Here is a 58,429-nt window from a genome sequence, read left to right as displayed (position 1 = left end):
AATTAAAAAGTGAGAAAATAGTCAAAATATAACTTTAACCTCAATGTGTCACTTATGAGATTTTTAGTTTTAATTTAAAAATACTTCTGCTTTATTTACAGGTTTGGCGCTTTGGGGACGAAAGGTTCGCGACGGAAACTAACCAAGGAAACCGTCCGGAGACTCGGGGAAGCCGCAGAAGTCTCTCTGACCATTTCTGGTGCAAGAGTAAATTCCTCGACTTACCCAGTACTCCAGATAGCACTAACACTTTGCAGAGTGAATTCAAGTATGTCATGCGTTAGAATTTAATTGGAATACCCTCCTCTATCGTGAGGGATTGATTTTAGATTGCTCGAGAGCCTCAATTAATTAAAAAGTGAGAAAATAGTCAAAATATAACTTTAACCTGAAAGTGTCACTTATGAGATTTTTAATTTGAATTTAAAAATACTTCTGCTTTATTTACAGGTTTCGCGCTTTGGGGACGAAAGGTTCGCGACGGAAACTAACCAAGGAAACCGTCCGGAGAGCCAGGGAAGCCGCAGAAGTCTCTCTGACCATTCCTGGTGCAAGAGAAAATTCCTCGACTTACCCAGTACTCCAGATAGCACTAACACTTTGCAGAGTGAATTCAGGTATGTCATGCGTTAGAATTTAATTGGAATACCCTCCTCTATCGTGAGGGATTGATTTTAGATTGCTCGAGAGCCTCAATTAATTAAAAAGTGAGAAAATAGTCAAAATATAACTTTAACCTCAATGTGTCACTTATGAGATTTTTAGTTTTAATTTAAAAATACTTCTGTTTTATTTACAGATTTGGCGCTTTGGGGACGAAAGGTTCGCGACGGAAACTAACCAAGGAAACCGTCCGGAGACCCGGGGAAGCCGCAGAAGTCTCTCTGACCATTTCTGGTGCAAGAGTAAATTCCTCGACTTACCCAGTACTCCAGATAGCACTAACACTTTGCAGAGTGAATTCAAGTATGTCATGCGTTAGAATTTAATTGGAATACCCTCCTCTATCGTGAGGGATTGATTTTAGATTGCTCGAGAGCCTCAATTAATTAAAAAGTGAGAAAATAGTCAAAATATAACTTTAACCTGAAAGTGTCACTTATGAGATTTTTAATTTGAATTTAAAAATACTTCTGCTTTATTTACAGGTTTGGCGCTTTGGGGACGAAAGGTTCGCGACGGAAACTAACCAAGGAAACCGTCCGGAGACCCGGGGAAGCCGCAGAAGTCTCTCTGACCATTCCTGGTGCAAGAGAAAATTCCTCGACTTACCCAGTACTCCAGATAGCACTAACACTTTGCAGAGTGAATTCAGGTATGTCATGCGTTAGAATTTTATTAGAGTACCCTCCTCTATCGTGAGGGACCGATTTTAGATTGCTGGAGAGCCTCAATTAATTAAAAAGTGAGAAAATAGTCAAAATATAACTTTAACCTGAAAGTGTTACTTATGAGATTTTTAATTTGAATTTAAAAATACTTCTGCTTTATTTACAGGTTTCGCGCTTTGGGGACGAAAGGTTCGCGACGGAAACTAACCAAGGAAACCGTCCGGAGACCCGGGGAAGCCGCAGAAGTCTCTCTGACCATTCTTGGTGCAAGAGAAAAATCCTCGACTTACCCAGTAGTGTTTTTTCATGGCGTCGCCGGCAGATTTCGCAGATCCGCTTCTCGGTAACATCGCGGAGTTTTAAATAATTTTAAGTAGTACGTAATTTGAGTCACCGAATTGTGTATAGTCCGACATTTTCAAGGTATATTGTATTGTAAATTTTTAATGTACAATGCATCAAAAATTTTCCGTCCCACTTTAACAGACTGCGGACTGTCGGTTGTATATACTTTTAATATTTTCTGTGAGTACAACCGGTGTGGTTAAAAATTTTTGATGCATTCTACACATCTTTTATTTCAAAGCAATATAATATTAGTACAAAAAATTACATGTAATATATGTACACAGGCGCGCGCCTGTATTTTAATTAAAGGTATTTAATTTATTAAATAAAGAAATTGTAAAAAAAAGCATGCGACTTGCCAATCTGCATATATTTCGGCGGAGTTGGTGAGTTGTGCCGGTGACTGTAACATAAAAAGGAAAAGAATTATGTAGACATGCCAGTTAGTCAATAAGATTAATATAAAAATGTAAAGGTTTTCTTTTAATAAAGATTTTATTTAAAAAATTAATGCTTACCTAAAAGTTGCTCCGCCGTAGCAGGATGCCCCCCGGGCCTGCTCCTCCTCTCAGATGGAAGGTCGTCGTCGTCGTCGAGTCATCTTTTCGCGCACTGGAAACTCTCGCGAAATACTGTCATTAACCACTAACGCTATCACTTTTAATTTAAATTATCACTCGTTAGTTTACATTATCGCTCATAGTTTAAATTATTATTAAAACACGGCACCCCGTATTATAAACGAAAACGCGACACTGTACACTCACACTCACTCACATAATATTTACCGCGCACTTTATTACACTATGACTCATATTTACCGCGCACTTCATAACACTATGACTCATATTCATCGCGCACTTTATTACACTATCACTCATACCTAGTTTAAATTATTACAAAACAAGGAAAAATTGTTCGAATAGGACTTTAAAACTACTAAAATACGCGTCGCACAATCCGGCGTAACGCGAATCTCTCAAGCAGCAGATGCCAATTTCCCGAATTGCGTGCAGTAGCGCACGCACTATCAGTCACGGCTAACGAAACAGAAAACGACACTCCGCGAGGGACCGACGAATACTCCGGGCTGTACGACGATCCATTAAAAAATAAATTAAAAACGCGAATTACTATATCCCGAAAGCGCGAAACAATATTCCGATTACGAGAAAAGCGACCTTGTTTTGTAATAACTTAAACACGGCACCCCGTATTATAAACGAAAACGCGACACTGTACACTCACATTTACACTCACTCACATAATATTCACCGCGCACTTCATAACACTATGACTCATATTCACCGCGCACTTTATTACACTATCACTCATACCTAGTTTAAATTATTATAAAACAAGGAAAAATTGTTCGAATAGGACTTTAAAACTACTAAAATACGCGTCGCACAATCCGGCGTAACGCGAATCTCTCAAGCAGCAGATGCCAATTTCCCGAATTGCGTGCAGTAGCGCACGCACTATCAGTCACGGCTAACGAAACAGAAAACGACACTCCGCGAGGGACCGACGAATACTCCGGGCTGTACGACGATCCATTAAAAAATAAATTAAAAACGCGAATTACTATATCCCGAAAGCGCGAAACAATATTCCGATCACGAGAAAAGCGACCTTGTTTTATAATAACTTAAACACGGTACCCCGTATTATATACGAAAACGCGACACTGTACACTCACACTCACTCACATAATATTCACCGCGCACTTTATTACACAATGACTCATATTCACCGCGCACTTCATAACACTATGACTCATATTCATCGCGCACTTTATTACACTATGACTCATAGTTTAAATTATTATAAAACAAGAAAAAATTGTTTAAATAGAAATTTAAAACTACTAAAATACGCATCGCACAATCCGGCGTAACGCGAATCTCTCAAGCAGAAGATGCCGTTTCCCGAATTGCATGTAATAGTAGTGACCGGCAATAATAGCATGACTCAATGCGGCAACGGCGACTAACGCGCGTAAGCTAGGGTGGAGTGCGTCAGGTCTTACCGCGGATCGCGTACGTGAGTCCTGAAGTACCGAAAGAAACGAGAAAACGAGGGAAAAGTTGGAGGAAGGCATCTTCATGCTCTGTTCTGTTCGCGACCGTACATGTGAGAGAGAACGCACGAATGATCGCTAAGAAATCATTAGAGGCGCCTATAATGATTTCTTAGCGATCACTCATGCGTTCTCTTTCACACGCACGGTCGTGAACAGAACAGAACATAAAGATGCCTTCCTTCAACTTTTCCCTCGTTCTCACGCTTCTCTCGGTACTCCAAGGTTCACGCACACGATCCGCGGTAAGGCCTAACGCACTCCACTCTAGCTCACGCGCGTTAGCCGCCGTCGCCACAGTAAGTCAAGTCATCATTGCCGGTCACTGTACACTATTAGCACGTCTTACCAGACAGAAAATCGACACTCCGCGAGAGATAACGCATACTCCGGCTGTACGACGATCAATTAAAAAATAAATTGAAACGCGAATTACTATATCCCGAAAGCGCGAAACAATATTTCGATCACGAAAAAGCATCCTTGTTTTATAATAAAATAACGTTCTCCGCGCACTAGATCACTCGCGGGATATTCACGACACTTCCGTTAAATCTTTAAACACGACCCTGAGACGTAAGCGCGGTCTACCTGTCACTTTAATCCTTCGGTCGGTGTAACGAACGACACAAAACTTGCACGAAGCACCGGTATAAAACGCGCCGCGATATAAAATATTCCTACCACGGTAGACACTCGCGGGATAGTCCACGACACTTCCTATTAACCTTGAATCCCGACACAAGAATCTAACTGTCACTTCAAGCGAGGTCCACGTCACCTTGTTGCGCGGTCAAAAGTCGTCGGTAGAATGACCGCGAAAACTTCCCCCAATCCCTTCCATGTTTTCCCTACTATCGCGCGGGATATTCTTTACCCCCTTGGGTTACCCCCACCGAGGGGTATTCACTATCCCGCTTTTTATCTCTACCGTTATTCAAAACGCGCGACCACTTTTTTCGTTAAATTTTAAATTTTTGCACGAAGCATCGGTATAAAACGGGCCGCGATATAAAACATTCCTACCGCGGTAGACACTCGCAGGATAGTCCACGACACTTTCTATTAACCTTGGATCCCGACACAAAAATCTAACTGTCACTTCAAGCAAGGTATACGTCACCTTGTTGCTCGGTCAAAAGTCGTCGGTAGAATGACCGCGGAAACTTCCCCCAACACCTACCATTTTTTCCCTATGTCGTTTCATGAATGTCAGTACTAATGCTGTGTTCCTATTGGTTGAAATTTATTGAGTGACATTTTGCACGTGTTTTTGGCGTTATTTATAAATTTTTATACTAAATCGTATTTTGCAAGTTAGTTTACAACAATTAATGCTATTTATTAATTATTTTTACAATATTTTATTAATCGAGTCGTTTCATGAATGTCAGTACTAATGCTGTGTTCCTATTGGTTGAAAATAATCAAGTGACATTTTGCACGTGTTTTTTGCGTTATTTATAAATTTTTATACTAAATCGTATTTTGCAAGTTAGTTTACAACAATTAATGCTATTTATTAATTATTTTTACAATATTTTATTAATCGAGTCGTTTCATGAATGTCAGTACTAATGCTGTGTTCCTATTGGTTGAAAATAATCAAGTGACATTTTGCACGTGTTTTTGGCGTTATTTATAAATTTTTATACTAAATCGTATTTTGCAAGTTAGTTTACAACAATTTAATGCTATTTATTAATTATTTTTACAATATTTTATTAATCGAATCGTTTCATGAATGTCAGTACTAATGCTGTGTTCCTATTGGTTGAAAATAATCAAATGACATTTTGAACGTGTTTTTGGCGTTATTTATAAATTTTTATACTGAATCGTATTTTGCACGTTAATTTACAACAATTTAATGCTATTTGTTAAGTATTTTTACAATATTTTATTAATCAAATCGTTTCATGAATGCCAGTATTAATGCTGTGTTTCCATTGGTGAATATTTTACGCGAAATATTTTATGCTTATTTTATTCGTTTGTGGGAGATCAACTGTTTCCTCGAGTGTCCGGTTGGATTTTTTAACTAATTTAAACAGTCTTTTTAATTCCCACAAAGTGCCAAGACTGTGCATCAACGGGAACTAATTTTTATAAAAGTTCTAAAAGTGACAGGTATGTGTTATTGATTAAAATTTAAAGCCTGAAAAACAAATATTTCTATTTGTTTTTCAGGCTTTAAACTTTATAGGCAAAAGGTACGTGACGGCAGCTAACCAAAGAAACCGTCCGGAGACCCGGGGAAGCCGCAGAAGTCTCTCTGACCATTCCTGGTGCAAGAGAAAAATCCTCGACTTACCCAGTACTCCAGATAGCACTAACACTTTGCAGAGTGAATTCAGGTATGTCATGCGTTAGAATTTAATTAGAGTACCCTTCTTTATCGTGAGGGACCGATTTTAGATTGCTCGAGAGCCTCAATTAATTAAAAAGTGAGAAAATAGTCAAAATATAACTTTAACCTCAAAGTGTCACTTATGAGATTTTTAGTTTTAATTTAAAAATACTTCTGCTTTATTTACAGGTTTGGCGCTTTGGGGACGAAAGGTTCGCGACGAAACCTAACCAAGGAAACCGTCCGAAGACCCGGGAAAGCCGCAGAAGTCTCTCTGACCATTCCTGGTGCAAGAGAAAAATCCTCGACTTACCCAGTACTCCAGATAGCACTAACACTTTGCAGAGTGAATTCAGGTATGTCATGCGTTAGAATTTAATTAGAGTACCCTCCTCTATCGTGAGGGACCGAATTTAGATTGCCCGAAAGCTTCAGTTAATTAAAAAGTGAGAAATTTGGCAAAATATAACTTTAACCTCAAAGTGTCACTTATGAGATTTTTAGTTTTAATTTAAAAATACTTCTGCTTTATTTACAGGTTTGGCGCTTTGGGGACGAAAGGTTCGCGACGGAAACTAACCAAGAAAACCGTCCGAAGACCCGGAAAAGCCGCAGAAGTCTCTCTGACCATTCCTGGTGCAAGAGAAAAATCCTCGACTTACCCAGTACTCCAGATAGCACTAACACTTTGCAGAGTGAATTCAGGTATGTCATGCGTTAGAATTTAATTAGAGTACCCTCCTCTATCGTGAGGGACCGATTTTAGATTGCTCGAGAGCCTCAATTAATTAAAAAGTGAGAAAATAGTCAAAATATAACTTTAACCACAAAGTGTCACTTATGAGATTTTTAGTTTTAATTTAAAAATACTTCTGCTTTATTTACAGGTTTGGCGCTTTGGGGACGAAAGGTTCGCGACGGAAACTAACCAAGGAAACCGTCCGAAGACCCGGGAAAGCCGCAGAAGTCTCTCTGACCATTTCTGGTGCAAGAGAAAAATCCTCGACTTACTCAGTACTCCAGATAGCACTAACACTTTGCAGAGTGAATTCAGGTATGTCATGCGTTAGAATTTAATTAGAGTACCCTCCTCTATCGTGAGGGACCGATTTTAGATTGCTCGAGAGCCTCAATTAATTAAAAAGTGAGAAAATAGTCAAAATATAACTTTAACCACAATGTGTAACTTATGAGATTTTTAGTTTTAATTTAAAAATACTTCTGCTTTATTTACAGGTTTGGCGCTTTGGGGACGAAAGGATCGCGACGAAAACTAACTAAGGAAACCGTCCGGAGACCCGGGGAAGCCGCAGAAGTCCCTCTGACCATTCTTGGTGCAAGAGAAAAATCTTCGACTTACCCAGTACTCCAGATAGCACTGACACTTTGCAGAGTGAATTCAGGTATGTCATGCGTTAGAATTTAATTAGAGTACCCTCCTCTATCGTGAGGGACCGATTTTGGATTGCCCGAAAGCTTCAGTTAATTAAAAAGTGAGAAATTTGGCAAAATATAACTTTAACCTCAAAGTGTCACTTATGAGATTTTTAGTTTTAATTTAAAAATACTTCTGCTTTATTTACAGGTTTGGCGCTTTGGGGACGAAAGGTTCGCGACGGAAACTAACCAAGGAAACCGTCCGAAGACCCGGGAAAGCTGCAGAAGTCCCTCTGACCATTTCTGGTGCAAGAGAAAATTCCTCGACTTACCCAGTACTCCAGATAGCATTAACACTTTGCAGAGTGAATTTAGGTTTCTAAGTTTAATTTCTGACCTAAATTTGGTTTATTTAAGTGTAGTAGAATGTTTTTAATGCAATTAAATTATTCTCTTAACTGTAAATAATTTTATATTTCAGTTTTTTGGTGATTGGTGTTTTGCGAGGGTCACAAAAGTTTCACTGCACTTCTACAGCTTGTGAAAATAGTTCTGCGTTCTCCTCGAGTGCCCCGTTGGATTTTTTATCAAATTTGAACCTTCCTGTTGCTGCCCAAAAAGTTTTAAAGCTCTACATGGACGGGAACTATTTTTTATAAGTGTTTTAAAAGTGACAGGTATGTGTTTGAGGTTAAAAGTGGAGATATTGTTAAATTAATTTTTTTTAAGCTTTAAAGTAAAATTTTAACCTGTAATTTAGTTTTATTAAGTGTAGTTGTATGTTCTCGTTTCATTTAAATATGTTTTTTAACTTCAAATAAATTTTTTTTTCAGATATTCTGTGATTAAAACGCTTGGAGGGCAGCAGAATATATTGCTGTGCTTCAGAATTTTGTAAAATATGTTCTGATGCATCCTCGAGGGTTCCGTTGGATTTGTAATGTAATTTGAACATTTTACTTGTTACCCAGAAAGTGCCAATACTGTCAATCAACGGGAACTATTTTTATTAAGACTTTAAAGAAGTGACAGGTATGTGTTTGAGGTTAAAAGTTGAGATATTTATAAATACATTTTTTTGGAGCTTTCAAGTTAAATTTCTGACTTAAATTCGGTTTTATTTAGTGTAGTAGAGTGCCCATGTTTTATATCAATACATTTTTTAATTTTTAATATTTATTTCAGTTATCTTGTGATTGGAGTACTTGAAGGACTGCAGAATTTTTACTATGATTCTATATCTGGTGAAGGGGAGTTCTGCTGCTTCCTCGAGGGACCTGTAAGCTTTCCATTATAATTTTTTCATTCTACTTTTGTCCCACAAAGTCCCAAGCTTGTAAATTAACGCAAAGTATTTTTAATTCGACTTGAGTCGAGTGACATGTATGTCTTATAAATTTTAATAAAAGTATTTTAAAATAAATGATTTTGAAAGTACTAAGTTTATTTTTTGACCTTAATTCGGTTTTATAAAGTGTAGTAGAGTGTTCACGTTTCATTTTAATAATTTTTTTAAATATATAATACATCGATAAAGATTAGAAAAATCAATTTTTTAATATTTTTTATTAAATTAAAAAAAAATTGGGAAATTTGTTATTATTTATAATATTATTTAAATTAATATTGAGAAGCAAAGAAAAATAAATTCGCAGAGCGAATATCGGCGATCATCGGCGTGCGGGCGAATTTCGAGCGGAGATAACGCGGCACACTCTTATTCCGTATAATTTTCTTTTATATATATATTAAATGACAATAAAAAATCATTTCGCGACATGAGTATAAGCGATCATCAGTGTGCGGGCGAATTTCGAGCGGAGATAACGCAGCACATTTTTATTCCATTTATTTTTCTTTGCTTCTCAATATTAATTTAAATAATATTATAATTTATCATAGGTCGACACCACTGAGGAAGCCAGACTCTTGCTCAACGCTTCTGATCCTACGCAGTGTCAATCGGATAGCGATGACGACCTTTTACACGCATAACGGTGTAATTATTATTGTTGTATTAGATTGTAGGCACATAATTACTGAGTAGTACGTTATTTTCAATATTTCTGTAAACTAAAATATAACATTTTAAGAAAACCCCATATAAAAAATTAACTAAATGTATAACATTAATAAATTATGTTTTATAAATTCTGTTGTTATTCTTTCATGTCTGTCTACTAAAAAATAAAACGTCTAATTTGGCATTTTATTTTTCTTCGTGGAGTCTCGAGGAAAATCATCTCAAGAAGATAGAGAGAAGTGATTCTTCTATTCGGCGAGGATGACTTGTAATATCTAGTTAATCTAAATAAAAGACTTTGTATAAATGTCTATGTATCAAAAAGATTTTTAAACAGACAAAAAATAATGCTCGCTAATTAATAACAAGAAACATTATTAAGTTTTATTACAAACTTAGTATTAGCATTAAATAATTAAATCTTATGTTAGTTTGATTTGAACATTTCATAAAAAGATTATATCTTATATTCTGTATAACAAGTATATATACTTTGGTCGCAACTTATACAACTTCTTTACGTTACTCTGTTATATTCAAAGTTTATAATATAATGAAATAATTATTCTCAATAACAATATAATTACAAATGCTTATAAAGCATATAGTAAAAGAATGTAAATTGCAAATATACACAAATGTAAACACGAGACGCAGCAGACGCTGTATTATTGTCCTTTCGTTTACCGGGTTTAGAAACGCATAAATCTTCGCAATCCTCTTTTTCGCACAAGTCACACAAAGTTGTCTTTCTGGGTTCGTAAAACGCTCTTGCTCTTCTCGCTGTAAAAACAGTAAAGTATATTTTATAAAATATATTTTATAAAATATATTTTCTATTGTAAAATATCTTTCACATATTTTTCATGTCAAGTTAAACTCTCAGTAAAACATTTTTATTTTATACTTACATGAATCATAATAGTCGTATATCGAAACGGGAACTGGCTTTTGCTTAGCCACTTTATGCGTCCTAAATGCGGACACGGTTGGGCAATATTCTTCCTTTCCTATCTACAAAAGTTATTAATATTTTTTATTATTCATATATTATAATTTCGTAATTTAAATAATTTTTGATTATTGGTAATTAATTAAAATTTATTAAAATATACCTTGTCGAAATATAAAACTACCACTGTATCACCATTTTTAGTTTCCACACGTTTCACATGTGATGATATTTCTAAACTTGGTAGCGAATCTCTATCTACTGTGAAGCCGGAAGGTAGGCTTACTTCCATAACAGCCATATTGCTCTCGTTTGCTTCCTCAGTTGGAACAAATCTGATGACAAACAATCACTTGATTATATAACGTATGAGCAATTATAGTTTATTGTACTTATAATATTAAAGGAAAATAATGAGAACGTACCCTGAACATACGGACAGTTGTAAATGATTAGCGTTGGAATTTTTATCCACTTGAGGGTCCAAAGTAAATAACGGAAATGCCCCAGTCACATTCAGATTATATTGATAAGAAACTTGCACCAATACAAAACCTTTACCGGATGCTGTTATGTTAACCGATCGTGTTTTCGAGGGTAGCTGCAAAAAAAAGTACAAAAATTTCAATGTATAAACGATATAAAAGAACTAATATTGTCGAGAAAAAATTAACATATAAATCTATGAGTAATTTTTTATTTAAACCCACTATTTGTTTCTGGAGTATCATGGAATTACCACTATTAACGTTTATATAACTTTGGCCTTCATCTCCGTGTTTAAACGAAATTCGAACTGAGCTCGTATCCTTGGACAATTTTTCAGCGAGCTTTGCCAACGCTTGAAGTCCAATCACGGTGTCCTAAATAATTTTACACATAATTTGTAATTAATATTTTAATTTATCTTAATTTACATAAAATAAAAATTCTATATTCGAATTTACTTACTTGTGTCGATGCAAAGCCACCTTCTGTATTTCTTTGCTTAACGAGCCACTTCATTACAGGAATCGCATCCGCGACTAAATTACGTCTAAGATACAAGAGTAAAGAGTATGAAGTCATCTCGACGTCAACAGAACGTGGTAAAGCATAGTGTGGATTTTTGTTGTCTTTCGGAATGGGTTTGCTCCACCACTTGAGACCCTGTTTCGTTACGGCTTTCGATTCTAGGAAGTTAAACGCCGACGTTTCGTAAGGGTGTTTCGCCAAATTTAAAGCGTAAGCGCATAGACTTAACGCATAGGTATCATTTAATCCTTCCATATTACGAACAATATAGTCAACAGCTTTGTTTACGGTGTTACGATATTTTCCCACAGATTCCTACAAATTAACATGTTTAATAATCAATAATTGTATAATACAGAAATTTTTATTTTGCTAACTACTTTTAAATAATTTATTTCTAAAAAATAGTTACACCTTTAAATACAATTAAACTAAATTAGTTAAATAAAAAAATATTGCGTTAATAATTTTAATTTACCTCATTTTCTAGAAAGGCGATAAGTGTGTATGCTGTTAAAGCGAGTCCTTTGGCAGCTCCACCCTGCATATCGCGATGGCTAACTTTTCCCACTTCAGGAAAAGAACCGTTTGGTGCCTGATTGTTTGACAGCCATTGCAGTGCGTCATTTATGATTTTATCCTCGACCGCTATATACTCCCCAGCTTGCTTGAAAGATTTCGCTACAAAAGCTGTAAGCCTGTTAAACGTAATAATTTAAAATCCCGTGTCAAAGTAAGAAATATTTTAGATTTTAAATGAAACTATTTAATTAAATAATTTTATTGTACGTGCCATGTGCTTCCACTAGGATCCGACATGCCAAATGCGCTAAACGAGCCGTCGTTATGCTTGTAAGTCAATTCTTGCTGATAGCCAATGTCCAGATATTTCAACGCTTTGCTTTGCACAGCTTGCGTCAATTGATTTGTATTCTTAAAAATGTATATATTTTTTTAAATATAATTTATATTATGCACTATATAGTAAAAAATAATATTATTGGTACCTTTAGATAATTAAGAATGACGATATTCGGCACAAAGTTGAGCATATTTTGTTCACCGCAACCAAATGGCATTCTTATTAAGTTTGCCAAGTTTGAAATACTAGGACCCAAGATGTCTCCTACAAAATGCAATCGATAAATATGTTGAAGGTTGGGATATTCATTATAAATTATTGAAAAAGATCGATTTAAAAATAACATTAAAAAATTAAACTTCAAACAATTTGCATATGATTTGAACAGTATTATTACCGACTGCAGAAATTTGTATGTTTTCTGATCCTGGAACTGCATTACTAGGTATATTAATGGTGACGTTTGCACCCGCCTGATCAGCACTCCGCAAATCTAGAAACACTGCTTCGTTCTTGTATTGCGTTTCTCCCTCGGCCTAAAACAACATTTACATTTATCATCAGGCAATTCTATAAGTAAAAAATTAAAATAAAGATTCTCACGTTGACAAGTAACTTGTGTTCAACACTGTCGCCAGCTAAAACACTGTTGGCGGTCACTTTTATGGTGATGTAACCCAATTCCCTTGGAATAATCATGAATGACACACTCGAGCCAGAATTGGCTTTCACGTCGATTTTTTTCCTGCGGTACAATTCCAATTCTGAAAAATTAAACAATTTAATCCTACAAACTCTCTGTAATAAATTTTCTACAGTTATAATGTTGCTACAATTAATTTTAAACAACAGTTATAATCTTTACTTTTTTTTTTTTTTTTTTTTTTTTTTAAGTTAAATAACGTTACGTCACTTACTTGGAGTGTCGTGAACTTCGTTAGAAACTTCCGCGAAGTCAAACTGGCCTTCATTCGTTAGTAAAACTTCGGCCGTCACGTCTTTATTCATATAATTGAATACAACAATCTGTATTCCTACGATTTCGCCTCGTATCACCGAATATGGCAAGTCGACGGATATGAAGAAAGGCTTAAATACTTTCAGCTAACGAACAGACAACAGTATATAAATGCAAGTTCAATAATTGTCCTTGTTATTCTCTTAAAACAATTTTGCTTATGAATCGTTCTGCCATAGTATATTTCTATTAAATTATTAGACTTTCCGAAATTTACCAAATAAATTTTTTCATAATATTTTTAGAAGATAGATATCAGGACTTTCCATGTCTAGATTATGTAAACGTATATCTGTAACAACCTTCCTGGGTTCTTCTATGAGGCCTAATCCATGCGCGTCGTTGACGGAGAATGCAGTTAATACCCACGATGTGATGGAATCTGGCACAGTGCGTCGCAATTCTGCTTTTCCGTTATATCTGTAAAAGTATACTTAGTATTAATACAATTGCACAATAAAATTAAGTCTTTATCTTCTTTGTTTAACAGCCAATTGTTTTAACTTTTTGATAACTTTAACCATCAGATAAACATGCACTTACACGTTTTACTAATAATAGGTAAGTTTACCAGGAAGTTGGAACCACTGGTTCTTAATAATTGAGAAATAAATGTATACGATAAATATTGATCTCCGAAGAGTAACGTTTTCGGATAGTGATAAAAGAAGTTACATTGCACCTTTCTATGATGAAGTGACAATACACAAATACATACGATTTAAGCAACTTTATGTAATATGAAATACTTTTTGCATTCCTTCACCTTTGCAAATGTCGAAGATACATCTCAACGTATATGACACAAAATAGCGAAGAATAACTGATTGTTCCAAGAATCGAGATATGTATGATATGCAGAAGAAGCCTTTGTAACAAAATTTACATTTACATTCTCAAGAGACGTGAAACCGTACCTTGACCTAATCAACTTTTATATAACTGTACCAAATTATATGCACGTTATTTACAGATATACAGAGTGCCGCTGGAGAAACTTGCCAAGAGTGTGCCGAGGCTGATACTTTAAGTGGACGTAGTTTTGCATTATAATTTCGTAACTGTTGACTTATTCTGTTCTTCTTCTTTTTCTTAGGTTTGCGTACACCCTGCATACACACCGTATTTACGTATACGTGCAATAATACACTAAAAGTATACAAGATACGGAATAAATACCCTGAAGAGAAGTTTGTGAAAAGCCAGGTGTTTAAGATGTCATGCATTAGGAATACACGGGGCTTATTCCAGACAGGGGTTGGGATGCGAGAGAAGGCGTAAGGACCTGCCAGCGGTGGTCTTGTCGCTAATCTGTGCGTGACAGGTGGACCAAGGTCTGGTCGAAGCGTGGACAACCCATGAGGCGAGCCCGTTATTCTACCCTCCAAAATATGTGGCTGTCCTGTAATCCAATTCTGCATATTGTAGTACACCGGCAGCCCCGATCGACAGACAACAAACTGATATATTGGATTAGCAAAAAAATTCGTTTGGTTTTTTTGTCGTTATAGTTTATTACGTTAAAAAAACCAAACGCACTTATTTGTTAACCCAATATTTCATATTCTATTGACTCTATGCCTATTATATCAGATTTTCTTAAACTCGCATCTATCTCTGAAAATTCTTCATTGATCTTAAATAATAAATTCATAGTAATATATGTATTCATATATAAATGTTACTGTTGCGTTTAAGAGCGATGAGTTAGTAAACTATAAGTAAATATAAAATAATAAATAGAAAATTAATTAATAAAAAATTAAAACTATAATATTTGAAAATCGAAATTTATGTACATAAAAGAAATGATCAGAAATAGATGTCTAATGACTGGTTAAAGATTACAGATAAGTAGACGAAATACTAAACTCAATGCAAATTCAAGATAAGTATACATAAAATAAAAATGATAATACCTAATCATTTGTACATATATTACATACTAATAAAATAATATCTAAAATACAAAGCATATATACAGAGCGTACATAAGTTTACAGAAATCAATACTGAGTAAAAAGAGATTTTTAAGAAAGTTAGAGATTCTTTCCACCATCAGAAGTTATCCAACACCATTTTCCACAGCATCTTCAACGCGCAATTTTAATGCAAAGCATTTTAGTCTGCATTATTTCTTGTTGTATATTTTATTATATGTTAATTTTTCAATGAAATATACAAGTGTATTGGATGCCGAAATTTCTACCAAATTTCCTAATCTATGGAAAAAAACCATGTAAGTATAAAATAAAGTAGTAGCTCAAAGAGATACATAACATAAAAGTGCTACAAAACAAAACGTTTATGTGATTGTGTGGAAGTGATTGTTTATAAATTTGACGAATGAACGTGTACGATGATAGTGTGTGCATGATAATTTATTACGTCAATGGCATTACCCAGCGTCAAGCGTTTGCCAAAGCCAAGTTTCGGGGAAACTCTTGCGAACTTTGACCTTCTCCGGTGGTAATGCAGCAGTCGGGCCTGAGAATCCCGCAGCGGACGCATACATGGCTTCGTCGAGTATACTAGATCTGTAGTATACTACACACATACAAGCACGGTTAAAAAATATATATATCTAATCTGCTCGAAACTCAACGATCGATACTGATTAAGAGAACAAATCGCGAAAGATGTTATATCCATGCTACATTATAAATAAGTTGGATTGTAGTTATTCGATGTGTCTCGTGTTCTACGAATTACTTTTAATTCAAAAATACTTTATATTTAATCAATGTGCGCGTTATGTTTTTAAGTGCGCGTTAGTTTTTCACTAAATAATAGGCAGTTTAAATTTTGCGTTTCGACACTTACGTATGGGGAAGTTCTCGTGGACGTATCCGTTTGTCAGGATCACCACGCCAGTTTTCTGTTGAAAAGATTTACCATTTTAATGAAATTATCACAACAAGTAAATAAAGCGTATTATAATAAAATGTATTTTACTTGAAATACGTCATCTGCTGTTCCCGAGCCAGGCCTCCAAAGAGGACGGCCAAAGAACGCATCTTCGTGTGGCGATGCTTCTGCTTTGTCATACGATTGCAGTTCTTTGTATACTTGATCCTGCGTGCGCAATTAATATTAATAAATATTAATAAAAAATTTAAGTAAAATATATACATATAAGATTGGATATAAAAATTTACAAATGTTTATAATGTATTACGTACATAAGAGAGATCATTTCCTGATTTTAGCAGGATAGATCTCTGATCAACACCTAATAATCCAATGAAAGAATTCGGTTTCGCGGATATCATGAGATTGACACTAGCCCCAGGTGCAACTTCGTCCGGCGTTACTTTAAGATCGACCTAAAAATACGCAGATTATAATGTTAGAATATTAGCCATCAAGTCCGTGATTATTTCTATTCACGCTTTATATTTGTGTACAGAGTAGGCGTTTCATAAATATTGTAATAACTTACGTGATTCTGAAGTATTCCTGAGAGTTCGACGTCTAATGAATCTGCTATTACTTCTCCGTCTGTTCGTACGTAATACACAATTACGTGTGCGGTAGGCGCCATGACGTATGTTGCTAGAAACCTGAAAGATATTTTTATTATATTAAATACTAATTATAAATGAAAATTTGATCAACAGTATTGAATTGTTTTTAATTAAAAAGCTGTCGAAATTCGAGTTTAATAATTTCTTTTTTTTTTTAAGATTTAAATAACTTACGATTCGATTATAAGAAAAATTCCAAGTGTTCTTCTGAACTTTCTTAATACTTAAATACTCACTTGAAGGACGTTGTGTACTTGTCTTGTACATAAATCGATCCTGCATCCAAAATGTCACCGCGGCCAAGTATTTCGTAATTTATGTACTTTAACAGCGCAGTAGAATTCACTTCAATGTCGACGTAATTGTTAACCTTGCAAATTAAATATTAATAAGAATACTATCAATCAAAAGATTTTCATGTAATATTAAATGTACACATACCGCTGGCTTTTCTGTTTTTAGAATCGCTTGGATATATTCATTACTCGCGGACATGGCTTGATTAGTTGAAGGAAACCATTCGTGAAGATTCAAGTATTGCGCCTGCATATATACACGAATAATTAGATATCACATATTTTTACAAAACGCAAGAATTGATTAATTATTTTACCTCTATACTGAGAGGATAAGAAATGTTATCCTTTGCCTTAGGCGGATAGAAATCTAGTTGCACCATGCCATGCTCGTCCAGTTTTCTTGTGATATTTGTGTATGCCGATTGATTATATGTGTATCCGTACGATATCAGAACGTCATTTTTAGTGTCCTGAACTGGCGATCCATCGTGGTACGTTAATTTTAACTAAAAAAAAAAAAAAAAAAAAAAAAAACACGTTATATATTATATAATATCAATATGCTAAATCACGAAGCTTTTTAAGATAAAAAAAAATTCAACTTACGAAAGCTGTATATTTTAGTCCTGGTTTAAAATATTCCGACGTTCTTAATAATTCCATTGTGTATTTATGCTTGTGTAGCGTTATTTGCGTTGAAGCGTTTTGCCTTCTGGTAGTTAATTCCTCTTCCACCACAACATCAATCATAATGGGCCTTTCATATTCTTCGGTCAATCTGTAAGGATTTCTACAAAAGATGTAATATCAAGAACTGGCGCGACAATAAATATAAATTTCCGAACAAACTCTTGCATATAAAAACTATAAAGATAACTGTTGTGTATATTTTACTTGCACAAATTTTGATATTATTATTTTACTAGTAATACAAAAAATTGCACATAATATGAATAAAAATATATAATCAAAAGAAAAAAGTATATTATTCGTAAAAGTTAAAACTACAGTGCAAGTATACTTTATTAATGAATTATATTATGTTAAATCTACCTTAATTCAGTTGATATGTCGAAGTCGATTGTAACTTTGCCGTTAATTGGCACCACTTTCCTCACAGGAGGTTGGAATATGGGTTGAATCACACCAGAGAATATGTCTGGGTAAGCTGTTATCGTAGCTTCGCCTTTTACTGGTTTTCCATACGTGTACCTAAATTATGTCCACTTACAAATGAATATTTTCGGTCAAATGTGGCTTAAGGGTCATTAATTATCGATTCATTAAGTAATTATAAATTAATATTTTTTCAAACGGCTAAAAAACCAACTCCAAGGTCTTCGCTAGGGCTTGTGTACACTTATTAATAAAAGGAAAGTTCTCAATAAAACTTTTAACATCCATAAAAATTTATCTTCCTCGTTGCTTACTTTGCGTGAATAGTCGCTGTGACTTTTGACTCTTTGAACTGCACGTGCTTCGGCGAGTCGATCGTCACCTCAAAATTCGGTAGAACGTACTCCGCGACTTCGAATTCCTTTTCGAACGTCTGATCGCCAACGTTGGCGACAAGCTTCCACTTTCCTAATACCGGCGAGTGCGACAATTCTAACTCGCTGCCGAAAATACCATGAGTTACTGGTGGACGAATCCATTGCTTGATGCGATTACCATCGCCGTCCTAAAAGTAAATTTTTGTCTTATATTTATTTATTATATAACTATATATATTATACAATATTTATTGTAAATTAATAAAAAAAAAAAAACTAATTCATTATTTTATTGTCGTAATATTATAAATTAAAGTTTACACGACAATTAGTTTTATAGATAGAGCAAAAAATAAGTTTCCGTCTAGGAAATTACAATATTATTGTTACTGATTAATGTTTATGGATACTTACGACGATATATACATCTGTTGGCCCCACAATACTCGGTCTCAATCTCGAGTCCAGTATGATACAACGGAACATGACTTTGTGGCCGGGTTTGTAGATTGCCCGGTCGGTCTGGATGAAGACGGAGTAGCTTTTATGCACATACTCGATGTCCTTCGACTTGTCAAAATTAATCCCTGACAAACCTCGTGCTGTGAGTTTGTACCTTCCTGGCATGGTTTCGCCAATCTAAAATTAAAAGTCAAATCGTGTAAATTAGTACGAAATTTTCGCTAGTTTCAAATAAAATAAAATAAAAACTTATTTAATTTAATTCAAATAACTACATTAGATTACAATTGCAAATTTATATTTACGTCTAGTCGCAAAATCTGTGTGGAATAAGGCTCGACGGTTGCGGTCCGGGAAATGTTGAATATTTTTCCTGAGTCGAGCTCTCCAGTTAATTCAACGTAAATCACTGACGGCGTTGACACGCCGGTGATACTTGCCGCTACATGGTACTCGGAATCAGGTCGCACCACTTTCGGCGCGATAATAGAGTAATACCTGAAAGGAGAGCAGGAATTTTTCTCATTTCACCTTTCACCCTTTATTATCTCGGTGCTTATTAAAAAAAAAAAAAAAAAAAAAAAAAACACACTGCACTGCCGTTGGTATTGTTAATATTGTCCCACGTTACAGCAAATACACAAGCAAAGTGCAGTGGAGTTTCATACATCGTAAAGCAAATACAATTTGTTACAAGACATAGATAAATTATTTTAAACAAGTTTGTAGAGTATATTTGATTATTGTGATCGCACTTACGGCTCTGCGGCTACATTTGAAATGATTCCCGACAGCAAAAGGATTTTTAGCCATTCCATGTTCCAAACGAAAGGATCTGTAATAAAGAAAGATCCGTTTTATTTATCGCAATTAATACATTCAATTAGAATAAAAATTATTTAATTAAAATAAAAAGGCATTTAAATATCTTTGAAAAGTAAATAATTGCGGAATAATATCGATTCTTAAATGTCCTTAAAAAAATATTAATTGCGTTATATAATATGACATGAAAATAATATTGCAAATTAACGAGTAGTAATTGCGTGTTTTTAAAAAAAAAAAAAAAAAGAGATAGAATTATCTTCCATTTTACGGTAACAACGGCAATTAATCATAATTTTTTTTTTCCTTTTTTCTACGAATATATTACAAGTGAAAACTCGGAAGACAGTGGGGAAATGAATGTCTTAAAGTTAAGAATGTTAAACGTCGCGAGCAATTAAACATCATTATGTACGCAAGTGACACAATGCGCGCAGAGATGCCCATAATTATGTCGCCGTGTAGTTTTCCCTTCTTTGCGAAAGCTCAGCTCACAATACCGGTTTTTCCGGGAGTCCATTATGTGTATCCGTCATCGTTAATTTTGTAGTTACAACCCGAATGAAGTAATTGACTAGCCGAGAAAGGAGAGTGAGAAAAAAAAAAAAAAAAAAGAAAAAAACGATGAATTAATTCCGTGACCGATCATTCCTCGAATTGATAAGTCTTAATATATCTCTGCGTCGAATTGCGATGTCAGAGCGAAAAATAGAAAAAACGAAATAAAAGCCGGGGAATTCCAACAAAACGGAAATATTTTTTGCACGTTATATCCGCATGTTATGTAATAACTCCTGTCAACGAAATTATTTTGTATACACTGAGAGAAATGTTTGTTCAAGTTAACAAGTAAATTAATTTTCTTGCAAACTTTAAAAAACTATTTATTTTATTCAAATAAAATTATTTAATTTTAAATAAATCTACATATTATATTAATATGATAATAATAATAAAAAATTTAAATACATTCTTTTTCTTTTATATATATATATATTTTTTTTTTTTTACATTTTAATGCAATTTTTTAAATATATATTGTATCATATACTATCATTTATCAATTTATGTTTTCAAAAACTAAAAAATTTAAGTTTTCTTTTTACCTAACAAATATATTTTAGTAACTACTTCATAAAATCAAAGTGCAACAATAGTTAATTCAAAACAATTAAAAAATATTGTTTTTACACGTAAAAGTAAACATTTAAAAATTAAGCAAGCACACGTTTTAAGTTTAAGTAATTAGAACCCACCGAATAAGTAGTTCTCTAGAATTAAATTAAATCTTTTTCTTTCGAGATAATTTTTCCCTCAGTGTATAATTCGCGGGAAATGCTTGAAATACTTGACATACATTCATTAGCTTTACAGATACATTGCAGACATAATTTTTTAGAAATGCAAAGCTATTGAAAGTCATGAGAGCAATGTGGATGCAAACTTCCTTCTACATTAAAAAAATTTGTTTTATCGTAGCAAATATAAACACTCGTAGTGACAGCAAAACACTATTTAAACTTTAAACAAACATTACAAGGAGTTATCTCTAAACTTGCTATCGTATGCATGCCGATGATGTAAAAGTCGGAATGTTTCCTTTCACAGTTGCGGCAATGAAATGCAAAGCATTTATTATGTATCTACTTTGTGACAACTTAGTAATTATCAAGATAATTATTCAAAGTAAAATTATATTTAACTTTTATAATTTAATGTCGTAAGTGTAATATTTATTTGAAACTAATAACCTGCAGTATCGATTTATTATTATTATTATTATTATCTATTAAATTTTATTATTGCTGTTTAATAGAATTAAATAGAGAGAATTTAATTTTACACAATAATATTCTTTCTTTCTTTTCTTGTTTTATGAAAAAGAAAGAGTTGGCATGTAAATGCTAAATATTGCGAGTGACAAATATCGAATTGCGTTTTCAGTGCTGAAAGTCTCGTAACATTAGTAGGATTTAATTGCATTTGACACCTTTGGCCCGCTCCGCTTCTTTCACGAAAGAACATAACGTACGTATAATTGCATTTTAAATTCTAACACGAAATATTCTTATCGTACATATTTATCGTATCGAGAGCGGAAAAATATCGTGGCACGTATATCATTAAAATAAATTATTATAAAAATATGTATTATCAAATGATAATATATATCCTCGAGTTGCGAATAATTGAAGGAAAAAAATTCTTCGCGAATTAAAGTATAGAAACATAAAAATAATAAGAATTATATTCATAAATTAAAATAGAATTTTAATATTAAATATTGTTTCAAAGGCGCTTTAAATCAAATTAGAAAGTTGCTCTAAATTATAATTTCTCCCCGATTTATTCTCGCCGAACAAAGATCGAACTGATCAGGGAATCTGTCGTTAAAACAATGCGCGGGAAGTGGGACACCCTGTATATGATAATAGAGCGAAATCTTTCAGTATGAAAGTATTCACATTAGGCCACTCCACTTTCCACCGGTTTATTCCGCAAGTTGGGCTAACCCGTGGACATACATCAGCGACCTGTCGAATGTCGATCCCGTCGATTAAACTTCACTTGTGCCGCCATGACGCAGTTTAGGCCCACAAATTGGCCGGCCGTAACGAAAGTACCGCGGAGCGAATCGTCGCTGCGGGACTTTCACCGAGTCGAAGATCCAGACCAACATCACGAAAAAAAAAATTAAAAAAAAAAGAAAAGAAAAAAAAAAAGGAAAAAAAGTAGAACAAAAATATATCCAAGTTATTAAATGAAGCAGATCCAAGCAAATCTTCGTTATCTTCAAGGCTAGCTCCGAAAAAGAGAAAAGGGAAGATACCTGAGCAGGTAGCAAAGGAGGTCGCGTCATCGCACAAAATAATTCGTCCCAGTGACTCACCTGGCCACAAACAGCAGCGGGCACGTTTCCTCCGCTGAAGAAACGTCTAAATGAGATTAAGAGACAGGACGACAGCCAGCCGGGGATCACCGTAGACGGTCGCCGCGTTTCACGTCTCCGTGCGGAGGTGGACGCGGGTGAAGGCGCCAGGAGAGAGAGCCTCAGAGAGTGTTCCTCGCTTCGTGCTGACGGGCCAACGGTTAACCAAGCACTGGCAACCACTACCAATCATGGCTGCAAGAAACCGGGCAGTGCAGGTTTCCCTTCCGCCTCCACTACGTCTCTGGGCCGGGACGATCTTTACCGTTAGATAAAAGCAGCGCGATAATGCTGCGGCTAGACACGCCAGCTCTCTCATCTCCTGAAAATCTTACTTAGAAATGTTATACAGGGTTTAATTTTTTTTTTTCATTTATGCTTTTCAATCTTAAAAGATGATAATAATATGTAGAAAATAAAATACCTTTTTTTTTTTTTACCAAAACTAGCACGTGAAACAAATTTCATCATCTCAAAATATCCTATCAGTTTTTGGACGTTTTTTTTCCAAGTTTTTATTTTCTTCTCCCTTGAATGCAAATCAGGTACAATTATGCAATTAAAGTACTCTCTGTACTTTATTTAACACTGGTTTAGACTGCAATTGTGCTCTACAAATAAATACAATTATATATATTGTTGACACACTTAAGGACTTTAATTAAAAGTAAATTAAAAATAATCGCTTTGCTCTAGATCTCTAGAATTACATTTTAAAGATATAAGCTTTTCGTCAGACCTTGATCGACGTATAGGTTTTTGATATCGAATGATGGGAGAATCCTGATGAAAAAAACGGATATGGGCACGATTGATCACGACGTGTCCTCCTACCTTGAGATAATCTCAATATCCTTAATTGCGTGGGCAACATCTGTGGCGCGCGGTGACTTTAACGCGTGTCCCGGTTAACAAGAGTAGACGAGGCCATCGTTTATGTAGGCCTCGACTTTAATGTATTCCTTTTGTCGGTGCTCGTCAGCAAATCTCAACGCCGACAAACATTTACGTAACGCAACTGAAAAAATGACAAAGTATATTAATTTGATTTATTAAGTATTTATTCTTCATCTTCTCTCTTACCTGCATTCTTCTTATCAGAAAGCGGCATTTTGTCAAAGCAATAGAATGGATATACTTACGTATTGTAAACATGTTATACATCTTCAAAATAAAGTAAAAATGAGAGAACGAAATTCTTCTCGTGCTCTTTTTATGACCGTGCGCAGTCGCGTGTTGCACCGGTGACTTGTGACGTCCAACATAAAATTTTTTCTTAAATAAATTTTCTAGGAACTGGGGGTATCAGTTTAACCAATGCAAAAATACCACATAAATGCCCCTAAATGTGCAGAAAAATAATCTGTCAGCCAATTCAACTACAAAGAATAAACATTATACTTATATCCGACAGTCCGCAGTCTGTTATTAAGTGGAACGGAAAAATGTATTATAATTACAAAGAAAAAAAAAAATATATATATATATATTTAGTAATAAGCACGTGCGAGCGCGCGCACCCGTTATGGTTTGAATTTCGCGCAACATCTACGTCATCGCTTTTAGTACACTATTTCCGGGGGGCATGCGATAGAGGCGCTGAAAATCGGTCCCCACTTTTTACAAGAGCGAGTTCGCCCGCTCTGCTTAGTAGCTCGCCATGTTTTTTACTGAGTGGGGTGTGTAGAAGAGGCCGGGGTGAAAAATCATCTCTCGAGGCATGCAGGTACGTCGAGGATCCTGAAATTTTTTCCGCCGTCCCGGCGAGCCGCCCGGTCGCGAAAATTCAGGCACTGGCGCCCTACGGGACGCGCTCCCCGCCGCCGCAATCATGCCCGTCGTTTCGTAACGTCGTCATACGAGCCTCCGTTCTGGGCAGCGGCTATGACTCAGGCGAAATTCTATAGCGCGCTGCTCGGCAAGGTTATTCGCGCTGCACCCCCTCCCGGACGAGGGGTTCTTCTCGCGCGCGCGGATACGCGTTACACCCCTCCGGTCTAAATTCGACCCATTCGCTCTGGGTTCCCTGCCTCCGCGGGATAACACCCGTAGACGCATCATCGACGCTTTTGTCGCACGCGCGTATCTATAGGCGACTGATAATGCGCGTCCCTTTAACGAGCGGTCACGATAAGCACGGCCGACGTGCAACTCTCTCCGTATCTGCGTATTCGAGACCCGGTTCTCGTCTCCGTTGGAGTCTGTTGCGTGCGCTGACGCAATTTTTCGCCCTGAACACCGTCGTCATGTCCAGCAAAAGTCGGCCGTGTACACGTATATATATGGTTATACGTATGCGTGTATTATGCATGTGCGTGTGCACGTATCTAGTCACCTTGACATCCCTTGTATTTCTTTAAATAGATAGAAATAAGCGCTGATATGAATTGTTGCTAAATGATATACGTTATTTGCGATATCTCGGAAGCTTAAAGTGATGCTGATAATACGAAAGTATACAAGTAAGGGAGATATTTTGTAAATTGATTTTGGCGTTAATTTTTTTTTTTTTTTAACGTGAATTAATTGCTACGTGTAGCAGGCGTATGTTATCGGGCTGCAAAATAAATTATTTTCCAATTAAAAGAAATTAATGCAATTGTATTAATAAAATTGTAATAAAATATTTGAATTATTCGCGATATAATAAACATTATTCATAAATAAAACAATATTTTTTTATAATAAAACAATTATTTATACTGCTTTTACTTGTTACTTTTAGTGTCAAAATGGGAAGGAGACTATATGTGTTATCCTTCACTAAGACCTGCCAGCCTCACTTCAATGATATATCCACCACCCAAAACTTAAAGAATTTTTAAACAAGATTATTAAAACTCTAAGAAACAATATTGATAATATTTCTGGACAATTAAGTAACTTAATACAAAAATTTATAATAAGAATTGCAGAAAAACGTTCGATAAGTTTGTTGATCAGTTTGAACAACAGTGGTGGATTCCGTAAAATTGAAACATTTAACGACAATAATAAAAATACCATAATACGGTACTATAGGTGAGTTCAAGCTTTTAGTTATGGAATAATGTAAACTTAATTTTTAGCGTTTTTTGGTTTAGACGTCATGATAATTTAATCTTGGTTTTAATTTTATAGGAGAGATGATCACCCTGGAGATAGTAAAGTTGGTTAGAGTTCCTGGGTCTAGGAGGAGATCTATTAAAAGGGAATGAGGAACCCAGCCTTGCATTTGGTCGGGATAGCGTCGTCCCCTGGAGGAGGTGAAGTCTTCGGCTCAAGGGCCGAGGAGGAGTTGCGCCAGTGGCTTGAGGCACGCTTGGACGCATTGGGGATTGACCCAATTGCGTACTCGCGATTTGTACTCAGCCTATTGCGCCGCCCCGACTCGGCCCTAAGTCCTCCAGAAGAGGCAATTGAGTTAGGTAGTGGCACAGGACGTCGCATACGTGCCCGACCTAAAGCAAAGCTGCCAACACATGGTGACGGGGAACAACGACAAGCTGTTGTGCAATGTCTGACAAGTGCTGCTGATGATGTAAGTTTTGTTTATATTTTCTGTTAGAAATATGTAAAATTTTTAATTATTTTTTCCATAAATTTTCATTGTAATTATTGTAATTAAAATCATCATATAAAAAAAATTTTTTTTGTTTAGAAATACGGAGTAGATGCTCTAGTTGACGAATTGTGCATAAAACTAAAAGAGTTAGAAGGAGGAAACTCGTATAATGAAAGAGAAGAATCCAAAAAATCTCGTGACGAGCCCAAAACGAATTTAGATGCACTCACTCCTCGTGATAAAGCTCTGAGATATTACGCAGCATTTCCAGCCTTGCAATCTGTATCCATTAAAAAGACTTCTGCACAGAAAGATAAAAATTTCACCAACAGCAACAATAATAAAAATTACGGAAATAATTTACATAATAAAAATAATAGCACTCGCAATAAAAAAACTAAAATGTCTATCGTAAGTATAATGTTTCTGTACTTTTTCCAAATTTTATCGATATACAGTTACTGATATTAAATCATATTCTTTTCTTTTTTCTTTTTTTAGAATATTGAATCGCAAAGATCAGAAGACAAGGAAAGCTTTGGATTTGCTAAATCAATGGAACGGGAAAGAGAAAAAGAACTCGATAAGTTAAGATTAGCGCAATTAAAGGCAAAGTTTAAGAGCTTAGAAGCACTTTGGAACTCAGTACCAGGCAATGCACAGGACACAGCTTCAATATGGGCAGCTCCAACACTTTCCATTCCCTCTGGACCTCTATGGCCCACAGACACTACCAAAACAGTCTTCACCTTACCCACTTCAGATAATGGCTACGCTACTGACACCCCAAATCAAGAATCAATTGTTGACGAATCACCGCTTATCCCATGGGACATCGATCTAATCAGCATTGAAGATAATGCAGACGACTGTAGCAATAAAGATAAAACAGGTCGGATATACAATACGTTATAATTTAAAATTATGTAAAAGAAAATAATTATAGTTTAAACTCGCGTAAAGTTTGAATTTTTGTTAGAAGCGGAAATTTTTATATTATTTCTTATTGCAGAATACAATATAAATTGGTTGGATCCATTTATGGAAGGATCCTGGTGCTGGAGCGGAATTGACAGTAACTTATCTACAAACTTGTATTGTCAGAAACCTCAGACAGATGACTGCTTCTTTCCGGTAGCATCAAACAAGACTCCTCTTGGAGTTTCTAAGGAATCTCGTTCGAGTCTGAAAGTAAACAGCCTTCCAGAACCAGACGAGGATTTATTGACTTCCGCACGTACTCACTTTCGTCCTATAAAGGACGATGGTCATTGGGCAGATGGGACAACGTTTCACGTGAACAATACAGTGGAACGCGTTGCTTATCGCAGATCTGAGTCAGGAAATTTATTATATCTTCCTGGCGGAGAAAGCCCTTATATGGAGTACCGGGAGAACGACGCGGTAGCTTTATCCGCGTCTACGAATTTAACGTTGAAGTTTCGGGTGCGCCAGTGCGATAAGAGCGTTCAAACTGAGCCCGTTCGATCTCCGGTCAAACGTCGCATTCTCTCCGAACAAGATCATTTTCGCTATTCGCCAGTCGGAGCTGAAGATGCCGTTTTACAAGATCAGGAAAATATCGATAAAGATTCTTTTGCTTTGGATCAACTTGGCTGGGTACAATCGAGTGTATCTCTGCACAATGATAGAAAAAGGTAATGATCATCGTTAAGACCTGTCGTGTACTGTAAACGGATCAATTGCGTAGAATATGTAATATCGCATTTAATTACGAACATATTAATAAGAAAAAAGCGACTTTAAATTATTTTTTCTTATTATTTAATGGGTGAGAAATCGAAAATTTAAAAAATAAAATTATTATGTCGTATATAAAATAACAATGACAAAATAATTGAATGGCTAATCTCTTAAAAAAAAAAAAAATTTGAAATTGATTATTCTTTAGGTTGGAATTCGTGCTAAGTATGTTAAAGAGCGAGTGACTTACAGCATTTGCTTTAATAATAATACTTATTCTAGGTTTAAAATTCTAAAATACATTGATAGCGCGTTCGGATAAAAGCTTTAAAAGCACGATTTAGTTTTGTCACGCATCGCTGTTGAACCTAATTATATATATATGATATCTTTTTTCTAATAGAAGGCACAGTAGCAGCTTCGGATGCCAGCCACTGACGACTTTGCGTCCGTTGACCTTGTGAACCGGATAATGTAAGCTGCTAAAATAATATTATATGACTGGAGATATGAGGTTTAGCTATACTTTTTTTCGCAAGATGAGAAAAACGATTGGTAGGATTGTGAATGGGGGTCCTCTTGGCATGTGGAATTTGTTATGCATGTATCCAAGAAGGCACGAGTAAACCCCATCGTCACTCGTAATAAGCAACATGCAATCGAAAACAAAAACGAAACTAAGCGAGAATATTAACTATTCATTTAGGTAATTAATAATAATCCTTTGATGAAGGGAGTAAAGAAGAAAGGAACAAAATAAGAAAAAGAAAAAAAAAAAAAAAGAAGTGTATATGTTACACACAGCGTTTCACGTTGCAAGAACGTTGAAGATGTAGTCCACGCTATTTCAGTTGTAGGTTGTTGATTACTTTGTGATTTTTGAAGAGACAGCTTAGTACGCTGATTTTTGTAGAAAATTGTAGCAAGCAATTTTGTTTCTCACCCGACGTGCAGGCTAAGAGTATCTACTTATTTGATTCGTATTGAAAATAACGAAAAAGGAAAAAAAAAAAAAAAGAAAGAGAGAAAACAAATGTTACGAATTCAAAATAAATTCGAAAGAAAAGTGAAGTACTTATTTTGGATGCCGCACGATTGCAAATCGGGTATTTAATTAAAGAGCTGTTCTATTTTCTTGTTGTTTTTCGTAATTATTAATGGATTATTATAATCGTATCCCATAATTATAATTTAACTCCCTAGAAGAATAATTCCCTCTCCAATCCTTTCCTACTTCCATGCTCCAAATTTCCTTGTATCCATGCTTTCCCTGTGCTCACCCTAAGAAAATCGAATAACAGAGAACATACGTGTAAAAAAAAAAAAAAAAAAAAAAAAAATAAATAAAAATTTAAAAAAAAAACGTGTAATTTTAAAACACGTGCTTACCTTGCGAAAGGTACGCGAAAAAATACAAATGTTATTCTAGCATGCAGATGCCTTGAAACGAATGTTGAATGATGTTAATGCGTCGAAGGAATGTGTCACTTATAAACAACTCTGTCTTTAGGAAATAATGTGAAAAGAACGTATGCAATGTAAAAAAAAAAAGAAGAAAAAAAAAAAGACGTTCTTTTGTCTTTCCTCAAAATAATGTATGGAAAGAGTAAATAAAGGCATTGCAAAGAAGAAAAATGTATATTAATTTTAAATCTTTTAGTATCACGCATTTATTCATCTTTATTCAAGAATATATTCTCTGCAATTACGTATACCTTCCTCTAAAATTATTTAAAACCACAGACATCGTTGCGAAAGTAAACTCACCGTCTGGAATGGTCGTGATGCTGCGACGGCGGTCATTGTATTTTATGACAATTGTTTTACTGTGCGTCATACCGATATAAAAAAAATTCATGAATTTTCGTGAATTTTATCTAATATCTCATTAATATACAAAACCGATACGGCCGTCTAAAAACGCTTTTATTTTTTTGTGCGACAGTTTTATACTTAGAGCCTTTATATGCCATAAATAAGTCCTCTCCCTAAATGTTTCAACTTAAAATCTCGATCGAATTTGCGAGAGCGTTTGAAATCCATGAGTAGGAGCAGGATGCAAATCAAACCGAATCGACTTGATTGCTTTTGCCATTTTTATCTTCGGAGGCGTCGTTTGGTGAAGTTCACTAACTTTCGCACGGTGTCGATAATACCAATATTCAAAGGCCAACGTAAAGCAGGCAAAAATAATACCCACGAAAATTACGAGGAACACACCTCCAATATTGTGTATACTAATACCATCGCTTTGACTATTCTCTAAATCGCAATTCTGCTTTACAGGATTATGTTTCCACCATTTATCCTTTAATTTCTCCAATCTTCTCTTATTTAACAGTATAAGAATCCTGTAATTAAGAAAAAATCGATTTAAGACTTTAGTTTTTACAAAAAAAAAAAAAAAAAAAAAAAAATTACGTACGCGTTATTAAATTGGTCCTTCAGCGGTGATCCTTGCTGGACGGCAATGGCATATGGTTTCCTTGAAAATTCTTCTCCGACTTGAGTCAGATCGCAATTTGTCATGGTAAGATACTTGACAGTCGTAGCGTCTCCGATAAAAGCAAATTCATTATTCGCGTATTCATCTAGTCTTCGAATTCGTTTTAGCGCTGTGTCGATATCTGGCGGAAAGCCAGCTTCCTTCATAGCTTGAAACATTTTGGTGTACTTGTCGCTAACAGGATAGTCCCAGACGGCTAGCTTCGCTCTTTCTATATCCGACAAGCTATCGTTCAGGCTCATATCTTTCCAAATTCTATTGACAATTAAAAATTCCATTACAACAAAATCACGTATAAAAAATTAATTTCAGAAGTGATCACTTACTCGTAAAAGCGCATTTCGATGTCCGCCATTCTTTGAAAGTAGATGTAAGCCGGTGAATTTATGATAGGTGCATATTGTATTTTATATTGCTTGCTCAGGTCCTCTAAGGTCTCAATAGGTATCTCCAGCCTAGACACCGTGAGAAAAGCTGCCAAGTTAGCTGTGTAAGATGCGATAATGATGAATCCGAAGAGCCACCATGTGGCCGCTACTAATCTTCCCGATAAATTTTTCGGCGCCTCGCCTCCACCCTGCGGGGTCAGAGAAGTCATACAGAACCAAAAGCACTCCCTGAGATTGAATTCCCTCTTTTCGTCGTCGTCCTTGTACTTGTCACGATTATTTTGGTAGCTGTATGGTGACCAGCGGTCGAACAGCCACATAAGAAAGCTAGTGAAAAAGTACGCGGCCAGGATGCAGAGCCAGACCTCGTTCTCCAGCACCGTGAGGAACTTGAAGAGCGACGTCGACGTCTTTGTCTTCTGCATCATGATCGTCAGGCCGACCAGGTCATAATAGGGCACCGTAAAGTCCACGACTTTTTCTCGCTCCGCCATGACCCAGAGCGAGGTCAGGGCGATGTCGGCGCGTTTGTCTATCAGCTCCCTCATTAGCCCGTTCCAGCTGCCGTTTTCGCTCAACGAGCCAAACTCGTGATCCTCCACTTCGCGTACTTCGTACTCGAACGGCACGGTTTCGCGAATCGCATCCAGCAGATCGATGCAGAAGCCATACCATTTCCCGGTTTGATTGTTGTACATCATGAAGGGCGGATGCTGCACGGCGACCACTCTGTAGCTCGTTACTGCGGTATTGTTCATAATCTTCTCGTTATTGACCTACGCAGAAAGTAAATTTTCTCAATAGGCGCGGGGTCGAGAAGCCAAACGAAGAGTAATGCAGGATCAATACGCAGAGTGACGATTATCGCGTCGAACCACTCCCGAGACTCTGAGGAGTGTGAAGATAGTACGAAGCACGGAAACTAAATGCGCAAAAAAAGGATGCTTCGTGACGCTTTCGCAGCGCGATATAATATTCGAGTAAATAAAAATATATGTGACCGTACATTCACGCCACCTTGAACTTTTTCCAGGACAGATAAGCGAGTCATTAGCGACCGACTGCGTGATATAGTGGCAAGATATTAACAGAAAAGAGTTTGCGTTGAAGAAATATCTTTTTTTTTTTTTCGAAATCTCTTTTGATAAATATCTCATAGTTATATTTATAAGTACTCTTTGCAAGGGTGAATGATAAATTGATTTAAAAGCAAGCTCGAGTTTCACCGCTTTTTATTTACCAGGATTCAATATCATGCAAACGCGTGTTCAGTTGAAACGCATAAACGAATGCATACTCGAGAAGAGCTTCGACAAACGAGCTCCAGCAACAACAATTTCGACGTGATTCTGTTTCAATGTGATAATCAATTTCGTTAATCTTGCAAATTATTTCCGAATGTACCCCGTGGAAGTGTGTGGCACAATATAAACAAAAAAAAAAAAAAAATACGAGCCATCGATTGCACGGACGTCCCTCGGTCAGGCACAGCGGTCAAGCGTAATCAATAATTCTCAGATATATGGTACTCGCGAATTAGAAGAAAAATCGAAGCGGCCGTAATATTGAAAACATTACCGTAATACGGAAAGAAAATTGCTTTCGAGTACGCGTCACCGAACCTTTCATTCTGGGAATCGATTTTGCTCAATAGATTACGTGTCAGTCCACTGGGGAGTCAATATTAATTTTTCATTAGTCTTTCAACGTTTTCCATGCCTTCGTTTCAAGTAACTGGACTCACCTGCAAGGGCACCTCGATACCAGCCTGCCATTCTCCGCTTTCCTCCTTCGACGTAACTTTTTCCCGCTCGATGTTCACCAGATACATGGACATGTTGAAGCTCGCGTGGTGCTGACCGTTTTTTTTGCCCCAGTTGATACCGGCGTATGTCGGCGTCATGTTCCTCGAGGTCGCCATCAGTTTAGCCAGGAAGTCTAGGCCTCTCGTTGGCGTGTTTGTCTCGTCGTAGCTATTGCAATCGATGTGACGAGGCTCCAAGGGCCAGTCGCCGCTATCCAAGGCTGACTTCATCGCGCTGACCCCCAGGAGGGTCAGGTCGTAGTAAAAAGCAGACGTAATGAGCGGTTTTGGTAGCGTTGCTCTTACGACAGATTCGGCTTGATTTTTCTCGTCGCCCGTCTCTGGCGCCTCTGGCTTCATGAACAACACGGTGATATTTTCGCACCCACAGTTAGGCCACAATTCTTCATCCAGAGTCAAAATAAACCAGCCGTACATGCGTCCAATGAAGCTCAACGATTCTCCGGCGTCCAGCAGCATATTGATGGAATCCCCATCGCCGAGCAAGAAATAATTTACCACGTCCAGGTCCCGCAGTTTCGACAATTGATCCTTCGCGTTATCGATCATATCCTGCAGAGGATTGATAACGTGTCTGGTCGGCACGTTCAGCAGCAGACTCTTGTACTTGTGAGTCATGACAAAATGTTTGTCGTAGAGAATGCCGGCATTGGTGATATTCATTTGAATCGCCAATTGACGGATTGCCTCAGGTACAAGGTCGTTCGGTGGTATTATCTGAAACAATGTTACACTGTGAGCTGCGAAAATATCTGAAGAAACCTTAATAATTTTTTTTTTTTTTTTTTTTTTTTTTTTTTTTTTAACAATATAAAATCAATCAAGTTTTCAAACAATCACAGATTTGAAATTTACAAATACATGTCCGTGTGTGTTTGTTCAAGGAATATGTTGCAAGATATTATCTCGAGCCACGAAGATTTCTCACGCGTGTAATCGAACGTGGTACCTGAATTAAATAATTTTGTTGATCGAGGTCCAGGTCTCTCCAGTAAAGAATATCGCCTTCCTGGCCAAATTGGGCAGACAAGGTCGGCACCCCCATTGCCGCGGTGAACGAGCTCGAGGCCTCGGCCCCCACGTCGGCTCTCGTAACGTCCAATATCAGATCTGGAACGGATGAGCCGCCTTTTCTGATAGCCGAGCTCCAGGTGTTGCATATGATCTCGAGACTCTCGCTGGAATCGGTCTCGTTGATCTGTACGGACCACACATTGCCTAGGTAACCCGAATACTTCTCCCCCAGAGTCTTCAAAGCGCTGGTCACGCTCGCGTTCCCCGCTTCGTTTTTCATACCATTAATTATAACTAATTGCAGAAAAAGCATCGCGCCGACGTGACATACAAGAAAAAAAGAGAAAGAAAAGTTAGATCAGACGATTAATCTTAAGACATAACATTAAAGCGTTCTTACCTTAAATATATATATATTATAATTAAAAATAAAAAGTTAATAAGAAACTACAGCCGTGTGTGCCGCGAGACAAAAGCGGTTACCGCTTGAAAAGCGTAATAAACTGGCCTAAAAGAGATATCATCGCCCTCGCAAATGAAATCTTTTCTTTCGTATATGCATAGATCATAGATTAATTTTCTTTCTACGACAGAAATGCGGCTGAATACATTAAATGAGTGCATTAAGAGAACGCAACCGCTCAGTGGGCGTACAGTGAGCTCTTGCACTTGATGGGTTAAATATTTTCAGATCTTAAAGAATCTTCCAATCAGATGTAAGAGCTCACTGTGGTTGTTTGCTGAACGCATCTACCTATAGTATATCGATCGCATTATACAGTTATTTCGCGCGCGCTAGCAAGATTTGCCAATTAGTTAAACTGCCGCAAGTAAAACTTACAAAGATTCACTGGCCTCGATCGTGTTGGCTTCTGCTTATCGCCATTTGACGAATCTCTCGCGCCGTGGACCGCGAAAGTCGCCGACAGGACGCACAGCATATAAATCCTCACGACGCAACGGCAGCCGGATATCATGATCGCCCGCTCGCGGTCGTCTTCTTCCAAGTAAATTTGAAAATCTCGATAGCTTTGAACGGAGAAGCTCGAAAAAAATAACAAAGGTAATCAACTCAAGCCGAAAGCGCCTGATACTTTAAGGACGTAGCCCCGAGCGTTAAGTAATATCACTTTTTTTTTTTTTTTTTTCGCAAGAAAGATCGGGCATTGATTCGATTTATCGGCGCGAAAGTTTGTCAGCTCTGAGGAAAAACTTAACAATATTCCCGATTAACTACAACTGCGTTTATATTTGAGCTTAATATTGTTAATGCAATTTCTTAAAATGAGACTTTGTGTGTGAAACTAGGACGTCGGGCTGGAGGCACAGCGGCTTTTGCGGTCCAGTTGCGATTCAAGGTATGGAAGCCTCGGTAACTGGCGGTCGTCGTTATCGCATCGCCGGGGAACTTCTTCCCGAGACGATTCTTTTTGGGGCCATACGCGGCTGGAAGCTCAGAGCGGATATTGCACGTAGAAAGCAGCCAGCTGTCTACTGACAGGTCAGTTCGCAGGTAGTCTCGCTCCAGGGTATCCTCCGGATTATTTGTGTTTGCCCATCGGTTGCCGCGGGGATGACCTTAATCAATCGTGGTCAGCAAGTGCGCGACCAACGCACCTGTCATCTCCTTTTTTTTTTTTTTCTTTTTTTTTTTTTTTTTTACAAAAATTATAACAAAAGAATTTTGCATACATTTTTTAAATTTTTATCTCATATGAAATCAAATATAACAATAGAATAGGAATAAAAAATTTCTTAATCTTGAAACATCGGTTTTTCGTTTAAAAAAAAGATATCAAAATTAAAAATCAAAAATTAAAATAGATTATCGAAACTTAATGACCGATTTTAGTATTTCAAGAGTAATACATTTATTTTAAAATTCTTGCAATTTAGAATTTATTATAAATATGCAATTTAGAGATTTTTTTAGAACGGTACAGCTAAAATTATCTGCTGTGTGAGAACGTTTATTTCATATGATTACAACATTATTAGTCAGGACAAAAAATAAAGCGTGTTTATTGTTCATAAACAGTGAGCTCCTATTATAGGATAAAGTAATATTTCGTTAGGCTTTGTACTCCATACTATCTCTCTTGTTAGTCTACTCTGCGAGTCCCTAAAGTATATCCCTTTAAAGAGTCGCAATGGAGTAGACATCGACGTTTACGAGCGCGATGCGGCTTAGCAAAGTAGATTCTGCCAAAATCGAAGATCTACACTAGCTAAAGTTTAATAAAACAAAATAAAATAAAATAAAATAAAAAAATGTAAAAATGACAAGAGGGGACATTCATAAGAACGTTACAAAAACGAATATGATGAGTTGGTACTTTCTGACTGGGATGTGATTTTTAATCTACAATGAAGGATGATATGATATCAACGACGAGTTTTACTTAAGGTGTGAATACACTCAGTGAACGAACAGCGAACGCGAACATTCACAAACAAATCCATCACTACAAAAATAGCACCCCAACGACGCAACATTGCCGAGAAATGTTCGCGGTCGCTGTGTTTTATTCACGATTCGCTTCAAAGGATAAAAAATTCACGAATATCTACGTCAACTTCGTGGCACTTGGACCCTTAGAGAGTAGAGACTTCGCGCTGACGATTCAACGACTTATCAGGGTTTGTTCGGGGCACTTCTCGGCCTCTTCGGAGTGGCATACTTGACACAGAGAAATCCGAAGACGATCAGCCCGGTGACGATAGCCACCCCAGCGCCCAGCCAAAGCTCTCCTCGTACATTTAACTTATCGAGGGCGATCTCGCGAAGAGCTAAAGCACCGTCAGGCGGTTCGCACGCCGCCTGGATGATAATGTCCTGCCGCTGGATCTGCTTGGGCTTGCAGTTCGCCAGCTTCCCAACGCTTTCACTTTTGTGTAGACGCGGCAACAGTAACGATAGCGACCACTGCATTGGGCTAACTTGTTGATACCACGACGGCAGATTATCTAAATGTAAGGTCGCTCCGCCGGCTAGAGTCATCTCGCCCAGTACCACGCCGGCGAAAAGCGCCGCCAAGTAGGTCCACTTGCACACGTGCGCGAGAAAGGTGCAGATGAGATGCTGAAGCATCAGGTACAGCAAACCTACGGCGAGGTAGTTCCACAACGACGTCAGGTTCTCGTCCGGCACGAGGTGCAGCCCCGACATCGCAAACGCCGGCGCTAGGTATATTAGATAGATGACGCCCCACGACGATACGCCGCAGATAAGCTGAAAGTAAAAAAGCGTTTTATTTATACTTTCGACTAAGATAAAAATTGGAATTTTTAACGAGAAATCGAAACCTACCTCTACGAGGATGTACATGAATCTGCCGTACAACCCGTCTCTGATATCTCTCTCCACGTTTGGCCTGTTGCTGGCCACGTCGCACATTGCCAGGAGGCTTAAAGGCCAGAAGGAGATGCCCAAACTAGCGTAATGATAGCCTATTCGATCTCGCAGATGTAGATTCGATTCGCTAGCTATGTCCCAGAAGATTGCACCAAGAAGAACGCTGAGCGACGCGGAAATGACGACCTTCCGCAGCAGTCTCGTTAACGTCCACGGTTGGCTGTAGATGAGCGTCCGCAATAATAGCGCGTAAAATTGCACAAATATATTGGGGCCGGACATCGAAGGCGGAAGTGCGCCGGGTGGTCCAGGATCACTGATCGGAGATAGCCTCGTTCTGGCCAGCTCTGCCAGGTGCTCTATCCTCTGTGAGGATTCCAGCATCGCTTCCGCCGACAAGTCATCTAGGGTTACTAAATCAACTAAAAAAAGAATGAGAGTATATTTATTTCTTCTATATATTACGAAAAAATTATTTAAAATTATTTAAAAAACATTTTATTTTCCAAATAATTACGTTACGTACGATAGTAATCAGACGGGTTCTTAAACGGCGGGCAGGGAAACTCGGCGAGTGCGAAATATGGCAGCATGTCTCTTCTGGGCCCGGAGTACATAATCCGGCCGCCGGACGTGAGCACGACCCTCGACACCATCGTTAGGATCTCGTAAGTGGGTGGGTGTAGGGTCAAGACAACGAGACGTTGGCCGCGGCTGGCCCACTGTCTCAAGTACTCGACCAGAAAGAAGGCGTCGAAAATGTCGAGGCCGTGCGTGGGTCGATCCAAAGCGAGAATATGCGAGTCTTGAAGCAGCCGACAGGCGAGGGCCAGCCGACGAGCCTCGGAGGTTGTCAGGGTGTTGACGAGGCAGTGCTTGGTCGCCTCCAACCCGAGCTCCTGCAGAATAGCCTCGGCCTCGAGCGTGGTCGTGTTGCGGCCACCTCTCAGCAACATGTAGAAACTGAGAGTTTGCTGGGCCGTTAATCCGGGACTCAGGCCACTTTCCGAGGGTAGATAGGCGACGCGGGATCTATTTTCGTTGTAATATTAATAATTAAATTAACTGTTTCAAGAAATACAGCATTTCAAATAAAGATATTAAAATATTCAAGAATAATATTACATTAAACAATCAAAGGCGATTTGTTTGGTCCAGATCATATTTTTTTTATAATTTATAATCAGGGAATTGTTTCATGATTTTTTTATGCATGCTGTTTCTTCTAAAATATACGACGGAACGTAAGATTGTTCGGGTGGTACAGAAAAAAAAAAATTATAGCCTGAGATTAAGTATGGAGCAATAATTAAGTCGGCAATTGAAGCGATAATTGAATAACGAGCATCGCTTGTTATTCACCTTATTATTCGACTCGTAAATTTGTATGCTAATGCATTCGCGCTAGTTACAGCCTGTTTCGTTAATGTCGGTTACCGTTAGCCATCGTTAATTAATCTTCCTATTCTGTTTGGATCATAGCTGATGCTATAATCTAAAAAAAAAAAAAAAAGAAAAAAAAAACCAGGACTCAGTGGACTGAATTGAAGCTGATTCATATTAATGTAATACGGCCATAAATTTCATGTTCAATTATCTCGTTAATCTCATTTCATAATTTTTATTTTATACTCAAACTTGTTGCATAATTTGTAGCGCATCCGAATATCGTTTAACAATTAAAAAAAAAAAAAAAAAAAAAAATATTAACTAAAGCCTTTGTGCTGCAAAGTTTCGTTTTACAATATTCGTTCTGCAAACGATGTGCTTTACGAAGCGAATAACTAGAAACGTTTTTCTCACGAGATAGATATTTATACCAATCGTATAAAAAGTTTAATGGCTCGCTGCAAAAAATTGTGCGTCAAGAAAATCAGAACGCACCTCAGGCTGCGTGCCGATACGGATCTTCCATTCAGTAGAATGTCGCCCCTTTTTATTCGCCTTTTGCCCGCGATCGTCTCAATGATCTGCGTGCCTTCTTTCTCGGTGGTCGCCATAATCGCCAGCACCTCGGCGGCGCCGGCTTCGAGGGTGATACCGCGAAGGAGCGGCAACCCGTCCGAGCCCGAAGCCTCCACGCCACGCAGCTGCAGATGAGGATGCTGCAGACACGGCATAGGTCTCATTGGCAACGCGTAACCTTCCGGCCCCATAATACCGTGTCCTGCAAAAGCAAAGAAAAAAAAAAAAAATTGGAAAAATTTATCACCGACGGTTTTCCGCAAGATTTCAATAAACTAAAGATTCATTAATTTATTAATTCTTTTACCGTGCGGTATATATCCGGGATCGATCGGCGCGATGCTGTGTCGCCGATTGGTTCGTACCGCGGTCTGCAAGAGATTAGCCTCGCTGGCGCTCCTCAGTCTCGGATGTTCCCTCGTGACGGTCAATTGAGAATGCGCTGACTCCCTGGGGACGGCGTGAACGTGCCTGAAATCCGGATCGCTTCTGGCCGAGCGCATGATTGAGGTCGTATGCACCGGAGCACCTGTGCCGAAGCAGAACTTGTAACGCCCCGGCATCGTCGTGCCATTACACGCACGTCAATCGTAATCATCATTAACTTTATCCAGCGATCCAAATTGAATGATAAATTATGAAATAATAATACACATAGCACAAAAAGTTTTCAGCAGATCTTATCGGCGTGTCTAAAGCATTTTCTATCTTCTCTATCTTGCACCTTAAGGTCCGATTGTCTTAACTTTCTGGTAAATTTACTTATCGAGCAATCATACGTCTATCTTTATCTTTCTTTTTAAGTAGATAAAGATAGATACCCTGACGGGTAAATTTGCCAGCAAGTTAGAACGAACGGCCCTTAATAAAATATTATTAGTAGGTACCTGCGTGCGACACACGTCGGCCTTCCTCGCTGGAATCGTAGCCGCTGGATCCGTCGCGATTCCGCGAGCTGGGCGGCAGAACGCGCGGCAGCCCGAACTTCAAGTACGTGTAAGAATTGTTGGCCAACGGGCTCTTGGGTCCGTACCGCGGATGCCGCAGTATGCTTTGCACCGTGGAGTCGCGCAGCTGGAAGTTCCCGTACGGCAGCGGCGACTTCTCGGCGGAGCCGAGCGCGGAGTCCGTGAAGTCGGAGTTGAGGTTTTGCCTGCGAAATCGCGGAAATGCCTTATACTTGACGTGCGTCAACATTCCCCACCGTTTTCTTAATACCCATTCTTCGTATACAGCAAGACGTTTTTAGTTAATTAACCGAGAGGGAAAGAAAGAGAGAAAAAGAGTTAATTAGATGATTAAAATACCCTCGCCCTTCTTTTCTTTTTTTTTTTTTTAATTTTTTATTTTAATTTGACGTATATAAATGTGCGGAAGGCTATTCCGCATTCTTTTGAGCCACAAAAGCGAACTTGAAAAGGGAGAGAAGAGTGGTAAGAGAGAATTTAAATCGATACTCGACGTTTATCAAGCGTCTGTAATCACGTGCGCTTGTTAATATTTCGGGATATAATATATTTCACGCGATAATAATGATACCGTTGATACGACGTATGAAAGTGCACAAGTGTATCGTAAATCAACAAGTTCGATCGCGGCAATTCCTTTCACGTGGCGAGCGGCAAAAAAAGATGACACAGCATTCGCTTTAGCGTTCCGCCTCCGATGAGGCTTAGATTGGACCAACGTACGCGCGGGGATTACACGCTTGCACTTCAAGTACAAGTGTTCACCTGTAAATCGACCATGCGTGGAGATCTTCGCTGGCCGGCGGCTCCAGCCCCCTGGTGGTGTCCAGAGCTCCCGACACAAAGTACCTCCTCTCCAGCTCCCAGGCCTCTGAGCCCATATTTTCCAGTGGCTGCACAGAGATCGCAGATGTAATCGATTAAATTTCCGCGGTTCAAATCCGAGATAACGTAACATCCCTTTTTTATTTTAATTACAACGCCTTGGCGCCGCCGAAGGGAAAAGTCAGAGAAAGGAACGCTCTCCTTCTTCCATCAATTCTCATTAAATCGCTCTCTTCGTTGAACGTAATAAAAAAATAAAATAAAATAAAAGTGCTCTTTAATTTGAAATCACTAGAAACAAATTTTTTATCAATTAGCTAATTCGATCTCGTTTCACCGATTCAATTGCAATGTAATAATTTCCCCGACGTGTTTACTTTTGTTTACAGAATCGATTTACTCCGGCTAGGTGAGTCAGCCCGATGCGTTCCACCGATACTTCGGATTCTTCTCACCGGCAGAAAACTGTAATTCCCTGCCGGCGAACAAAGCGAGAGACGGCCTCCTCGAATTTTATCGCGATGAAGCAAATTGTTCCCGACTGTGCTCGATCGTCCATAAAGAACGGAACGTGCAGACCGCGGAGAATGTACATCTCTCCGCTGGTCCACGGTACGATCACGGCGCGTACCTACTACTTGTTCGCCACCATTGTTAAACGTAAGTACCTGCAAAACTTGAGCGTTCCTTTCCGTACGATTAAGATAATTCCCTGCTTATTCTGTGCCTCGACTATCGCCAGGCAAATTTGCGAATCACCTCCCAAGCATTATTAACTTGCTAAATATCGCGCCGCGATATTCGAGATAAGACGTCGTTAGCGTGTCGGTTTTAAGATCGTAGCCTGCTCCTTGCGCGCGCGAGCGAGCGACCCATTCTTCAGCCTCACGTCTTAAGCTGGGACGGATCACGGTGAGGCCCCGCGGTGGAGATAGTAATCGGCACGTATGCCGGAAATCACCACCTGCGGTAATATCGTAACGCACGTAACAGGACGTCTGTCTAATGACGCGATTATGAAAAGCGGTGCCGCGAAATGTCAGCGAGCTGCCGGGCGGGCCACCAGAGTACAGGCTGTGTAAACCACCGGGGAAAATCGATAAACTTATTGCTTTCCGTATCTCCTCGCCTTCCTCTTAACCGGGATTCTAGATCGCTCTTGCCTTTACGGGCCGCGGGATCTAAATACCCGCCTCGTTTTCTTGCGTAATCCTCTCACACCGACGCGCAACGTAGGCGACGACAAGGCTCGTTATACGCCGTTACGTCATGAACTTTCCCTGTATACAAGGTCTTGTATCCTTAATTCGTTATCTCGGAGTCGCGTAACTTGGAGAATTCTTTTTTTTTTTTATTTCTTTCTCTCCCGCGTCGCAATTAACTTCCGACTTGGCGCGCCATGCGCGAGACGAATACGAAATCGATCAAGCTCGATTTCGAAGCTTTCAATTGCATTTTATTTTATTACGTACTTATCTCCCCTCGCTTATCGCATCGATTTAGCTTCCGTTTTACTTGAAAAGTTTTACAGTAATTTTTTTCCCCCCTCCGCTTAATTACATCCGTGGCTTTCCGCGTTCCGCGTTTGCGGTGCGACGTCGTCGTTTCGCCGAACGGTCGTCGGAAACTTGTCCACCGTTATTAGAGGAGAGACACGCACGTAACGACGGGAAGAACGTTCGCACGGGGATAAATATCATCAGCGTTTATTATTTACGCTGTTATTGCGCCGGCGACATCATGTACGGACGCGCCGAAGGAAAAAATCGGCGGCAGCATCCCGATTAACGGTGGTGCTCGCGGTCTAAAGAATATGCACCTGTTTCATTCCCAATGACACGCTGGCAGCTTTCAATGGCTTTTCGCTAACACGTTGTACCCACGTCGACGCTTCGAAATGGGTTTCTCGAAAGCACTTGTGCCGAAGTAGCAGATATTTCTCGAGGAAACGTCCAGAGCTCGAACGTAAACGGTGAAACGGTCCCTAAGTTTCGACAGCATTTTCACGTTACCGTAAGATCACCCGCGGATATTAGATGCGAGATTAACGCGGGTATACTTTTCCGTCTGCGACTCTGATTACACCTTGATAAAAACCTCTCGGAATAACGACACGGTAAAAAGTAAAAACGGCATTTGCTCTTGCGACACGTACAAGCGTGTATATAGCAGCCAGGTAGTATGATAAATCGCGCCGATAATAAAAGTGCAAAATTACTTTCGGCCAAGGGGATTAACTCGAGATTATCTCGGACGCTGCGAATTAACGATCGGCATTACTTATCGGAGAGTGAGTCTCGGCGCGTCGCTCTAATAAATTTTGAGGCGAGCCGCGTGTACGGAGGAAGCGCCCAAGCCATGCATTTCGCTCGAGTGCAGATGTGCTCCGGATCGGAGGGTGATTAAATTAATCAGGGGTATCTCTTCCTGCCCGTGAGAGAGGATCTGCCTTGCTCACGACGGTGATGTAAATCGGAACGCCGATTATTTCAAACTGCCAGCGAAACACGCGGCAAGAAACGCATAAACCATCTGTCCTCATCGCTCCGGCGCCGCCAACAGGTTTTAATTCGTCTTTATACGTGTCAGTTTACGGTATGCGTTCACGTTTCCGAGTTCTACGGTAGGGCGAAAACGTATCTGGTGCTCGGCGAATACGCGTCGAGTGCCCTTGTGATTCTACATTGTAACTCTGTAAAATTGTTGCTCTATAAATAAGCCGGCCGTAAATCATCACCGAGAAATAAGAAAAAAAAAAAAAAAAAAAAAAAAAAGGAAGAACTGTTTTCTTTTTATTCAGTTGGGTTTATTCTACTGAACCCAATTATATCAAAAGTGCTCGCGTCAAGGAAGTTTATTCTGGGACTAAAACCACCGAGATTTCATCGCCTTACGCGAACTTCAACGTACTTCAGCCTCCAGCCATTCGCTGCCAATCAAATACACGACACTACCGCCTGTAGAATATTTTCTTGTACAATATTCTTGTAACAGGTGCGATTTGTTGGCGCTTATGACGATTTAATATCGCGTCAGCGCAGATGTTACATTTGCGTCGTCCGGACGGAATGCGCAAAATTACATAATCCGCTTCAGCGCTAGCAGATTAGAATCGCGCATCAAATGATACGAGGCGCATTTCTAGTTACCGCAGATGCTAATGGAATGACAGTTTTTTTCCCCCCCCCCCTCCTTTTTTTTTTTCTTTTCTGCTCCCTCGGGCATTCCCGTTAGCGGTGATTCAGCGAGTCCCTTGAAACTGAGCAGGCTCAAACACAAGAATGTACATGCCACGTTCTCCCGTGAGAAAACAGCGAGATTGAAATCGCGCATCATATTTTATCGGAAGAACAAGAGGCGCTCTCGCAAAGCATCAAGCCGCCAGCGCGTTAATTCTTCGACGGGGGGGATTTAAAAAGTTTTTTACGGAATATGAAATCCGTTGTTTTTACCGGTGGACAAGTGTCGGATGAATCCTCGCGGAATGTTATGTCATACAACGCCGCGATGAGCGTTAGATTAATTTACGCCCGTAAAAATAGCCGTGATATCTTCCTCGGTACCGTCGTAACACCGGCGATGTAACACGTGTTCGTCCGGTGAAGTCATCAACGGATCAACGGATCCGTCCGCTGTGAAACTCCTTACGCTATACGTTTGCAGGCAGCTAACATTTTTTTATAACTGACAAGAAATAACGGTATAAACGGTATTATACGTTCGCGAGGCCCAGCGAGCAGTAAGAAGCTCTCTTAATTCTTTTTGCGTTAAGCCCGCATGCGGCCGTCTACCCTTGCTTTTCTTAACTCCCGAAGACTCGTCGAAATGCTTTGCCATCGATGCTGCCGCGAAACATTCTAACGTTGCTAGACTTTTTTATTTAAATAATTTAACTCGAGTGCAAGAACCCAAAATAAATAAAAAAAAAAAAAAAAAAAAAAAAAAAAAAAAAAAAAAAAAAAAAAAGAGTTCTAAACTGCACGACATGTAAAAGACTCGGCCCTTGTTAAATCTGTTACAAATTCGTTTAATAAAGAAATTAGCGCGATATAATTTAACGCGAGAGTAGTAACTTTCATAAGAAAATCATAATTGTAATAAAAAAAAACTTGTGAGTCGATGGGGGATCAATTTATGAGCTGATGGAGAGCGGTCACTTCTCGGGTGTCCCACGGCGCCTCTCGGGGCGGGTCGAAGTCGCGGAGTTTCGGTTCACCTGAGGTCTCCGTGTCGCTGCAACGGGTCGACCCGGCGAGATGTTCCCGCATGAGCGGCACTTAGCCTACCCGCATATGAAAGGAGAGAAGTACCTGCCGGGGTTTACCAGGCACGATTGCGCCGGCGACGTCTAAAATGACAATGGACGGCGGTTCCCGCTGCGCAGTCCTCGGCCTGGTCTCACGGATCGTGCATAGAATGATTTAACCCACGCGTGATTACGGATGCGAGACACCGCGGACTTGGCCAACGCCGCTCATAAAGAACATCTCGGAAAGAATACGGCCGGGGTGTCGCGGCAGGAAATCACTCCGTAATTAACTCGACGTCTCCGCGGGAGATGTTTCGCTACCTCGTCGTCTAACGTCGACTTTGCGACTTCTTTCCGCAAAACTTTGGTTCATCAAAATATCGCGATTCCGCGAAACGGCACACGAATAATTGCGTTTCATATCGGCGGATATGACAGAATTGTGTCGCGCGGCGACACCCCGACGTTCTTTTCAATTTATGTAATACGGCGATTTTTTTCCTTTTTTTTTTTTTTTTTTTTTTGCGGCGACCAATAACCGCCTCTCGCGGAACCCGGTTAACTGTTGATTTGCATATCCCGTTTCTGCAACAGTTGTATCGAGCGACGACCATGCGTTTTCGCGGTATGAATTTGCCATTAAACGCTAGTCTTGTCGTGCTCACCGCGACTTTTTGCCGGCTTTTGCACGCGCGCGCAACTGGATCGTCATTTAATACATAGTACGAGAAGGAAAGTGCGGGGTATAGCCGCAGCGATATATTCGTAAAGGCCGGGCGATGATACGCTCGGAAAAACGGGCCTGCTGCATGCAGCTATTGCGCGCAGCTGAGCATGTCGAAAGCAAGCGGAAAGTGACGTCTAATATCTTGCCGGACATATATACGTCCCCGTGGCGCGATACCTGGAAAAATCGCGGTCGCGTGATCGCTTTTGCGGCGCGATCGCAAATTCGCATCGCGAATTCTGCACCCGCGGTCACGGTGCTTAAATGCGATTCAAGAGGCAAGCGGCTGAAAATGGAAAGATTTGCTCGGGGTTGAAGATACACGCGAGGAGATTCCTCCTTCCGAATAATGCAAGTCAAATCTTTTAATTTAACACCCAACGACGCACCATTTTATTCCAAGCTGCATTTTAATTTCAATTTAATTTGGGCACACGAAAAAAAGAAAAAAACAAACGATTGTTTAATAAGCCGTAAAAGAAGTGGAAGTCAAGTTCGATTTCCTCTCAAGCTGCGTGGGCTACTTAGACTCCAATTAATTTTTTTTTTTCCTCCCTTCTTGCGTGACATCGATGGATCCGCGTTTTACGTCAGGCGAGTGAAAATTGGTAGCTATATAACCGCGGAATGTCTTTGCTTATTTAGAAGTCTCTCAGCTCTTAGCGAGCGGAAACAATATCTCGATTTCGTGATCTCCAGAATCTACTGTGAGACTATCCCACGCACTGATTTCTATAGCTATGTTTGTACGCCAGTGAACCGTGCACCCGTGTCCGTGTGTCTAAATAAAACACCACCATGGCTTGGATCATTGCAGTGTTACATGCCATAATTACCCGCACACGCAACGCGCGGTTGGAAACCGCGATGGAAAGTTGACCGAAAACCGTCCTGCCGACCCATATAATGCGCACATTTCAAACGATCCGCCGTGCGCGCTCATAGCTAATTACCTCGATTAAACGGCAGTGATCTCGCGATTACGCGGCTTTAGGAAAAGAGAACGCGTACGTGAATCTCGGTTTTTATCTGTACCTAATAAAAGAAACCGGCCACGAGCGAGCGAATCGGCGAGAAGAGAACCGTTTAACCACGCACGGCGAGAAGAAGTTAACTATAAAAATCATGCGATTTCGAAAACAGAAGCCCGAGAAGACGACCGAAGGAGAAGATGCGTCCAGATAAAAGTACCTTTACACCGCTGGTAACATTAACTAACGCGCGTATTATTAGTCAAATAGAAAGTATTTTCGTAGACCGCTCGACAAATAACGCGCCACGCTCAATCATAACAAAATTAGACAGCGGCTGAATGCCGACAGTACTTTTACTACTTCGTTATAGGCGATGATGGGCATTATCGTGCGGTGGAGAACTTGAGAAGAATACAGGATATAAGCGAGGTCAGCTGTTTGATTTTTTTTTCGTTCCTTTTTTTTTATGTATATATTAAATTCCAATCGCTGGACCCGTTCCGTCCTCCCTTTCTGCCTCGCGAGCGAAAGAGAGGACGGCAGGGTGGATGATCCAATTGAAATTGCAAATCACTTGGCAAGTACCGTGCGAGAAAGCGTCGAAAAGTGCTCCTATGCGCTCGTTAAAGTTTCCCCGGCGTGACTCCATGATTTCGCCGATACGGCCGGCCGTCGCGCGCGCCGTTAATGAAAATCGCGGCGGTAATACACGATATACCCCGACGTATAATCCGCCGTGTCCGATCAAAGTGAACGGATTGACGAGAATTGAACCCCCTCACCTTTTCGCCAAGCAATCGCCAGAGACGGCTTTTGCATACGCCGGTAAAACGCGCGATTGAAATAACGGACCCCGCGCGCGGAACGCTTTTGCTTTTTATTGAAAGAAATGAAAGGAAATATGTGTCTTGAGAAATGTGGACAAGGATATTTCACATCTTTACAATTAGAGAAAGAGAGAGGGAGATACGGAGAAGGTCAAGTTGTACAAAGCCGGACTTTGTACTTTGGACCGAAGTCGGATTGGATTGACGGAAGTTCAACGCGGCGAAGATGCTATTAAGTAATTTAATTGATTTAAACGCTTAAAAAAAAAATAAATAAATAAAAATAAAAGTGGTACGTTACGAAATTCTCGCCGATGGAAGATCGGAAGAAGATTCCGATTCTGAGATCTAGGCCAAACGGATATCCGGCGGTTCTGGTATATTTCTTTCTACTGCTGAAATAGATAGCACTCGAACGGATGGATTATCATTATCAATATACCTTTTCCAACGAGATCCGAGGATGAAAGTTTTCGAGCAACGTGCCAGGCTCTAATTATATACAAAATCGTACGCTCCCAACGTTTGTAAACTAATTAAATGATAATCCACTTACTCAGAAAAGTAAAACGTTGCTCTATCACGTAATATACGAATAGAAATAGTAGTTTCACGCGCACATGATAGAAAACTACGCTACCGCAAGTTTTAAGTATGACGAAATTCAGCACAATGAGCTGCGTCGTTTTGCAACACAAAGTATTTTCTCGTCGCGATAAAAATCAAAATAGTTTTATTAAGACTTCTTTTAATAGTATAAAGCTATAAAGATTGAAATGTATGTACAATTGACTCGCACGATCGTATTTTCGAAGATTGCTTGTCGGTAGGCTACGCGTTTCTTCCTAGTGCAAAAAAAAAAAAAAAAAATGCATATGGAACATTTCGACAGCTGTATGCGAGCTTTTAGTTCACGGTTCAACGACAGGGAACCTGATTTTGCATAATAAGAAAGACTTGCCGGTACGGTGAAAGCAACAGGTGATTAAAAATTCCGTCGTGTGGTAGGTACTTTTTCGAAGGTGATTGTTCCGGTTCGTAGATCCCGACGAATTTTAGAATTAATGCATTTGCGTTTCCTTAAACGTTGCGACATTTTCTAGCATGCTGTATAATCGGAAACACGCTGACGAGAGATTCTCGCCACGTGCAAATACCTCCATCTTTAACTAATTATACCGTTACTCCGAAAAGAATGCGGACGCAAAATTTCGAATGTAAAATAAAGATATTTTTGCACGGCACAGAAAACTTCTCGACAAATTCCTGTACAATTAAATATCAAAGAAAAGGAAATCTAAGAAAAGATAAAAGGAACGCCGAAGACTCATTAAATTAAATTACCTTGAAAATTATTAGAAAGGAAAAAAATGAGAAAAATAAAACTACTCATTTACATTAATTTCAATTATTTAACTTAAAATCAATGTGAAGATTGTCCGTTTTAATAAGAAACTAAATTTCAATCCCTAGACTCTAACAATCAGCTAAAGATAAAAAAAGCCACCAATTTTATTTTCATTCCGTGGAAGAGTATAACCCCGCGAAGTTTACTCGGCGTCGTGGATGGATAGGCTTTTGTGAGCTCGTGAAAAATCGCGGAACAAGGGGAAGGCTGAGCGTTCGCAGAAAAAAAAAAAAAAAAAAAAAAAAAAAAAAAGGAAAAGAGCGAAAGAAAGAGAGAGAGAGAGAGAGAGAGAGAGAGAGACCAAAGGGAGAAGACGCCGTGCCGCGCTCTGATCTTAGTGACAATGACTCACCGGCTATGTATTTCGCGCTGGGCCTTCAACCTTGGAAGCTGGTCGAGTCACGACGACGACGCTGCTACCTCCTCTCCATTCCGGTTCGTCGTCCTCCTGCGCCGCGATCGCCGGCCGATCGCCGACTCGTCGCACTTCGCGTGACAGAGAAAAGGGATGCGCTTCCCTTGCGTGCGCGACGGCGCGTCCACCTTCGAGGATAAAAAAGAAAAAAAAAAAAAAAATTAGCCTTTCTGTCCCGGTCAACTTGTCGGTGCCACGATGTCGTCTTTGCTGTGGTCGAGGCTCACCCGGGATATCTTCCTCGGCTCGCGATCAAAGCGAAGCGGCAGATATCGCGCGACTCGCCGGAGTCCTGTCCGAACGCTGGCCGCCACCGCTGACGGGGGAGCCTACCGAGGGCCCCCACGAGTTTTCCCTCTCCGAAGGTCCTCACCGGTATTACCCCACCAACGAGTTTGCATTGGCGTCAACTCCCTGGGCCCGCGGGATAACTCGGACCCATCCAGCGTGGATCATGAGCGTTTTTCTCAACTCGCTTCTTGCACTCGACGACTTTCTTGTGCGCTCTCTGCTTTGTTTTATGCGCGGCGAGATGCATTTGAATTATTGACGGTTGTTCTTTAATTTTTTTTTCTTTTTAAGTAAAGGTATTACTTAAGGATGTAATTTAGATAAAACAAAACGCAAAAAAAGTTTACGTATTTCGTCAACCTTTTTCTTTCTACGGTATTTATCCGGTTAGTTAAAGAAATGTTTTACACGCCGCGTGGTATCTTATATTCGCAGAAATTGTGCGTATATTTTATAGTAACGGTGCGATTAATTAAATTTTAGATAATTTCTTTCAAGTTTACTTTAAGAGTGGAAATCGTATTTTTTTTATTTAATTTCTAATGCGCTTTATGTTTAAGTATAAGTTAATTGCGGTTTGATGTTTGATCAAAGTCGCACGCCCGTGTGCAAAAAAGCGACATAATTTTACAGTACATGACAGATCACGGCACTCGAATCGGCGTTGAAACGCGGGCTGCTTACGCCGATGGTCTCCGCTCGGGGTCGGTCCCCCTCTCGCCGGGTCCACGTCGGAGAAGACATTCACCTCGAGGAGAGCCAACTCCCCGCCAGCTAGGTATCGTTACCTGTGGTTACGAGGTTTCTCGCGCTCCCAGCCTCGCTCGAGCGAGTCACTTTTGCGCGGTGGTCAGTGTGCGCTGCAATCCGCGTCGCGCACCAGCACGCTCTTGTATTTAACGTACGTTTATCGGTTGCCGTCCGGACTATCACATTTTGCGGAGGTGCGTGAAGCAACGTGCGTGCGAAAGGTTTTTTTTTTTTAAGAAAAAAGTGTCGCGCGCCTCCGATTCGCGTGTCCTCGAGCTCTGGATCAAACGCGCGATAAATGGATGGATGATTGAATGGATTAACAAGTTCGATGACAGCGCCTTGATGTTCCTTTGAATGTTACTCATTATTTCCAACATCCTGCGAAAAACATTTTTTTAACGACACTAATATTGCGATACCGACTATTGTAATTAAATTGAAATAATTATTATCCGAGGTAAATTTAGATTTCGAGATAAAATAGTGAAAGAAAATGAAAAACATGTGTTGCATTCTGGTGAAGATAACTTACATTTTTTTTGCAGGATTTCGTGGGTATTACTTGGGGAATGTAATCGTGAGTACCGAATGTAGCAACAACTCTCAAGATGATTCCGTCCGATTGCGTTCTGGACATATCCAACGTGTTTCATTCCACCTCGGTGGTGATCGAAGGAACCTGCCTCAATAAATCCGAGCCTACCGCGGTACTTAGAGATGTATCAGCCCGCGTTCACGGAGGTGAGGTCTTGGCTATTCTAGGATCAAAGGGCTCTGGCAAACGAGCGCTTCTCGATGTTATCGGTAAATAATACCAATTATTCCTTTTATACTCAGCTGTTTTATAAAACTGCAAAAAAAAAAAAAAAAATATATATATATATATATAGTTTATAAATAAGCATTTAAATTTAATTAAACTTTACTATAGAAATAATTCTTTTCCTTATTATATACCATATTTTACACCGCTTCGTAATAAGAAAAAAATTTCTGATTAAATTTTATCAAAGATGAATAAAAATCAATGTGAAAGAAAGCGTTTAAATTTCAACATTAATATAAAATAACTTGTAATTGAAATTTTTACCAGCTGGAAGAGCGGAGGGTGAGACGAGGGGGCGAATTACTCTGAACGGCAACCTGTTGACGCCGGAGTTATTTCGGCGTCACGGCGGCTATGTGGCTCACAGGTGTCACCTGCTGCCAAGCCTCACTGTCCGCCAGACCCTGATGTACGCCACGTGGCTCGCCAACTTGAACAATCGCGAGGCCCGGGTACGACAGACCCTTGCTGACCTAGCGCTTTCGCAAGTCGCCAACCGGTCGGTGAACGATCTCACCAGACCGGAATATCGTCGTCTAATGCTAGGTGTGCAGCTCGCCAAGGACCCGATTTTATTGCTACTGGACGAACCGACTTGGGACACCGATCCTCTCAACACGTATCTCATCGTCTCAATGCTATGGTCATACGCAACCAGACGCGGCTCCATCGTTGTTCTTACCATGGAAACACCTAGGTCCGATGTATTGCCCTTCGTCAGCCGCGTGACATTATTATGTCTGGGCGCAGTGGTCTATTCAGGACCCACTAGAAGTATGCTGGATTATTTCACTTACATTGGTTTTCCATGCCCGGAACTGGAGAATCCCTTAATGTATTACCGTAAGCATCTGCAAAAAAATATTATTTAATGCTGTAATAATTTTTTTCATTTTTCAAGAAAATTCTTAGTGTCCTAAAAAAATTATTAATTAAAAAATAACCAAAATAGCAAAATTTTTTTAATAAGATTAATTACGAGTTTAATACTTATAATTTATTATTTTACCAGTATGTCTTTCGACCGTCGATCGCCGCTCTAAAGATCGTTTTCTGGAATCGAATCAGCAGATATCGGTCCTGGTCGAAAAGTTCAAAGTAGATGGAGTACTTTATATGAAGGAAGGGCCGCAGGTGCCGCACAGCATGAAAGATACAGCTCTTGGCATCATGCATAAGGGTTTAGGACGCGGGATCAAACCTGGATGCTTTTCGACTCTTCTGGCACTATATTTGTAAATTTTCCAAATTACAATCATTAATATTATATTATTTTTAATTAAAATTTAATTAAGATTCAACTAGATATAAATTCTTTAGCTAATAAAGAATTGTCTTAAAAATTATTTCTTTGACAATTATAGTAAAAAAAAAGTTAGGTTGTTTTATTAATTATTTTTATATTGTTACATTTAGACGAAGTATGGCGTCTACTTTTTCGTTCAATAAGATCGGCCTGGGACATTTTGCCGCTCGCCTGCTGTTACTTCCATTCGTGGTTGCTTTAATGAGCATACTCTACTCTCATTCAAGTCCCGTTCAATCAAGAATTTTTTTGCAAACTGGTGGCTTGATTTTCAACGTTTTAACGTTGTTTTATGTAGCCGGGATAGCCGCAACATCGCTTTTGTGTAAGTTGTAAGACAGTTTAATAAATAAAACGTATTATTTATATATCATTTATATATCAAGCTTAAAAATATTCAAAGAATATTTAATTCTGAGCTCTTCACTTACCCAATTTTTTTTTTTTTTTTTACAACAGTATAATTACGTAAATGTTGTTGTAGTTCCAGGTTTCCGCACAAGATATTATCAAGAGAAACGAGAGGGCCTCTATGGTGGCGCAATGTTCCTGACCGCGTATACCATGCTAAGTCTTCCATTGAGCTTTATATCAACACTAATAACGATTGGAATTCTGGTCCCTATTTTAGAATTAGACCTAACCTCATGGGCGTATGCTTCCGGCATTCTCTGGTCCAGTTACGTAGCGGCCGAACAAGTGACGGTAGCCGTGCTTATGATAATCGGCAGACCAGTAATTGGTGCCATCACGGTGCTGTACATGACACTGTTATCTCTGGTGGTTGCATCGGGTGCAATTCGTAGCCTGAAAAATTTGCCCTATTGGTTAGCGATGGTGACAACTGCTTTGCCAACCAGATATGCATCTCTAGCGCTAAACCAGCTCGTTGTAGATACTCCCATCCTCTCCAATCTACCCTACAATGAGAGCTTTACCTGTCCTGGCATACCCGAGCTTTGCAGATATCCTGACGGTAAAACTTACCTAATAGAACGCTTTACCAGAGAGGGCGAAAACATTTCCGAAGTATTAAATGTAGATCTAAATTTGTTAATTTCTCTAGCGTTCGCTGTTGGTCTCATCATATTAAATAGCGTCTTATACTTATTGCCACTACCTGCCAGAATAAAAGCAAAATTCAGGGAATAAATTGTTAATATGTTAGATCCATATTTAATTTAACCATTATGTATGAATAATAACATTCATTAAATTTAATTTAAACTTTTAGAACCATTTTTCAAAAGCCGTACATATTTGTTAAATAAATTAGTAGTATTTTTATTTTATAAAGCATTTACCGTATAATTAAACGAACTTTGTAAATTATTTATTATAATCAGTGTAATAATTACTAAATCATAATAATTGTATCATACAGTGATTGTTAAAATATATATTTCTTTTTTATCATAAATATATTTACCTATTTTCTTTACCTATCATTTTATTTTTCCATGTAATTCAACTTTGTTTTAATTATTCATAATATCAATTATAATGTCATCAATGTTCATAACCCCAAAATCGCTTTCTCCGCTACCTCGATTTGTCGGTGACGTCTCGTAGCTGATTTTATCGGAACTAAAAAAGATTTTATTATTTGATTGGTATATGGGCCTGTCGCCAACGAGTGCTGTTTCCGCCAATTTCGCAGCAACCATTATAAAAGAGGCGTGACCACGAAATTGGCGGTAACGTGGCTCTCTCTGTGTTACGAACTTACTACTTCTATTCACTAATACCTTCCGAGCATTGACGGACGATTTCGAAGACTAGAAGCCGTGAAACTCCGAGACGAATTTGCCATCTTATTTATTTTTCAGACGGTCGAAGATTTTAATAGTGCACCTAAACGATAAATCAAACATTATATTAAAATAAAATAAAACTAAATAAGGTAAAATACTACAAAATAAAAAGAAAATTAATTACATTAAATTATATATATTTCGAAATAATATTTACTTTAAATTTCTCAGTCACTTATTTAAGCACAGTATTAATTTTTTATTTAATTGTAATTAAAGATAAATTATTTATTCAAGTGTTAAAGTTCTTTTTAATAATATTAGGCATTACAAATGAAAAAATCACTAACCTGCATCGCGGAAAAAAAAAGACAATAATGAATTCAATTTGATCTAACACGGCTTTTTGATGATAAAAAATTATACCCCTAGCTATAAAAATCATTGATATAAATACTATTTTAATACTTACTTTCTTTTCCATAACTCGGCTGGCATATCGAAACCGGATGAAAGAGGTAACGAATAAAAGTCATAATTCAGATACTCTCGTCGAAGTCTTAATCTAATATATTTACAGAGAACGGTCATTCAAATATATCAGTAATATACATCAACATTGCGCACCGATCCTGCCAGCTAAAGAGTTCCACAACGCGATTTTTGCGGTACGTGACATGTGACAATCTCTCTCTTTCTCTCGTTTCCTCTCACACCGGATCGTAACGCGTTTTTTATCGTAGATATACACGTACCAAGGAAGCTCGACGAATCCTCGCGAACGCCAAACTGGCTCTCGCTTCCTTCCATTCGGATATGTGATGCAGAATTGAATTGAGATTCGACGGGTGCTTAACACCAATTTTGTATACATTTGCAATGAGCCCGCCCACACGATATCTCGTATCACCACGAATATATCCCCCGCCGTATATTTCTCTCTCTTTCTCTCGCCCCCGTCAAATAGAAAAATAATTAAATGGCTATTTACAGGATGGTAAATGAATTTTTATAGTTCCACGGCGCGGCATGTCGCGCACGCCGCTGCTCTGATCTATTGCTATTAAGTTTTCATTTTTTTTTTTTTCTTTTTTTCTTTTTTATAATATTTCCAATGATGTTTCGATAGACGTTACTATTTAGAAACATTAGTATTTTTTAGTAACATCCAACTTTTAACATCGTAGATCGGCTATCAACATTGCTCCATTAAAGAGATTGCTTCACGAGATTAATATCCTAAGCGCTACACTTGGATTTTTCTATTAATCGACAAATCCAATTCTATCTGTCGTCGTACTGCTTAAAAAAAAAGGAATAAAAAAAATTAATAATAAAAGGAAACAATTCTACAATCGGTGGATTATGTCTTCGGGATATGTTTCAAAGTGGCTTTTGGTGATTGTCTTAATTACATAATTGATGTTTTTGCGAAATATCGCGCTTACATGGTTCAACTCCACAGTTTTTTCACTCCTTTAATGTAAAAAAAAAAACAAAAACCAAAAAAAAAAAAATCTTAATTATACGAACAATGAGTTACAATAAAAATGTTGCAAAAAACTTTGAAGAAACTCGCGCACCACTTTGTAGTTATCATCGATTAATCACAATTAAATGACGACGACTGTGGAAGCGAAGATACGGCGTATCGAAGTGCTCATTTTAATATCCAACGAACGTTTTGGTTCGCGCTGCTCCTGAATTTAAGATATTGCTTCTCTAGAATCCGACATCAAGGAGGAATACGAGCAACGCGTTTGTCTGTTGGCCCAACGGAATCCTTGGGCCAAGCCAACGACAGGCTAACTAGAACATTGATCAATATTACATGTGAGGAGAGATTCGGTAATGTGGTTGAGAGATATTATCAACGTCCTCAGTTATGCTTATCTTACGCGAGCGGCTGTATCGCGAGAACACAACGTCGTCGCAACTGTAGCAGCGGTCCTCCTTTGAGCAGGTGGAAGCGGTTTGGCGTTCAAACCTTCGCGGATGCAAATACTAAACTGTAACGCGCGAGAGTAAACTCCGCTTGTTGGTGCAAGCGGTGCCGTATGCTGATTTTATGTACACTGGCGCAAGTTCGTATAAAACAATAATAATAAGCGATTGTTCCACTAGAAATCGTGCAATCTGTCATGGATTGCACCGCGATGGCGATTACGTCACTGCGAACTTGAAAAAAATTTAAAAACAGCAAAACGAAGATTATAAATCTAAACGGGACTGTAAATAAAAAAAAAAAAAAAAAAAAGGGAAGATGTTTCGTGATCGATGTCGTCCTCCGCAGAAAATCTTTCCTGCCGTGAAACCTGTTCTAATTCGCGCGTTAACGTCGTTATCCCTCGTCGGACGATAGTTGGATCTCTCCCAGGTCCTCCATCGCTAATTCTCCGTCAAGATCGGCGAGTACGTGTGCGACGCGACCGCAATGATTTCGGAAGCAAGCAGCAAGAGCGAGATCCAGGAGAGAAATCGTTTAATATGACCGAGAAGTCAAGAAGAGCCGCTCATTTATATGGCACTGACGATGGTGTCGCGATGCCGTTGAGCCATGACGCCGACCTGGCAGCTGTCCGCGCTTGACCTCGGACTTATGTTGCACTCGACCATGGAGCCGTTTCGTTTCTGCACCACCACCGAACGGAACTCGCCGACTTCACTGGTCGACGGCTGATTGCCTCTTGCTCGCGCCCCTTTCGTGAGAATCCTCTTGAACGCCTCTCGGAACTCAGTGTTAAAGATGCTGTAGATTATCGGGTTGAAGGCCGAGTTACTGTAGCCGAACCACGTGAGAACCTGTTCAGGGAACAAATAATTAATCACACTTTTCTCTGATTAAAGGGTGCAAGAATTACCCGAGTGGAAATTTATCTAGATAATCTGATTTTGCAGCTAGTAGTTAGATCGCGCAGATTAAATATATTTCTTAAACAAACGACTTGAGGATGCGGCGCGCGGGAAGAAGTTGCACCTGGAACGCTCGGTGAGATATGCAAGTTTTGCAGTAGGCTGCGACGATGTTGACGCAGAAGAAGGGTACCCAGCATACCAGGAACACGCCCATGATTACGCCGACAGTGATCGCGGCTTTGTGGTCAGATACGTGGTAAGGGCTGGTTGGCTTCGTCTTCGTCTGCGGCTTCGGTGGCTTGCAGCGACTGCTCTTCGAGCGAAAACTCTTGGCCATGGAGGTATCCGGCAGCTTCGTCACCGCTCGGATGCTCTTGACGTGCTTCTGCGCGTAGCAATAGAGCCTGAAGAAAAAGACGTTCTTTAATTTGTGAAATGGAACTCGTTTGATTCATCATTGTCACAGAGTGCACTTTACTGTCATAGCGAAATGAAGATGTATTGGTTGTACGTTGAAGAAAAAGCGGTGAAAAACGGTGGACGCATATTGGAAATTCATCAGTATTCAATGTGTCGTTTCTCTAAACAAATTTGTGTTTCGGGGTGTCGCGCGTGCAATTTACTTTTTATCAAGTTTTCAACAATAATGTTTTTTTTTTTTTTCCTCCCCGAGCGCGTCGTTTTTACTTTCAGATTTATTCGCATACCGCATTTTATCGTAGCTAGTCATGCTTTATAAAATCGACACCGCGCCGCGTCACTGCGAAGATTACAGCAAATGATTGTGGCAAAAGAGCGAAAGTAAAAAGTTAAATTCGCCTTCGGATAGTTAACGGTGGACGCCGGCAAGCGGAGTTAGCTTACCTGCAATAAATTCCCAGCATCACGACGCAGGGCACGTAGAAAGATATGCAAGAAGATACTACCGCATAAGTAGGTGTAATGTCTAGGGCACACGTAGGGTGCTCCTGTAAGGGCAGAAGACGAGTAATCAATTAACGGTGAATCGGCGAGGATTACGCAAACTGCCTCAAACGTGTACGGCGGGGTAAAAC

The 58,429-nt window shown here is 39.0% G+C and overlaps 6 protein-coding genes and 2 long non-coding RNA genes across 15 annotated transcripts; 3 read left to right on the top strand and 5 right to left on the bottom strand.

Annotated features, from left to right (window-relative positions):
• Positions 1-1,875: 1,875 nt before the first annotated feature.
• Positions 1,876-3,812, bottom strand: LOC139108379 (uncharacterized). Its single transcript, XR_011546650.1, has 2 exons — positions 2,198-3,812; positions 1,876-2,082 (listed from the first exon to the last, which is right to left on the bottom strand). It is a non-coding gene; the product is annotated as an uncharacterized lncRNA (long non-coding RNA).
• A 2,532-nt stretch (positions 3,813-6,344) lies between these two features.
• LOC139108590 (uncharacterized) lies at positions 6,345-9,640 on the top strand. Of its 3 annotated transcripts, XR_011546684.1 has the most exons (6): positions 6,345-7,515; positions 7,698-7,864; positions 7,971-8,166; positions 8,324-8,521; positions 8,675-8,768; positions 9,392-9,640. It is a non-coding gene; the product is annotated as an uncharacterized lncRNA (long non-coding RNA). The 3 variants fall into 3 exon arrangements; XR_011546683.1 differs by having other exon boundaries at positions 8,324-8,768; XR_011546682.1 differs by lacking the exons at positions 7,971-8,166; positions 8,324-8,521.
• Positions 9,641-9,870: 230 nt separating this feature from the next.
• Positions 9,871-23,147, bottom strand: LOC139108583 (CD109 antigen). 3 transcript variants are annotated; one of them, XM_070667003.1, is made up of 28 exons: positions 22,855-23,147; positions 19,899-19,974; positions 19,445-19,637; positions 19,092-19,316; positions 18,615-18,865; positions 18,238-18,396; positions 17,791-17,974; positions 17,499-17,690; positions 17,327-17,428; positions 17,122-17,255; positions 16,801-16,921; positions 16,541-16,684; positions 16,314-16,433; positions 16,182-16,236; positions 14,538-14,760; positions 13,661-13,778; positions 13,258-13,444; positions 12,944-13,104; positions 12,738-12,876; positions 12,486-12,604; positions 12,272-12,411; positions 11,957-12,176; positions 11,416-11,793; positions 11,175-11,327; positions 10,890-11,065; positions 10,628-10,799; positions 10,424-10,526; positions 9,871-10,295 (listed from the first exon to the last, which is right to left on the bottom strand). In XM_070667003.1, the coding sequence occupies exons 2-28, from the start codon at positions 19,955-19,957 to the stop codon at positions 10,096-10,098; spliced, it is 4,428 nt and encodes a 1,475-aa protein (XP_070523104.1). In that variant the 5' UTR covers positions 19,958-19,974; positions 22,855-23,147; the 3' UTR covers positions 9,871-10,095. The 3 variants fall into 3 exon arrangements, with proteins under 3 accessions (XP_070523104.1, XP_070523105.1, XP_070523106.1); XM_070667004.1 differs by having other exon boundaries at positions 17,791-17,962; XM_070667005.1 differs by lacking the exon at positions 14,538-14,760 and adding an exon at positions 15,761-15,905 and having other exon boundaries at positions 22,855-23,140.
• A 1,363-nt stretch (positions 23,148-24,510) lies between these two features.
• LOC139108586 (uncharacterized) lies at positions 24,511-29,504 on the top strand. 3 transcript variants are annotated; one of them, XM_070667009.1, is made up of 7 exons: positions 24,511-24,619; positions 25,619-25,914; positions 26,014-26,413; positions 26,534-26,848; positions 26,939-27,329; positions 27,450-28,095; positions 28,545-29,504. In XM_070667009.1, exons 3-7 carry the CDS (start codon positions 26,087-26,089, stop codon positions 28,603-28,605), a joined length of 1,740 nt encoding a protein of 579 aa, XP_070523110.1. In that variant the 5' UTR covers positions 24,511-24,619; positions 25,619-25,914; positions 26,014-26,086; the 3' UTR covers positions 28,606-29,504. The 3 variants fall into 3 exon arrangements, with proteins under 3 accessions (XP_070523110.1, XP_070523112.1, XP_070523111.1); XM_070667010.1 differs by having other exon boundaries at positions 24,537-24,619; positions 25,801-25,914; XM_070667011.1 differs by lacking the exon at positions 25,619-25,914 and having other exon boundaries at positions 24,534-24,619.
• Positions 29,505-30,050: 546 nt separating this feature from the next.
• Positions 30,051-35,627, bottom strand: Ir25a (ionotropic receptor 25a). 2 transcript variants are annotated; one of them, XM_070667006.1, is made up of 6 exons: positions 34,717-35,627; positions 33,811-34,169; positions 32,781-33,578; positions 30,974-31,812; positions 30,567-30,902; positions 30,051-30,492 (listed from the first exon to the last, which is right to left on the bottom strand). In XM_070667006.1, the coding sequence occupies exons 1-6, from the start codon at positions 34,850-34,852 to the stop codon at positions 30,144-30,146; spliced, it is 2,817 nt and encodes a 938-aa protein (XP_070523107.1). In that variant the 5' UTR covers positions 34,853-35,627; the 3' UTR covers positions 30,051-30,143. The 2 variants fall into 2 exon arrangements, with proteins under 2 accessions (XP_070523107.1, XP_070523108.1); XM_070667007.1 differs by lacking the exon at positions 34,717-35,627 and adding an exon at positions 34,276-34,688.
• Positions 35,628-35,824: 197 nt separating this feature from the next.
• Positions 35,825-51,306, bottom strand: LOC139108585 (ATP-binding cassette sub-family G member 5). The gene is made up of 10 exons (XM_070667008.1): positions 51,165-51,306; positions 49,816-51,010; positions 49,526-49,716; positions 40,929-41,056; positions 40,083-40,348; positions 39,503-39,724; positions 39,115-39,397; positions 37,757-38,262; positions 37,186-37,652; positions 35,825-37,107 (listed from the first exon to the last, which is right to left on the bottom strand). Exons 4-10 carry the CDS (start codon positions 41,042-41,044, stop codon positions 36,511-36,513), a joined length of 2,457 nt encoding a protein of 818 aa, XP_070523109.1. The 5' UTR covers positions 41,045-41,056; positions 49,526-49,716; positions 49,816-51,010; positions 51,165-51,306; the 3' UTR covers positions 35,825-36,510.
• Positions 51,241-54,163, top strand: LOC139108589 (ATP-binding cassette sub-family G member 5). The gene is made up of 5 exons (XM_070667014.1): positions 51,241-51,436; positions 51,726-52,301; positions 52,471-52,693; positions 52,875-53,089; positions 53,249-54,163. The coding sequence occupies exons 1-5, from the start codon at positions 51,241-51,243 to the stop codon at positions 53,914-53,916; spliced, it is 1,878 nt and encodes a 625-aa protein (XP_070523115.1). The 3' UTR covers positions 53,917-54,163.
• Positions 54,164-55,573: 1,410 nt separating this feature from the next.
• Positions 55,574-58,423, bottom strand: LOC139108588 (dopamine receptor 1-like). The gene is made up of 3 exons (XM_070667012.1): positions 58,239-58,423; positions 57,496-57,778; positions 55,574-57,320 (listed from the first exon to the last, which is right to left on the bottom strand). The coding sequence occupies exons 1-3, from the start codon at positions 58,256-58,258 to the stop codon at positions 57,036-57,038; spliced, it is 588 nt and encodes a 195-aa protein (XP_070523113.1). The 5' UTR covers positions 58,259-58,423; the 3' UTR covers positions 55,574-57,035.
• Between the last annotated feature and the right edge of the window lie 6 nt (positions 58,424-58,429).

This window comes from Cardiocondyla obscurior, linkage group LG15 (genome assembly GCF_019399895.1).
Source record: "Cardiocondyla obscurior isolate alpha-2009 linkage group LG15, Cobs3.1, whole genome shotgun sequence".
NCBI classification, from domain to species: Eukaryota; Metazoa; Arthropoda; class Insecta; order Hymenoptera; family Formicidae; genus Cardiocondyla; species Cardiocondyla obscurior.
This window is presented reverse-complemented; position numbering and strand designations above follow the sequence as displayed.

Coding starts and splice junctions, on each gene's coding strand:
- LOC139108589 (XM_070667014.1), top strand. CDS start 51,241: ATGATTCCGTCCGATTGCGTTCTGGACATATCCAACGTGTTTCATTCC. Junction 52,694..52,874: donor ACTCTTCTGGCACTATATTT/GTAAATTTTCCA, acceptor TGTTACATTTAG/ACGAAGTATGGCGTCTACTT. Junction 53,090..53,248: donor AGCCGCAACATCGCTTTTGT/GTAAGTTGTAAG, acceptor ATGTTGTTGTAG/TTCCAGGTTTCCGCACAAGA.
- LOC139108585 (XM_070667008.1), bottom strand. CDS start 41,044: ATGGGCTCAGAGGCCTGGGAGCTGGAGAGGAGGTACTTTGTGTCGGGA. Junction 39,725..40,082: donor CCGACGTGTGTCGCACGCAG/GTACCTACTAAT, acceptor GCTTCGGCACAG/GTGCTCCGGTGCATACGACC. Junction 39,398..39,502: donor TCCCGGATATATACCGCACG/GTAAAAGAATTA, acceptor TTGCTTTTGCAG/GACACGGTATTATGGGGCCG.
- LOC139108583 (XM_070667003.1), bottom strand. CDS start 19,957: ATGGAATGGCTAAAAATCCTTTTGCTGTCGGGAATCATTTCAAATGTA. Junction 17,975..18,237: donor GACATATCAACTGAATTAAG/GTAGATTTAACA, acceptor CATCTTTTGTAG/AAATCCTTACAGATTGACCG. Junction 17,429..17,498: donor CTTATCCTCTCAGTATAGAG/GTAAAATAATTA, acceptor GTATATATGCAG/GCGCAATACTTGAATCTTCA.
- Ir25a (XM_070667006.1), bottom strand. CDS start 34,852: ATGATATCCGGCTGCCGTTGCGTCGTGAGGATTTATATGCTGTGCGTC. Junction 34,170..34,716: donor ATCGAGGCCAGTGAATCTTT/GTAAGTTTTACT, acceptor TTCTGCAATTAG/TTATAATTAATGGTATGAAA. Junction 33,579..33,810: donor AACAAAATTATTTAATTCAG/GTACCACGTTCG, acceptor ACATTGTTTCAG/ATAATACCACCGAACGACCT.
- LOC139108586 (XM_070667009.1), top strand. CDS start 26,087: ATGAGGAACCCAGCCTTGCATTTGGTCGGGATAGCGTCGTCCCCTGGA. Junction 27,330..27,449: donor TAGCAATAAAGATAAAACAG/GTCGGATATACA, acceptor TTCTTATTGCAG/AATACAATATAAATTGGTTG. Junction 28,096..28,544: donor CTGCACAATGATAGAAAAAG/GTAATGATCATC, acceptor TTTTTCTAATAG/AAGGCACAGTAGCAGCTTCG.
- LOC139108588 (XM_070667012.1), bottom strand. CDS start 58,258: ATGCTGGGAATTTATTGCAG. Junction 57,779..58,238: donor ATGCTGGGAATTTATTGCAG/GTAAGCTAACTC, acceptor CTTTTTCTTCAG/GCTCTATTGCTACGCGCAGA. Junction 57,321..57,495: donor TATCTCACCGAGCGTTCCAG/GTGCAACTTCTT, acceptor TTCCCTGAACAG/GTTCTCACGTGGTTCGGCTA.